Source organism: Papaver somniferum, chromosome 3 (assembly GCF_003573695.1).
Source record: "Papaver somniferum cultivar HN1 chromosome 3, ASM357369v1, whole genome shotgun sequence".
NCBI lineage: Eukaryota > Viridiplantae > Streptophyta > Magnoliopsida > Ranunculales > Papaveraceae > Papaver > Papaver somniferum.
In genome coordinates, this window is record NC_039360.1 from 125,063,948 (window position 1) to 125,136,036 (window position 72,089).

Here is a 72,089-nt window from a genome sequence, read left to right on the forward strand (position 1 = left end):
GTATGGAAGAATGTCCAAGTTCTCCGTATGTTTTTTTTTCCTAGAATCGGATCATGTGAATGTTCACATAAACCGATTGTATAGCATTTGATTGCTTAATTGCAAGAATTGGTCCATGTGGTTATATAACATCCTCCGATTGTTAACAGTCTTATGACTTACTCGATCATCGAATGAGTATTATCTCATATTCATTCTGAAATCCAAATAATGTACTCGAACTCAAAATGAGTATAAATTTATAAAAAAAAAATAATTCAAGTGATGCACTCAAACTGAAAATGAGTATAAAATTTATAAAAAATTTACCCGACCTGAGAATGAGTATGCTGGTTTATACTCGTTCTGAGAATGAGTATGATTGTCAAATAGAGTATGACTCATATTCGATCTGAAAATGATTTTGTTTCATGTTTTTCAACATATAATCGGTTGATGTTCATGTCCATATAGACCGATTCTGGGCGAAAGCATTTATTTTATTTTATTGTAAGCCTAATCAAAAATTGAATGTAATAATCGAATTTCAATAATCGCACCGATTCTTGGTGCGCTTCGTGAATACCAACCCAAAATCGGTTCATGAGGGCATGAACGCATACCGATTATGGGTTGAAATTTTTCAAAAAAAAAGAAAGCCAAATTTTTTACATATTTTGATGATGATGAAAGATTAGTTGATTTCTAGGTTAACATGATTAAACACCAATTAATTATCCAATTAACATTAATTAATCAGAGGTAAATTGGTCATTATATAAAATAGTTGGATAAGGGGCTTTTCATTTTACTTCATGATGATCCCTTTTTGTCCTGTAGCCATAGGTCCCAATTTAGCCGGGAAAAACAAAGAGACTTATTTTCCATCAAAAATAAATAAGAAAAGTGACACTTAATTATTAAACAATCATGTTAAAGGGGCGGCATGTTCCATTGGACGGGCGGCAAGGGTGATAGCAATGTCCCTCTTATTGGTTAGGGGATGTCCTATAGGGGGTGTAAATTGACCAGATTACCCTACTCCTATTTTTAACCTAATGGAATCAGAAAAATCAAAACAGTTTTTTTGATTTTTTTCATCTTCTCTTCTCTTCTCCTCCTCCATTAAAATTGAAATTTTCATCGTCCTCGATTAATCAGCGATTTGAAAAATTGATAATCGTTGATTGAAAACTATATTTCCAAAAGACCCAGTTAGAGTTTTGTTTATTGTGTTTGATTTAAGTTAGTTTTGTATCAAAAATTAGGGTTTTGGATCAAAATTGAAATTGAAATTTCTGTGTTGCATGTGAGTTATGGTTGGTAATAACTCCAATTGGAACCGTAACTATAGATTTGGTTGATGTTACGGTCCATTTAACTCAAATACCAACCGTAAGTTCTTGATTTTGAGATAAAATATTCAGTTACGAATTTTTTTCCAACCGTATATTACTTACGGTTGGTCTCGTTACTTAAGTTACGAACCGTAAGTCGTCCTGGATGTTTCATTTTCTTTTTACGTACGGTTTGTAATTGCATCACTGTTACCAACCGTATTTGAGTTACGACTTGTAACTCAAATAACCTTACCAACCGTAGGTTAATTACGGTTGATCTTGATTCATTAGTTACCAACCGTAATTTGTTACGGTTGCTATATGTTGTCATTCTACCAACCGTAACTGGTATTACGATTGGGTTTTTCCCAAATTGAACAAGTTACGGTTGGTATTCGATACTTTTGGAACCGTAACTGAGAGTTACGGTTGGTAACGAGCTAAATTCCAACCGTAAGTTCTTCTGAAATTTTAAGAGTTTCGATTTTTTTACGTACTTTAGATAATTTTGAGCGACAAAAAGCTAATGGGAACTAATTTAGAGATTCACCCATCTCAAATTTGTCATTGGAATCACTCATTTTGGTTGAGTGAATCAAAATCTAGGATTTCACAAAAATGTCTTTTTTCTTCTCCTCACAACTTTTTTTTTTCAACTCTAAAAATCTGATTTTCGAGTTATTATAAGTGAAAATTAATTATTAACACTAATCTTAATTATCAACACTAATTTTGATTGTTAATAATAAGAGTTAATTGGTCATTTCCATATTTTTTTTGATAAGGAGTGGCATGAATTAACATGTAATGACCCTTTTTGTATTATTAGGTTGCGGCCCCTGTAATGGATCATGCCGCCCTTCTACAGGATTGTTATTAAAACACATAGGGATGTAACAGTGCACAAGCAGCAGACACGGACCAAACGGAGGCAAGGAAAAGAAAACAATCTAACCTCACCTACAGTCCCACACCACAACACGTTAAAAACGGGATAGGGTCCTACACGGCTAAGAGATACGGATCATCATCATCTAAAACAGGAGCTAGAATCCAGACCAGATGGAGACAACCAAACCATCTAATCTATCCCATTCGGTGCTCATTTTAGAACCCTTAATCCAGACTACTTATAATACTCGGGACCACTGTAATACTAAAGCTCCACGTACGTACACTATCATCTAACACGTAGTGACATTAAATGAACCAGACAAAATACTCCCAAACAATGCGACAAAATTGAATAAAGTTCATTCACTCGCACACAAAGTTCTCGAGGTTTGTGATGCCCGTTACACGTTTTATCTTATGACTAACGGTAGCTATTTTCCGTTATCAGACAAAACGGTGTCGTTTCCTCCGTTGGAATCTAGGAAAAATCAGCACAGCCGGATTGTAATTTGGCTGTCAATAGATAAAGAAGCGGAAAAAGAGTTTGGGAAGATACGGCTCGCTGTTTGTCTTCACTTCCCACCGCGTCCGACGCGCAAGGAAATGAAAATCTGGGTTTGACCGACGAAATTTAAATTTAATTTTATAGCTTGCTTAAAAAAAAAATTAATTTTATGACACCACCGCGATCACAAAAAGACTTCCACAAAAACTGTTGAGCTCTAACTACGATGACATCGCCCCTTGAGGCCACTTTGAATGTTGAAATATCCGTAAAGACCGCAATAACAAAAGGATGATTGAAATATAATTTGATAAAAATTGTTTTATTTTATTTTTTCAATTTAACTGGATCTTATTCATATATTTATTTATCTTATTCCGGTCAAATTTTTCGTCATTGTATTTGATCTTGTTTCTTTGTATTTTCTTATTTTCAATCTTAAATTCATGTGAGAGTTCAATATAAACTACTGCATAAGATCTAAGGATAATTTTATCCCCTGAACATGTTTTTTCGTTGTTTACGTTAAAGAAAATATAATCAATCCCTTGGTTTCTAGATGAAACATCAAAATAGATATAAAGCAGTAATTAAAAAAAAAAGGAATACGGTCATGCGATGATAGTATAACAGACTATCAAGAGGACACATGGATTTCCTCGGATTTATAGGGCTTCCTCTGCCCTTGATTATATCGTAGATGGTTTTGTTTTCCACAAGTCAATGTTAGAGACACCATCTTTTCCATAGGTTGTTTAAGAAACTTTAGTGTTTAAATGCGGTTATGATAAACTCTATCAAAGAACCACAGTTACTACAAAAATCTCTAGGAGCTGAAACAAAATTGTAAATCTCAAAACTTTACCTAAAATGAAAAAGTTTGAATGGAAATAACTCACGCAATAGTTCCCACTGAAGCTAAAAGTGCGAAATATCTTTGCTTAATATGATTGTACCAGTAAAATGTGCAACAACTCTAACCCATTTTGTTCTTATTTGTATATGCTAAGCAGGTTTTAGAGACATATCCTCATTCTCAATATCAACTTCAAAAACAACTCCACAAATATTCCTAAATGGATAAAATTTTATTCACCTTATAATTGCAAATACAATATGTAGAGTGTCAAGGATTCAGGATTCACCTTATAATTGCAATATGTACAGGATTCAGGACGCTCTTATATTGTTTTTTTGATCGGTAAAGAATTGGTACCTGAGTTTGAAACTCGCCAGCACCAATTCTTTATCGATAAAAAAAATATATAGAGAGTGTCCTGAATCCTGTGTCACCATCAATTAGTATATTTGGAAAGAAAGATGTGACGTATTTTATAGGCACGTATCCGCTCTCCATAGCCATCTCAAGTAATATTTAAACCTTTCGTAACATCACATAATCAATACCAACCTTAATGAAGACAGTCTTCCTAATGACAGGTCTAACCCTAGTTTTACTAGTAGTCATAAAATTCAACATGCACCTAAGACCACCTTTTGAATATCTTACTTTCTTAGTTTTGCTTGTTCAGCTAACTGAACTCCCGAATATGGGGTTTACATTCCCAAAAGTCATCATTGCTATGATATGCAACGTTGTTATAATATTTACTTTCTCTAGATGAACCATACAAGGAAGACCAGGTTTATCACTATACAATCTAGAATCAGTCAACTTATTGCTATCAAAATCCATCTAAAATATACCTCTTCTTAATAAAAGGACTAATTTGTAGAAATAATGGTCGGTAAAATAGTTCCGAGTCTTTCAGCAAGCAATTTAGACACAATCTTGTAAGCACTGTGCACCAAACTAATAGGCCTCGAATCTTTTAATTCTTCAATCATTTTCTTTTTAAGAATCAAGGAAATAAAACTATTCTCCAATCGCCAATCCTAAAAACATTACATAAATTCTTTAATCATATTAAAAAATTCTTCAATATCCCTCTCCAACCAAAGCTTCACCTCTTCGAAAATAGTGTTAGAATTTATAACTTATAAAGAAACTATTCTTTGATATATTATGGCCGAAAATATATTTGAAGAAATAGACAATCCTACCTCTAATTTCATTCTCATACCAGTACCGGGAGAGATAATAAAAGGAGGAAGGCTGTCACTAGAACGGACCACACAAAGAGGGGTAATCTATGCATAGTCATTCCAGGTTCACGCATGTTGAAGATAGTGGTTATAAAATTGATAGAACCTAAAATCGATTGAATACCAGATAGATGAAGACTAGAAATTGCCCGTTAGTCCTTATTCAGTTACCCGCGGCATGGTAGCACCTAAGCGACAGACGTAATGTTACCGGGCCCTAGCGCCCTGCTGCAACAAAGTGATCGGTACCAGACCCATTTTCAGGGGAAGCGAAGTAACTCAATCCCTTCGTTCGACCCTGCCAATAACCAGACCTGGCCTACAACTACCACAACCATTCCTTCCCAGGGACAGCTATCTTAAAACTGAAAGCGTTTACGTGTGCTCTCCAATTGGCACACCAAGGGGGTAGAGTGGCCGAATAACTGAAAGGCAACAGTCATGACGAAGTCAAGATGCCCTGCACCTTGACAAAACCAATGCACCATGTTCTTTTATTATCATTAGCCAACCTATGAAAATATTTGTTGTTATTCTCATTGTTTCTAATGTCACTAATCCTTGCCTTATTTCTCAACTTTTCTGGCCTCAAAACAATTAATCTATAATATTTTTATGTTGTTGTCACTATATCATTCTTCTTCATTGAAAAGTCAGACAAGCCATTGTTTATTTTTTTTATCCACGTCCAAATAGAAAAAAATCTCTTCACACTCTTCCAATTTTCTATCCATATCACCATATTCTTTTCTACTCCTCTTAATTTTGGCTTTAACATTTTAAATTTCTTGCACAAAATGAAGCCTGCATTACCTGAAGTAGAAAAAGAATCCCATCACTCTTTTATTACAGAAAAAAATTGGATAAAAAAAATGAGTAATACTCACAACGAATTGGAGATGGACCATGCTTCACCCCTTCAAAAATGAAGGCTATTGTACTATGATCATGGATAAGTTTAGAAAGGTATTGCTAAATCATATTAGGATAAAAACTCTCCCAAGGCATGGAAACCAATAATTTGTCAATTTTACTCCAAATACTTTGTACTTTGTTATTAGTCCAAATATAAGTAGCGCCAAACAAAGTATGATTAAACAAATGATGTATATAGAAATACACCTATATAGTTTTATCATTCCAACAATATCTTCACAACCATACAACCTCTCATGAGTGTACCTAATTTCATTAAAATCACCTCCACTCACCTATTAAAAATTTTAATATGTGGATTAAATTCAAGATGGATATCATTGATTAGCAGACAACATTAAGATTAATCAATGATAAAATAAAGAAATCATAGACAAATAAACTACATACCAAAATCAAATGAAGGCAGTGTTTAACGTGGTTCGACCAATTTGACCTACGTCCACATACGAACCCCGTAGGGTGAATTGTATTATTGATCGTCAGGACTTTCTGAGATAATTTTACATTTACACTGAAACTCTTATTTATAGAGTTAACTAAACCAAAACTAGGAGATAATGCAATATCTCTTGTTTGACTAGGCATTAATTATATAAAAATCTGATTACATATTTATCTTGATAATATTTGACTTTCTCTTCACTTTACGTGCACCTGAACGGTCACTTAATCTTCTATTAATCTTCACGGTCACTTCGGCTCATGACCACCTCGGTGATTTATACACTGAAATGATATTCCAACACAAGGATACTTCCAAAAACTTATAACTTAATCAATTTTCCTCCAAAATAATTTCCTTTTTCTCGCTCTAGATGCACATGGGACATGCATTCCAGTGAAAATATATTCAAAAGAATTTGAAATGTTTTTACATGAAATGGTTATTGAATAAGGTCCCATGGGATGATCCAAAACCTTAACTTTTGAAGAACCCCTCCTGAGCTACCTTGAAATGGTGAATCATGCCATTTTACAAACTTATTCCCCCAAAATTTCCATACAAGAAAATCATAACATGGATGATATTTGGCCTCTCGTAGAAGCAAGATAGTAGACCTCCAACTCCAATTATGCACTTTTTTTCTTCATAATGTCTCTTTTATGGATATCGTTCAAATCGCTAATATTCCGACAAATAGTTTTGATATCCATTTGAGAAATCACCCAAAATCAGCAAACAGACACCAACAAATTATGACTTCTAAGCAAACTCTTTATTAAAGATTCTCAAATGTGCTTTAAAAGAATCAGTCGTTGCATCATCGATATCATCTTGAAACCCTTTATTATTTAGACCATATTTTGGACCAAAAGCCACAAAAAAAAAAATCAAATTGTTGTGTAAACTCATGCTAAACTCTCTCTTTAGGAGTACTCTTTTTTTTTCCTGATTTTTTGATGAATGTAAATCAAAATTTCCCATCATAGGCTCCTCTGATGACTTTTCAACACAAGAAGAAATTGGAACATCATCACCAGCATCAAGTTTGCACATATATATAAAGAATTAAAACTGCATTATTTAAGTATTCATTAACTTCATCTCCAGTTTGGAATGAGTGTATTAGAACCATATCCGTGGAACTTGAAAAACCAGTGGTCTAACAACCACACTGAATATTTCGTTTAGGAAATTTGTATGGACTAACTCCAATGTATTTCCAAGATAATCAACTAGATAATCAAATTCAATCAAGAAAATACATGCAAGAGTTATATCTCAATTTCTCAATTCAATCTGCAATCGAACAAATAGAAATATGTGAGCCGGATTAATATGAGAAATAACTTGGATGGTACCAAAAACCAATATCCAAGTGTCGGTCAATTTATATCAACAACCAAAGGTTGGATTATCTAATTGATTGAACTATGCACAACCTGTGATATTTCAATTATATAAAAATATAATATGGAAAAGAAATAACACAGACGCCAGAAATTTTGTTAACGAGGAAACCGCAAATGCAGAAAACCCCCGAGACCCCGTCCAGATTTTAACACCACATTGTATTAAGCCGCTACAGACTCTAGCCTACTACCAATTAACTTTGGATTGGAATGTAGTTGAGCCCTAACCAATCTCACACTGATTAAGGTACAGTCGGGGTTCCTTAAGCCTCTTGAACCACGCCGGATTCTGCGCACTTGATTCCCTTAGATGATCTCACTTACAAATAAGAGTTGTTGCGACCCAAAGTCGAAGACTTGATAAACAAATTTGTCTCCCACATAAAATCTATTGAATAGATAAATCTGTCTCCCAAAGAAATACCTACGAGTTTTTGTTCCGTCTTTTGATAAATCAAGGTGAACAAGAACCAATTTATACACCGGACTTATATTCCCGAAGAACAGCCTAGTAATATAAATCACCTCACAATAATCTTAATCGTATGGAAGCGAAACAAGATGTTATGGAATATCAAACGATGATACGAAGATGTTTGTGACTACTTTTTATCTTACCTATCGGAGATTAAATCTCGAGCAAATCTTAGAGAAGATAATACTCAACACGATAGAACAAAGTAAGATCAGAACATGCAACTACAGAGAAAATAGTTGGGTCTGGCTTCAGAATCCCAATGAAGTCTTCAAGTCGTTAACCTATAATGGTTTTAGGAAAAACCTATGTTAAAGGAGAATCGACTCTAGTCGCAACTAGTATCACATAGGAGGTGTGGGGATTAGGTTTCCCAGTTGCTAGAGTTCTCCCTTATATAGTCTTCAATTCAGGGTTTGCAATCAATGTTACCTTGGTCACAAAGCATTCAATATTCACCGTTAGATGAAAACATGATTAGAGTCAAGCTAATATCTTCAACTGTTAGATCGAACTTAGCTTTTTATACACAAATGAAATGTGAATTCATTTAGGTATGAGTAACCGTACCCAAACGTATGGACATAGTTGGTTCAACAATAATTAACCGAAGTTAGCCATATGAACATTTTCATACCAACCTTGTTCATCTTAATCACAACTAGTTCAAATGACTCAAATGAAACTAGTTATGGAATTGTTCAATTGTTTATATTCTCATAGAAGTATACAAGATACAATTAAAGCAAAATCGATTTTGATTCACATGAATCAATTCATGAACATTATAGCCACGGTTTGAAAAAGATTGCATTACTTAATATATAAATGTGTTAGTTCATGACAAACCTATTTTAGAACTTAACCCACTCAAGTATGCAAACGGTTACGCATACCTAAGTGTCCGGACATAGTTTGGGTTCGCCAGTATGCGAACGGGTATGCATACCTCCAAACTCAGTTGAATTCCCGGACTTGAACTTTACGCTGGTACGCATACGGGTATGCATACTAAGTTCCCAGACTTTAAACTAACCAACCAGTACACATATGGGTATGCATACTATGATTCCCGGACTTTGAATAACTTGCAACAGTTAGCATACAAGTACGCATATTGTTCTATATTTAATCGTTCTAAACTCCATCTTAATCATTGAAACATTCTTGGAAGACGAGAATAGCTGTCTCACACAAACTATTAGCTTCAAAGCAATTTTCAAGTGATCAATAGATCCATATGAAACATTCCGAGTCTACATCAAATTACTGTCTCACACAAATCATGTACGATGTTACCAGGCGATTTTCACGTGATCATCTTTTGACTTTCGTCAAGAATAAAGATGAACTTGGTTAAAGCGAAAGCTTACCAACACATATTTCGAGAAATATGTAAGTGAGTTAAACTCAACTCAAAATATCAAATTTGTATACTATAAAGTCTATATAGCTATACGACTTTTATCTCAATAAGAGATATAATAGAAATAGACTTATGAGTGATATATGAGTTCAAGTCTCCACATACCTTTTGTTGACGAAGTTCCACAAGCTCCCCTTAATAGTTCTTCGTCTTCAATCGATCAACGCCGTCAAGTCTAATGCTCAAGTGCACATTCTATCTTAGTCCGAGACATAGCTATAAGTAGACTATAAAACAAGACTTATAGTTTCGAAAACTAAACTTGAAAACAATCTTGAGATAGCAACGCTTGCGAGTTCGACCGAGTAGTGCTCTAACATAACTAGCATTATGAATTGGACTTTAAATAGAGTTATTCACACCGGTACCTGTTTTATCCTCTATGCGTCAATCTAATTTAGAAGAACTCATATCTCAATTCCCTTGATTCTTACCATTGTTATTAATACCAAGTCTGAATTTTAATTCAAATTTGATACTGAATCTAAAGACTTTCCTTCATTAACATGCTGAAAATATCTAGAAACTTATGTACGGCTAGAGTCAAGGGGATGTAAACGCAAGTATCAAATTTAACGTTACCAATAATATTTTTGTGGCTAAAAATCTGTTTTATAATTAGAATTGATATGTTATTTTTGCTCGTAAAAACTGGATTTGACATGATTTTCTTACCTTTTTCAACTGCAAGATACAAAATTTCCTTACTCTACATATTATTATCAACAAGATCATTAGCCATGTGAGAAATATGTTATACAACTAGGTTTAGGAAAGATATTCTTGTTAAGATTTAAAATCTTAATCTTATGGAAAATTTGATCAAGTTTCCCATTAGTAAAAAACAACGACATTACCTTAACATGGAAAAAAATTATCTTAAAATGGTAAAGAAAGTATTTTGATGCTTGATAAAATTCTCTGACCTTAATGCAAATGCTTGATGCATCCTGCCAAGTTAAAGTAGAACTTTGAATTTCCATAAGTCCCTCATATCTTGCGCCTAAACTACAGAAAAACTCATCCACCCAATTCAAAGTATAACTATGAACTTGCATAAGTCCCACAAATCTTGCGCCTAAACTACTGAAAAAATCTAGTATCATATTAAAAGTAACCCCACTAACCTACATCCAGGACCCTTCAAACATGTTATGTTGATAATGAGACTGAATTTTTTCTGCACCATCAAGGAGTCCGGTACCACCGACCATGAAAATCCTTTTCAGATTTCCCTAATTAATTTGTCTTTTCTATTGACCAAATCTTGTAGAACAGTATTCCTTGTTTCTCATCAATCAATATGTTGTTAGATTTTCTAGTCAAAACAAAGGATTTGTATTCACGATCAAATGATATTTGATCAACAAACACAAACTTTTTTTGTTTTTGCTTAAAATTGTATGTCATTCACCTTTAACATCAGAACTTTGTAGAAGACTCACCCTTCAGTAACTGCTGAACATGTTTACCACTAGTAACTTCAACCCATCTCTTAGAAACACCATTACCATTCTTCAGACCTTAAAACGCCTTTATGCCTTGTTGATACTTGTCTAGTAACCTATCCTTGATATGGTTTAATGATGATCTTCTCATAATTGTCGCCACTAAAACTCAGAGGTTCTCTCTCTTTTCTCTTCTCCCTTTTTTTTATATAAGAAAATTATAATTATTCAAAATGCTATATGAACAACACACTAATAGTTCTATGACAACTGATCCCACGTGGATTTCATCGTGGCCCTAAGAGATATCTTTTCTCTTTAACCACGTCACAAGTAACTAGTTCTACTCTACCATTTTCTCTCTCTAGTTTAAAACACAACACCATGAAAAACTCCATGAATCGGTCGTGTGTCTGCAAAATCTTTTCTTCTTCAAATAGTTTTAACCTTTTCAGTTTCTTCTTCAAAATCATTGGGGTTTTTCAGACCCTAAATATAAATATTTGTTTGATCAATTTGAAGTGGAAATGTTGGACGATACATCTTTCTCATTAATCGTACGAGTGTTTACTCATTTACATCAGATAAGACATTGTGAAGATTATCTTCCCTTTTTAAAACATATTATTGTATGTTGGTCAACTGTTTTTTAGAGCATCTCCAATGCAAGGGGTAGAGGTCTTAAAATTGAATGACACCTAGGATTTAAGACTTTTTGCACCAAATTTCCATCTCCAGCACAAGGATCAAGGTCATAGAGATAGATGACATGGCTAAGCGGGGGTAATGGAGAAAATGTAAATAAGACTTTCTCTATGACCTTGGGTCTTAAAGCCACATCATTATTTTGTCTCTAAATTCAAATAAAGTTTGTTAGATAATACCTTGGGGGTTGGAGATCAACTTGAGGTAAAAAAAATTACATTAATTTTTTTTGTCATTTAGTAATGATCCACACATAAGAATGTGTTAATAAGACCTCCACATAGGATGACCTTGACCCTATGCATTGGAGATGCTCTTATACCTAGATATCCATTACATTTATATAAATTAAAATGCGACTGAAATAATATTAAACCTAGGTTAGTTAATTCGTAGTCGTAATTGTAGTTTAAAGATCCTTAAATAGGTAAAAATAGGAATTGGTTGAAGCATCACAATAAATCTAAACTAACTCTGTAATTCATACTTATCCACCTTGACAGATTTTTGCACATTATAGCTTCATTAAAAGAGAAGATTTTAAGATCTTCTCATTGTCGATCAGAAATAAATATAGGATTCAAAATCTTTAGGGAAGGTGATTTTATTCAGCTGTAAAAGGTTAATATTTGGTTACGGGGCAGGAAGCGGAGACGACACTAATGAAATCTAAACTGAGCAGTAAAATGATTTTTTTTGCTTTTTTAACGAAGGAACATTTTCATTAATAGAAGTTCAGAAGGTCACGATAGGTTTAAAATGAAAAATTAGAGAATACAAAGTAATAAGAACATGTCATATAAGCATAATACTAATGAATCCAACAAGAGAAAAAAAAGGATCAAGCTGACAAAACTATAAGCACGAATAAGAACTGATCAAATCAATAGAATAATGTTGTTTTCAGAATTAAATTCCAACCGTTTTGTTTGTCTTTTCTTTATTAGATGATTATCTTTATTTGATGGTGTGGAATTAGAAAAAAAGACACTTCGTCCCCAAGGATCAATTGTCAACGAGCTGTTAACTAGCTAGTTAAGTACCAAAATTGATAACTTTTCTTTTTTTCTTAGTCGTCAGGAGTATTCAATCATGAAAACTTTATTTAAATATCCTTCAAAATCTACCTCTTGAAACATACCTCTTCTAAAAAAACTCTACCTTCTAAAAGTAGAAGCAACTAGCACAAATTGCTTTCAGAAATGGACGCAACTGTCTCAAATTGATTTGAAAAATATTATTTTGTACACGTCAGAGATATTTATGCAAGTTCGACTAAAATAGAATGCATTTGTGCAATTCTCCCAAAGTTTCATGCATCACCACTGCAACGTGTTCGTCAAAGTTCAATGGATATGAGATAGCAGTGTACACGTGGCAGACAAATGCCAATGCAAAAGAAAAAGAAACTAACCAACCATACCATAACTTGTCCAAAGAAGAAGATGATCATCATCATCTAATTCTAATAGCTAATCCAAGCAAAACTAAAATAAAATCTAGACGAGATCGAGACAACCAAAACCATCCATAATTCAGTCCTCCCTCTCCACTAAAATCCCCAATCCTCCATGGTCATACACTCGTATTAGGACCACTCTAATTAATACCAAACCCCGTGTACATATTATCATACCTTCCTCTTCCACGTGTCGCGTGATTTATCCCCTTCCCGTTTCTAGAATCGGACAAAATACTTTTTGTACAACGCGATAAAAATCTCATAAACTTTTTTCTTTTTCTTCCATTTTTTCTTCCGGTTTTTGTACTAAGAAAACAAAATTTTAATTTGGAAAAAAAACATAAATCCCTAAAAGGAGGATTATATGCCGTCACAGATATGGCTTTTTGCGTTACATGACAAAACGGTGTTCTATTCATCAGTATTTACTCAGGAGAACAGTGATAGGAATTGAAGGTAATTTTGTAAATGAAAAGATAACTGTAATTCTTGCTTTGTCGTCTTCTCTTTATTCGGCGTCGGCCGCACGCAGGAAAAAAATACTTGGCTTCTTGTTTCGGTGGATTACCATCTCCTCCTTTTGGGAGCCATGAGAGAATTCGACCCAAGGGTTATTTCCTGTTGTAACATGCAAGGGTGTGTAATAGTGATAGATCAAAAAATAAATAAGAGACATCACTCTATTGCGGATGATTACATTGTTAAAGAAGTAAGGATAAAAAAATGTCAACATTTTGCAGCACAATTTTTTATTTTTTATTCTGATAGCCAACAAAGAAACACAAAGAGAAAAAAAAAAAAGAAAACTAAGGGACTCTAGTAGTCCTTACATCATTCAGGATAGAATAGATTCGAGAAGATGACCATCATAGGTGAGAATTATGTTGGATAACATATTTTGCGAGTTTATGAGCAGTAGAATTAGCTCCTCGCTGAACAAAACTGAATTCAACATCGACCATAGTAGAGTGCAAAGTCTGGATCCTTTCAATGATGCCAAGAATCCTCCAAGGAGTGAAAGTAGCCCGACCATTAAGAATATTGACAATTGTCTGACAGTCACCCTCAATAATAACCCGAGCATAGTCTTCTTTCGCCGCCAATTGGAAAGCAAGTAGAAAACCTTGAACTTCAGCGATAAGAGGGTTATTCTGAGTGAGAATATGACAACCTCCACTTAAAATAGACCCATTTGAGTCAGTAGCAACTACTGCACAAGACGATAAAAAATCTTTCACAGCTGCATCCACGTTAATCTTGTGGAAATTATGTTTAGGGGGCATCCAGTGGACTTGTTGAGATGAACCTGTCTGATAGGAGCTTTCTGACGCAGTAGCAGTATTTGCAATCTGTAAGAAGTCATCATCAAACTCTTTGTACCGGTTATACCAGAAAAGACCTTCTTTGAGAATACTACCAATGTTGTGCTTCTGACTTTCAAAAGTGACTGCATTTCTTGCTTTCGAAATGGCCCAAAATAGACAAGCAACCATATAGAAGTAGTCATCACTTTTTTTAGTTATATAGTCTGACAGAAATTGCTTGACATTAACACTTGTAGAGTCTGTGATTCTTAAGTTGAGAGGCGAGGCAAATAAGATTGCTTGTGCAACATGACATCGCAGGAAAATATGATCAACAGACTCTTCATCACAAAATTAAAAAAATCTAATGTTTACTCCAGTGTATTCGATAAAATGAAATTATAAACCTATTGTACTATATTTGCTGGTTTCTATATACTCATCTATTTCATCAGAAAAAAAATAAAATAAAAAATAAACCACCCAATTGTCTCGACACAATGTGAGTATACTGCAAATACACAATTGAATGCACAAAAGAAGAAAAAGAACACCTAAAGCAAACTAGAATTATTGCAAGGCTATGCAAATGAATCATTTTATGTCCGCACATCAATATCTAAAGGTTGTTCTCCTTGTTCGTCGAATTAAGCCACAATGTTTATTGCCTCCAAACATTTAACCAAAATGTTAAACATGTGTTAAATCGTTTAGCAAACGAACCTCATGCATCAGAAGAATCTCATAAGTTTACCAAAGATATACACATTAAAAAGGTAACTACCTAAGTTGGTTAAGAAAACAAATTCAAAATAGTTCCGAGCAATTTTCATCAATAATAATCTCTAGAAATTACATAACATGTTATGTAATTAGCGGGGAAGAGTAATGAGCAGGGACAGAAGGAGGTGGGTGTGAGTGGAGTCGTAAGACCCACTTATTTTTGAAATTTAGCTAGTAGTGCCTGACAATTTTGCAATATATTTTAGTTGTGGGGGCGTATATACTTGGCAAAGTTGAAAATTTTGTTCTTAAGGGGGTCAAAATTGTAAATTCGTAAAACAAAGCAGAATCAATGGTATTGAGTCGTGAAATAAAGAGTTATATATTATATATATATATATATATACACGTATTATTTATTATCCGTCTTCTGCGTTTCTAGTTTCACAATCTCCTGTTGTTAAGGTCTTAGATTTGTTTTGATTATTGATATACGATGATGTAATGATGATTTTTTTAAGCAATCCCAGCTCATTACGAGACCTTCCTTTTGTGGAAGGTCGAGGAATTTAACGATGTCCATTTTATATTTGAGCATCCAAATACATTTCTATTAATTTTTGTGTTTTGTTTTTTCCAAAATTACGTTGGGGATTCTATTGCTTTTAAAGATTAGGGTTCTTATCAGAATTTGAAAATGTTGATTTCTCGGTGATGATTAATAATCATGCTAACTTCGAGATTCCTTTTGGCCTTAATGAATTGAATCTTTTTATGTATCCAGGAAATCTAAAAGAACTATATCTGTTTGTTTAACTGCAAACGAAAAAAGGTATGTATTCAAATAAAATTTATATAACCTAATCACAAAGTTCAAGTTTTTAATTTTGATTCTGAAACTGTTTCAAATCTAGAGCTGGTTAGGGGCCTTAGGGTTTTGTCAAATTGGGGTTTTGTAATGCAAAAACTCATTTGGGAGTTAAGGATTTTAATTTATTTAGATTGTTTGTTCATAATCGAGAATTATGAATTGTTTTTTATACTTTTAGATTCCAGTTTCAAATTAACAAGTAGATGGTGATGGTCCAGGAATAAGAAATGGATTGATTTTTGACACTTTTCCTTTTAATCTGATTAAAGAATTTAAGGACACAGATGAATTATAACATTGAGGGTAGTTTTCTTATTCATTGAGTTATTTCCTTAGTATTCAAATGCTCAAATCGTTTTTATTTAATTTTATATTTATATAATACATCTCGGAAATGGATTAACATGTCAGATTCATGGATAATTTAAAATTTGGTTGTCAGATACATGTTGTGGTAGTCGAGACAATTCATATAGCTTTACAAAAATTATAAGCTTTTACATCTTTGTATGTTAGTAAGTTTACATTTCTACTATACCGCACTGATGGTCAACCTGTTAGTAGTATTTTTCCACTATTGCTAATTACGGTGTTTATGTTGGTACATAAATTTTTTCCTAACTTGTTTTTTATTCACATCAGGTGACAAAAAACTAGCTCCAGAGAAGTAATTGGATACTAACATGCAATAAAACTTGCGTCTAAGGTAAAAGCTCTGAACAATGATTTTTATTTATTTTTTGTGATGTTAAAAAAAAAAATTATTCGACCCTTGAACCTTTCAGTGCTGGTTTAAAAATTCCTCCTATAACAATTTCAAATCCATGTCAATTTTCAAACCACGGTTTTGTGGTTTTGATTAAACCTACTCAAAGAATTGGTATTCTAACACTTCACTTACACAACATATGCATTCACTAAAATTAAATCATCATTTTACTTGCGTAGCATGCATGATCAATCCTTCTATGTCTATGGTCCTAACATCACTTATATTTTTCTCAATGTATGTCTAACCGATTTACGTTAAAAATATTGCGGTTATTCTGAGTTGTGTCTCACATGTCTTCAATCTCCAATTTTTCAGGAAACAAGCTTGCAATCAGTTAAAACAAAAGATACCAACCATATAAACTTTGGCCTAAACTACAAGAAGTAAACTTATAATACCCGAGAGGCATTATCATCTAAACATTGATTATTATTCATACATGATATACCAATGCCCATAGGTTTCAACCAAGCCGTGGTTTAACACAGATATCCTTATGTGCTGGAAATTAACTATAATACAAATATATAGTAATAAACAAACGACCATAAAAACATATAAACTTTATGGGGTATACATATATTCAAAAATAAAAATAAACTCTGAGAAGTTAATGACATAAATCTCATTCACATTGTTGATGGTTTCGTAACATAATATTGTTAGGAAACTTTTCAAGAATATTGATAGAATACTGTGCAGAGTCATCTTATAGAATAAAGGATAAGGTGGTACTACTTAATAACTTCAGTCCAATGTAATTTGTTTTTTTTATTGAACCCAGAGTTTTTATCCTTAAGACAATACGTCATTGAGTATTCTTTGGAGTTAGATTTACTTTACACATCATCAAACAAGTCTTTTTACCAACTCTAGAGCCAATTATACCGAAAATACCTCAGTGTAAATTATGGTGTATCATCACATATATTCAACACCATTGCCGAATATTGGGTGTTACATCTAGAGCCCCTTCAATTGTCACAAAAGAAGTACATGCTCCTTCCATGTATATCTTTTAGTGCCACATTTTCTTCTAACATCATTTTTCATTTCAGAACTCCCTAAAGATATGTTTAGATTAAGGTTATCTTTACCTGAATTAAAGTTTTGTCTCCTTGTTCTTTTTGGTCTTCGCTTAGTTTACTTTTTTTTCGTAATGTTTTCTTTTATAATTATACCTTCAAATTCATATTGACAAAAAATTGGGGTTTACTTTTTATTGTGCAATTTCATGTTCCATTTCCGCTATAGATGTAAAATGTATTTTGCCAGTCATGGCATAACACAATATGTTAAAACTAGACATACCTAGACACTTCACTCCACGTTATGTGGCAAGACACATCACGACACATGAACTGAAGGTGGTATAATGTCCGATGCTAATAAGCACATCGACACAAAATAACACATAGTGTACGCATGAACGAGCGCAACACTCTACGAAACATGAATGCATCACGCAAGCAAATAAGATACGATGCATCACTTGTAAAACACAACACAACACTTGCAAAGCACGACACACCACACCGTATTTCAAAGAAATATCTTTATTATAGGTGATGTGAAACATTTTATACTGTCGTTCTTTTGATTAATTTTTATGGGCAATGCACATATCATTTAAAATTTGATGTTGGCAAAATGTCTTTTTTTTAACGCTTATTTTAACAAAATAGTAGATGGTTGTATTTTTTTATCATGTAATTGATAGGATAATATAAATAATGTGTAATTTTTTTGATTTACATAAATTTAATAAATTAATCGATAAACGAATAAGAAAAATAATACTTAATATGGAAAGCGGGAAATACTTAATATGGAAAGCGGGAAATGAGTATGTCTTAGAAATTAGCGCAACATATCATGATTATTTTTATTTGTGCCCTCTCATTTTATAAAATGACAACATAACATGATATAGTTAATTTTGTGGTGCCTTTCCATTTTATAGAGAAATTTTGCGAGCTGACATGACGTAGTTAGTTTTGTTGTGCCTTTTCGTTTTTATAAAAAAATCTATAACCGACATAAGGTGGTTAATCCTCTTATAACTTCCCATTTTATAGGAAAAAAAATACAACCCAACATGACATAGTTATTTCTGTCGTGCCTTCCCATTTTTTATAAAAAAAAAAACAACCCGATACGATATAATTAGTTTATCACGCCTTCTCATTTATAGAAAAAGAATACAAGCCGACATGACATAGTTATTTCTACGAAGAAACACAAAAAAATCGGGTTAGCATTTTCCGATTTATGTCGTGCCGATACACTAAATTTTATGCCTCCCCGTACCGTGCCGTGCCGCTATACTCAACACCTACAATTTCCGGGAGAGTCTCCCACATAGAGTAAGCCCTTTCCTTCATAACTGCTCACAAGATCATAAACCTCTATGAAATCACTGCATGATGACTCGTGTATCATACGAAGACGTGTAAGTGTTTCTAGAAGAAAGACTCACAGTCAAAATTTTTAAAAAAATTTGTAATTTAGAAACAGAAACAGAAACAAAAACAAATTTCTAAATCTATATCATTCGGAGCAAGAGGTGTATTTTTGTGGTCGGTTACGTGCGAACTTATTATTTCTACTCCCTCTTTAACCAAAAATAAAAAAATATTTCCTTTTTATTTTCTGAATGAATACAAAATATCCGGGACCCACTCCCCCTCCAAAAGAAAAAAAACTCCAGTATATTTATATCGGCCGCCCGTTTTGTCGTGTCTCTCGTCTTCCTCTCTTCTCTTCTCTTCTCTTTTACAGCGTTTGACTCTCCTCTCAACTCATCTCCTGTAGCGTGCATTTCTATCTCTTCCCCCCTCCCCTCACTTACTTTCCTCTCCAATATATATATATATATATATATATATATATATATATATATATATATATATATATTATTACTATTTCTCTCTCACTTTTCTTCAGAAACAACAATAAGTGGCTCTCTTGTCTCTGGGTTTTCATTTCTCATTTTCTTGTTAGTATGAGATTAGTGTTTGGGTTTTCTGCTAGTACCAGTGATTGATTGATTGTTTAGAAAACAAGAAGAAGAAGAATTGGTGGTGTTGAATATAGTTAAGGAGGGATAAAAGAAGAGAATTTGTGTTCTTTTTTGGGTAAATTTGATGGCTGAAAGTGATGAAGTTACTCTCATGGATTCAAAGGTAATTGATTTTGTAGCATTGGGTTAATTGATGATGTTGTTGTTCCATTTTTGTTGTTGTGAATTTGGGGTTGTAGATTTGTTTTACTTATTTTTGGAGTCTGTCTTTACTTTTCTCTCCACCTTTTGGATTTTGTTCAATTTTAGTAGCTTTATAAAAAAAATTTACTCTGATTGTTTTTGCAGTTTTCATTTCTGGGTCTGTGTTATTTTTATCAAAGTTTTAATCTTTTTACACTCTGGGTTATTTTCTTCTGTTCTTGTTTTGGAATTCAACATTTGTTACTCAATTTTGACCTAATCTTGTTGTTTTCCCCTCTTTGCTTCTCTTCTTCCAGTTGGTGGTTCCACTCAATACATGGATCCTCATTTCAAATTTCAAGTTAGCGTATAATCTCCTCCGACGACCCGACGGCACATTCAATCGTCACTTAGCTGAATATCTCGATCGGAAAGTCACTGCAAATGCTAATCCAGTTGACGGGGTCTTCTCATTCGACGTTCTTATCGATCGTGCGACGAATCTTCTTAGTAGAATTTACAGACCAGCTTTGCCCGGTAATCCTCGTCCCTCTATAGTGGAGCTTTCGAGTCCGTTGAGTAGTGAAGAAGTTGTGCCAGTTATTATCTTCTTCCATGGTGGTAGTTTTGCACATTCATCTGCCAATAGTTGTATATATGATTCGCTTTGTAGACGTCTAGTGCGATTATGCAACGCGGTTGTAGTGTCTGTGAATTATCGCCGATCGCCGGAGAATCGATACCCGTGTGCTTATGATGATGGCTGGGCTGCGCTGCAATGGGTTCATTCTAAATCATGGCTTCGTAGTGGCAAGGATTCTAAGGCTCATGTGTATCTAGTTGGTGATAGTTCAGGTGGGAATATGGTTCATCATGTTGCAATGAGGGCAGTGGAATCCAAGACTGAAGTGTTGGGTAATATTTTGTTGAATCCGATGTTTGGTGGAATGGAAAGAACTGAATCGGAGAAGAAATTGGATGGGAAGTATTTCGTTACGATTAATGACCGGGATTGGTATTGGAGAGCATTCCTCCCTGAAGGAGAAGACAGAGATCACCCGGCCTGTAACCCGTTTGGTCCGAATGGCATGAGTTTAAAGGGGATGAAATTTCCAAAGAGCCTAGTCGTAGTTGCAGGTTTGGATCTTGTTCAAGATTGGCAAAATGCTTATGCTAAAGGCCTTGAGAAGTATGACCAAGATGTGAAACTATTGTACTTGGAACAGGCTACGATAGGTTTCTACTTGTTGCCGAATAATGATCACTTCTATACCGTCATGGAGGAAATCAAAAACTTTGTGAGTTCTAACTGTTAATAGACTTAGGTTTCTACTTACAAAATTCAGCCTATACATGACAAAAGCTTTGACAATTCACTCGGGGTTACGTTTTTTTTCCTTCTTTCGGGTTGATTTGGAGTCTTAATAGTATTTGTGTATTACTACTAGTAGTATTTACTAAATGTATCATCTTTGTGGTGGCGGCGGCTATTGTAATGGTAATGGTGGCGTCAAGATCTGCACGGTTTAACTGGTACGTCTTCTTCATGTGTGGGTTTTGTCGTGTTCGGTTGCTGCAGAGAATGTTATTCGAAATCAGAAGCCGTTTGATGTAGCAGAACAGATGCAATTTTCGTAATTTAATTGTGTATGTATGTTCAGAGAAGTCACTGATTCCCGAGCAGCTTCAGTGCGTTGAAACTGTTTTACAAGAATGGCTTCGGAAGCCCCACCGGAATGTAGTAGTAGTAGTAGTAGTAGTAGTAGTAGTGTTGCTCTTACCTCTTCTAACTTCTAACAAGGTAGAAAGGGGAAGAAGATTTGGAATAGGCAGGGGGTTAAATATGTTTTTGGGCGTTCGTTCGATCGACTGTGATCGTTCCCTGGCTAATTTCATTGTTGTTAAGTACTAATTCCAATTTCATGGATGAGGAAACATCCATGAAGTTGATAAGTTTATGTTGTTGTTATACTTATGTGTTCTGAGAAAATCGAATATATAAAAGATGTTTGTTTATTTTCTGTTCTGCACTAAATTTGATCCATTGCAAGAAAACTGCAAATGGTCAGTGTGGTTTCCCTTCTCAAATGCAACCGGACCGGAAGCAGCCTAGGCTTTGGCCGGTCACTGCTGCACTCCTTGAATCCTTTCAGTTGCTTGCTTCGGCGAGCTGCCAATATCTCAGACCCTGTTGTTTTCATGAATGCTTGCAGTACAAAATCTAAGCAAACAGGGCAATGGCCCAATACTATGTCAAGGAGGAACAGAATCCAAAAATCCATTGTTATCGTAGGATGTCAAGTCTGGATTCTGCAAAGACAAATCCTGCATTGAATGAATGGAAAACACAGCCTTAAAACCAATAATCTGTCAACTGCACTCCATGAATTGGAAGCAGCACTGTGAACCCAATAAGCTATCTCTGGTTCACTGCACTATCATCACCTAAATTATCAACAACAACTCTCTAATCCAAAACCAACTCCATCAATAAGTTAAAAGCGAAAATGGTGACCATCGCAGTTTTTGAATGATCCAAAACAAGTCGATTTTGAGTGCTATTTTTTATTTTGACCAATAATTTTATTTTCTTTCTTGCAAATTTTTATATATTTTTTTTTTGTCATTTCCTTTGATTTTGAGTGCTATTTTTTCTTTTTTTTTTGGAGGTTAGTATAGTAACAAACACGAAAGAATTTGGCTTCTTTTGAGGAAGAATCCATCTACTAGTAGTTGGTTTTTGAATGTATATTTTCTTGTTCACAATGGCGAGGACCACATGAGGCTTTTCTTTGAATAATAATATATTTAAGTAGAAAGTAGAAGCACAGCTAAGGGTTTAGACAAAGACATAGAAACTTGTTTAAATTGACTTTCTTGGCTTATTATTATTGCTTACGAATATTTGGTTACGCCTAATCACTAGAGTTAAAACAAGATTAAAGCTAAACAAAACAAAAGTGTGTGTGTGTGTGTTTTGGATTATTGGGGTTTAATTTTCAATATAAAATGTACAAGTTGTTGTTGTTGTTGTTTTACGTTCACATTGTTGATGTGTCTCATTTATTGTTATCTGTTTGTAAAATGATGAATAGCTGGTTATTAGGGTTTTGAATACGTTCTCTCTAATAAGACATTAGTCATTATCAAGCCATTTGTCTTTGTGTTCCAAAAAAGAAAAATAATCCAAGACTATTTTGCACTAACTTGTGTTTTTGTCCAACTCTAATTCGGGAATTGCAAGGAAATATCACCGTCCATTCTTTGTTCTTCCATTTGGGGAATTCGGATGTTGTAATAGCATGGATTAGTGAAAGGATAGGGAGTTAGCATCTAAGGAACTTTCTTGGTCACAAGAAATTTCCTATATTTAATATTTAGGTTAAATTAGTAAATTTTTTTGTGCATGGATTACTGCAGTATGGTGATAAAAGTCATTAGGCGATGTTGTTAGTCACCAAAGTTTGAAACTCGTCCACCCAAATTTCATATATTGAGTTTTATTTTGTGATCCTAGTTTGTGATCCGATTCCGTTAAAAATCCTCCTCCCCCTTAAATTTATCCGTCACACCGGAATTGAATATTCAATGAGTTGAGTCAACCCAGTTTTGAAAAATCAGTCTAAAAATTCTTTGATTTCCTTGTCAGTCTATAATTTGATCTTACTTCTCCGTCTTCTTAAACAAAATAGTCTATGATCTTCTATGTGATTATGTAATTTTTCAATTGTTATATAGATGTTTTAAGGTTTTTATTTATAAGTTTTAAGTTTCTAGGAACTTCAGCACAACAATATGGCTTTTCTTAAAACTCTTATGTCTAACTAATCTTCTTTTTACCTGTTTTGCAGTTTTCAAGTAGTGTTTCAGTGATGTTCCAGCGGTGGTTTTTAGAAACAGTGGCGTAGGGGAATTTCAATTTTCCTTGGATTAGTGGTATTTCCTCATCTGTCATGGATAAACTCAAGTCTTCAAAGAATGGTTTCAGCAAATACATAGTGGTGGTGTTTACTATGTTATTGTCCTTCTATATGATGCACAAATCAGTGGGATTTGCTATAACTCATAGTGCTCGATTATCACAAATTCATGGTTACAAAAAATGGAATCAAGATCATTCCTGCATATTCAGAAGCTTAATGGGTAATATTGGTAATTCACCAATAAAAAAAGCGCAATTATTGGATTTCAAAATTTAAAATTCTCGATTTCCTTTCTCAAAGTCAATATTTTCTCGGAAATCTTCTGTAAAAATATGGGGCGAAGAATCAGGAATATGGACTAAGTTTGGTAGGTGGTTTCGTTTGAAGTCAAACCCTAGTTTGGGTTATATAAAGTTCAGGAAGAAACGACTCTCATATCACTCACAAAAAAAAACCACAAGGAAGAAAACTCACTAGGAAGATGGCGCAACCAAACAACATGCAGTTAGAGGCATTGACCAGGATGATGAAAGCAACTAACCTCAACCTAGATCAAGTAAAAAATGCGAGAAGTAGTCTTATCTCATCAGTGGAAATTGATGAAGCAGCTACCAAATGGATGAACTACCTTATAGGCAAGATTGTTTACAAGGATGAAGTTGAATATGATGATGTGCTAAGGGAGGTGAATATTATATGGAGAAGGTAAAAAAAGTTGAAGTAAGTGCTATGGGACGTAATCTGTTTGTTTTCAAGTTCAAGAAAAATGAGGATATGAAAGAAGTGTACAAGAGAATTCCCTGGGTCATCTCCTTCAAGTTGATTGTGCTGCAAGAATATGATAATACGGTTCCATTGGAAAACTACACATTCGCTCACAAATTTTTTTCAGTAATACTTCGTAACCTTGCTCTTGAGCACGTTCGTGATGGAATTATTCAAAAACTAATTCTTGATATTGGTCAAAAGGTTGAAGTTGAGGGGATGAAAAGCGTTACAATCAGAGGCAGGGTAGCAACAGCTAAGGTGTTGGTTGATCTCAGTAAGCCGCTAAAGAGGAGGGTGTGGATTTTTAATGTTGCCAAACAAAAAGTTTGGGGTTAAGTACCATTTTGAGAAGCAACCCAAGATAATATGTCCCCATTGTTTTGTTCTAGATCATAATGATGAAACTTGTGAAGAGACAACATGAGGTATATACATTTACGGTCTGACAGAGAAGGAATTTGAAAATCTCCAGGCAAACATGCCCATATGGTTGAAGAAATGCTGCAGAAAAAAAAAGAGCTAGTTGAAGCTGTTGGGCCGAGTGGAGCATCTAGTAGGATGAACTATAAAAGTGATGATGGATCCGACCCGAGAAAGAATAAAAGAACAAGAGATGATTCGATTGAAGATAAATACATTATGTTGGATAGCAACCATGAACAACAAGTGGAGAACCAATCTTTCCAGAGTGATGGAGTTCATCATATGGAAAATCCTGATGTGACTTATAATGGTGAAAACTTGAACATGACAGATGCTGAAAACGGAGGAAGAAGTGAAGGAACCTACCACCAGAACACTGCTGAAATACGAATGAGTTTTGCAAATCAGGTTTGAGAAAAACTTTGAATTCCCTCTGAATTTGTTTTCTTTTCAATCAGTTTTTTTAATTCCTCTATTTTCTCTGGATTTATTGGGATGATTTCAATAATTATGTGTCTTTGATTTCAACCTATAGAACTAGGTTTTTTCGTGACCTAAATTAGGAAAAGATGAAAATCATGTCTTGTAATGTCCAAGTGTTTGGAAATAAACATACTAGACAACATCTAGGTGAGCTGATTAGGGCCAATGATCCAGATATTATTTTTCTGTGTGAGACAAAAACCATGAATCAGAAAATGGAGAAATTTACTTACTCTTACAATTATATGAACTACCTTTATGCAAATCCTATAAGAGCATTTGGTGGTTTGTTTTTGTTGTGGAAGGATGGTATCCATATTGATATTGTTGATATGAATGTTAAATTCATCCCTGTCCTGGTTAATGTAGACTCTACAAGTGGTCATACCCTGCTAAATTATATGTATGGTGCTTTAGATGATGTAGGATGGGATAGGCAATGAAATTATATGGATAACCTAGCTACTAGGTACTCTTGTCCTTGGATTATTATAGGTGATATAAGTTTCATTATTAGACAAGAGGAAAAGGTTGGTGGCAATCCTATTCCTCAAAGTCAACTTGATGATGTTAAAAACCATTTAGACCATTTGAATCTTACTGATCTGAGTTACATAGGAAACCCATTTACTTGGAGAAATCATAGATGTAGTGAGGCTCTTATTCTTGAGAGGATTGATAGAGCTCTTGTTAACTTTTCTTGGTTTGATTTCTTCCCTAATGCCATAGATTATCATTTACTTAGTCTAGCCAGTGATCATGCTCCTATTCTTCTTGTTACTTTTAGGGAGGAAAATAACACTATAAGACCTCTAAGATTTAACATGTGTTGGTTTAGTGATAACAGGTGCAAAGACCTAATTGTGGAAAACTAGAAAACCAATGAAAACAGATCAAAAGCTTACAGACACACAAGATGTTTACACAATGTTAAAATGGCTCTCAGACAGTGGAACATGAATTCCTTTGGTAATTTTCAATATCATATAAATGATATCCAGACTCAATTAGATAATATCATAAACAACATGCATGATGCTACTAGTGTTGCTAATAAGTCTAGGCTGGAAAAATCCTTGAAATAATGGTATACTGTTAGACAAGATTATTATATCCAAAGAGCTAGGGAAAATGTCCTAACTTTTGATGATAAAAATACTAATAGCGCGTTTGGATACGCATCCAGAAGTAACTTTTTGACTTCTAGAAGTTAAAAAGCAAGAAGTCAGTTTGGGTGTAGAATTTCAGAACGACTTCTAGAAGCAGAAAAGTCGACTTTTTGTGAAGCAAAATATCTGGACTTCGGACTTCTGCTTCTGACTTCTACTTATGGAGAAGCAGAATTCAGAAGCGGAATTTTATCCAAACGCGCTATTAAGTATTTTCATGATAAAGTCAATTTCAGAAAAAGGAGAACTCAAATTGAGTGCTTGAGAAGTAGCATAGGAATTTGGTTAACTGACAAAAACATGATAGCTAATGAACTTAGAGATCATTTTAGCAAAATGAGTAGAACTACTAACCCCCCAAGGGAAAGTAGCTTTTTGATATTCTAATGCCTTGTATTTTTGATGAGGAGAATGAGTTTTTGATACATACCCCTAAAGATGAGGAGATAAAAGCCATTGTTTGGCAAATGCAACCTTGGACTAGTCCTGGCCCTGATGGATACCCACCTGGGTTCTATCAGCAAATATGGGACACTATTGGACCTGATATTATAACTATGGTTAAGAGTTTCTTCCACTCAGGTTACATGCTTAAACATATGAATCATAATTTTGTGTCACTCACTCATAAACAAATGCCCCTAAAACCCCTTCTGATTTTAGGCCTATAAGTTTAAGCAATGTTAGTTATAAGATAGTCTCTAAACTATTAGCTAGTAGGCTTAGAACTGTGATGGATAAATTTATTAGCCATTACCAAGCTTCTTTCTTATCCTCTATGCAAATAAAAGACAACATTGTGATAGCTCATGAATTAGTTGATACAATGAGAAAAAATAAAACTAAATCTGGACTCATGGCCATGAAACTGGATATATCCAAGGCTTTTGATAGAATTGAGTGGAAATTTCTAATTGACATCCTCAAAAAACTTGGGTTTCATAATCATTGGTGCAATCTTATTGAACAATGTATCTCCACAGTGTCAACTTCAATTTTGCTAAATGGTTTCCCTGGTGAAATCTATTATCCTACATGGGGGTCTTAGACAGGGAGACCCCTTGTCCCCTTACTTGTTCATTGTTTGCATGGATGTGTTATTTAAAATGCTTATTGATGCAGAAAGGAGAGGTGATATTCGAGGTATAAAAATAACTACAACCATTCCATCTGTAAGTCACTTATTCTTTGTTGATGACTGCCTTGTTTTTACTAAGGCTAGTGTTAAGAGTGCTAGGAATCTGGAGAGCATGCTAGAAAGAGTTAGTAAGTTTTCTGGTCAGGCCATAAACTTTGAGAAATCTGGGATTGCTTTTAGTCTGAAGAATGAACCTAGAACTAAGTCTCAACTTCTTTCTATTTTGAAAATTAAAAACCTTGGCTTGGCTGACAAGTATTTAGGTGTTCCACCGCTACTTCAAAGGAACAAAATGGAGTCTTTTAAGCATCTTGAGGAATCTTGTGATAAGAGGCTTGATAATTGGAAAGGCAAGTACCTAAATCAACCAGGTAGAACTGTTCTTATTAAAACTACTTTAGGCACCCTAGCTTCCCATCATTTATCTGTTTTTCCTATGCCTAAGAAGATGACAGATAAACTAGATGCCGTTCAAAGAAGGTTTTTCTGGAATAAGAAAAAGTGAAATTTGAAAAATCAAAGTCTCTTCCACTGGAAAGGACATTCTCAGGTGGGCTCCATCTCACTATGGTATATTTAGTGTTAAATCAACCTATAAGTGTAAGTGTATCCTTCCCTTGGAAAGCTTTGCGGAGTCTTAATCTTCCTCAAAAGATTAAGCATCACCTATGAAAATGCTTAAATGACTGTGTTTCAGTAAGAAGTAAACTTACTAGGTTTGTTACAGCTATAAATAGTGAGTGTCCTTTTTGCAATCATGAAAGTTAAACTCTCAATCATCTGTTTATTGATTGTGAAGTTACTAAAAGAATTTGGTTTGTGCTTGATGCTAACATTGCAGGGACTATTTCTAATACAAATTTGCAGAATTGGATAGCTAACTGGTTTCAATCCAGTAATGTATCCAGGGAAGAGCATGAAAAATATGTCCAGTTTGTTAGTTTGCTATATGGCAAATATGGAAGTTGAGATTTTCTGTAGTATTTGATAATGGAACAATTCAAATAACTAGATTTGTGACCCAAGTAAATAAGAACATAGCTGAGTGGACTGAAAACTCTAAAAAATGTAGATCAATAAGAACTTCTGTGAATCAGATTAGGGATGTAATTCCTTGGAAACTGCCAGAAAATGGGTTAGATAAAATCAATTTTGATGCTGCATTTTTAAAAGGAAATAATTATATGGGTATAAGACTGATGTTGTTTTCTGCTGCAAGGCAATTTGGAGGAGCTCAATCAGTCGCTGGGATAGCTCAGGATGAAGAGAAAGCTGAAGCTCTAGCAGCACTGGCGGCTATAAAGTGGGCAAAAGCTTCAGTTGTTGAAAGATTACATTTGGAGGGAGACTGCCAGAATGTAGTGAAAGCAATAAATGGAGAAATAGAATGTGTTAGATGGACTAATAATAATGTAATTCAAGACTGTCGAAGTCTTTTAGTGAGTTTTAGGGATTGGAAGTGCACTTTTGTGCATTGAGAATCGAACGAAGTTGCTAATAAACTATCTAAGAAGGCTAGAATTGACAGAGTAGATCAATGTTGGATGTCAGATTTCCCGCTTTGGTTAAAATATCTAATCAGATAAGAACTGAATGTTGTCCTACATTAAATATTTTTTAATAAAATTTCTTTCTTATTAAATTTTTTTTATCTATCACCCCATTACATACCTGATAAGAGAGGAAACACTAAAATCACAAAAACTTCCATAAACCATTCATGCAACAACACAAATATGATGCCATCTTCAACTCCACCTCTCAAATGCTAATAACCAGCATTAGTTCTAGTACTAGTAGACCTCAACGAAGTGTGATCGTAATTGCAAAATCATCTCTCTAATCCACATTAAAGTCAAGGAAGTCAGTGATGAGTAAGTTTTATATGGAGAAGCACAAAAAATTAAGATGAAAACAACGAGTTTAAATCTTTATTTGTTCAATCTAAAAAACCTTACGACACCATAAGAGATAATTTAGAAATTCCCATGGGCATATGATTTGTAATATCTCTTACGAAATACGAACTCGAAGTGCACATATCCAATCTGAGATTATACATCAAATTTTCTGGATAAAACTTCAAACTTTTCAAACTTAACATTTGGAGAATGAAATATGCTTGGATACACGTAGGAAGATTGAAGTGAAGCGGAGCTGACAAAACCTTTGAAACGTGGAGTGTGGCTCCCTACAGCTTTTGCTGGTGAGGCATAGGCCAAGTATCACTTTGAAAAGAAATCAAATAAGATTTGTGATCGATGTTAGGTAATTGATCATTCTGATGAAAAATGCAAATAAATTGCTTATCGGTCTCAATGTGACAGTATGCGTTTCGAGGAAAATGTAAGGGGTGGTTGAAATTGGGTTAAAATACCGTCCCAAGCAGATACTAATTGTAGTGGGCAAATGGACCCAGATTATGTCGATCCAAAGAAAAATAAAAGAATTTGAATGAGAATGTTGCTCTTAATGGAATCCCCATTTCAAACTCTCAAATCAGTTGCCATAATCCCCGATCCTTACTAAAAAATACATTCATTATCAATCAATTAATAAAAATTATGTTCCAAATTCTACAAAATACATGATGACTGCACACTTCAGTGACAATCTCATGACAATTAATAACCTATATGTTGACATGGAAGGAGTTGAAATGGATGAAATTTAGGATAATGATGTATGTTAGATCATTGCTTGATTGAACCCACAAAGTGTTACCAAGCTTGTTTTCAATGTTTTTTGACCAAAAATATTTCTTGATTTAATGTATACTAAAGTCAGTCTCTGATTAGGATTAGATTTAGTTAGTTGAGTCTTTAAAATCACTGAATAACCTTGAAGATTGAAGATCACACGAAGACATCCGCAAGAACTTCATCAACAAAGGCATGTGATGACTGTCTATCTTATTTGACTCATTATTTTCTGCCATTTTATCTTTTGATAAAATGTTCTTGGTTTTAGAAAGTGAATGAGATACAAAGAAAAGTTCGGGTTCAAGCTTGTAATTGACTAATCTCGAAACTCTAAACTCAAGCAATGGATGAGAAAATATTTTTTACCAAAAATAATAGGACAGAAACATTAAGAAAAGGAAAATACATGTTTTATTTCCTGCTAATATGCTTTTCGAGAACGAGAGTATGATTTCGGAAACCACATTATTGTTCGTAATGCAATGCTCTTATATATAATTTTCATATACCCAAGAACATTTTTGTAAAACTTGATTGCTTTCTTTTCGTTTCGAAAACTAAGCGAAAGGCTTCAGAGAACCGAGCTTCTTGAACTATAAGATGTCCAGATCATGGCATAACCTCGGTACAAATATTTTTAGTTCGAAAATCAAATTGTATATATAAAATTACTACAAAAACTTTAAGAAATAAGATCCTAGAAAATTATATGTAGTTTAAGTTACTATGTTCTTTCTAACTTGCAAATGAGCCACTTAAGGCACAAGAATCTGGTTAGATTAACATGTGAAGTACTCATTGTTAATATCATAAGCATACTTAATCCTATTCTAAAGTCTTTTGCATAATCATAATGATAGACATGAGACGGACGGAAGAGTGAACTGTGCGTATAGTTAACTAAGGTGAATGTTGTGGTCCATAATATTTGAACGATCATTGTTACCGCAGAAGTTTTTCCAGATTAAAAGATTTCTCGATACCTGTTTCAATAACTTTGAAAAAGCGGGGGTACAACAACCACAAGAAATATTTCGTTTGGCAATCTGAATAGACGAACTCCAATATACTTTCAAGAGAATCAACTAGACAGTCAGACTCAATATAGAAAAAAGTATATCAAAGAGTTTATATCTCTATCTCTTAATACAATCCGCAATCAGCAAAAGGAATTTGCGAGACTGATTGACTATAAGAGAAATAACTTGAGCGGTACCGAAGACCAATGTTCAAGGATCAATCAATTTCAATCAATAACTAAAGGTTGGATTTACCAATTGATCGATTCAACGCACAGCATGTGATATTTCAATTATATAACAAAATATAATGCGAAAAAGAAATAACACAGACACCAGAATTTTGTTAACGAGGAAAACTGCAAATGCAGAAAAACCCCGGGACCTAGTTCGGCTTCGAACAACACACTGTATTAAGCCGCTACAGACACTAGCCTACTACCAATGAACTTCAGACTGAAATGTAGTTGAGCCCTTATCAATCTCAGACCGATCAAGGTAAAGTTGCGCTCCTTACGTCTTTGAACCCCAGCAGGATTCGACGAACTTGATTCCCTTATCTGATCTCACACACAACCAAGAGTTGCTACGACCCAAAGTCGAAGACTTGATAAACAAATATGTCTCACACAGAAAAGTCTATTGGAATAGATAAATCTGCCTCCCATAGAAATACCTTCGAGTTTTGTTTCGTCTTTTGATAAATCAGGGTGCACAAGAACCAATTGATAAACCAGACTTATATTCCCGAAGAACAGCCTAGTATTACCAATCACCTCACAATAATCTTCATTGTATGGTAGCGAAACAAGATATTGTGGAATCACAAATGATGAGACGAAAATGTTTGTAATTACTGTTAATCTTACCTGTCGGAGATAAATATCAAGCAAATCTTAGCAAAGATAATACTCAATCACGATAGTAGAAGTAAGATCAGAACACGCAACTACAGAGAAAATAGTTGGGTCTGGCTTCACAATCCTAATGAAGTCTTCAAATCGTTAACCTACAGGGTTTCGTGAAAAACCTAAGGTTAAAGGAGAATCGACTCTAGTCGCAACTAGTATCACACAAGAGGTGTGGGGATTAGGTTTTCCAGTTGCTAGAGTTCTCCTTTATATAGTTTTCAAATCAGGGTTTGCAATCAATGTTACCTTGGTAACAAAGCATTCAACATTCACCGTTAGATGAAAACCTGATTAGATTCAAGCTAATATCTTTCAACCGTTAGATCGAACTTAGCTTGTTATACAAAAATGAAATGTACCCTCATTTAGGTTTATGTAACCGTACCTAAACGTGTACACCATGTTGACTCAACAGTAGTTAACCGAGGTTAGCTATATGAACACTATCATATAAACCTTATTCATCTTAACCATAACTAGTTCAAATGACTCAAATAAAACTAGTTAAAGAGTTGTTCAATTGCTATATTCTCATAGAAGTATACAAGAACACAATTGAAGCAAAATCAGTATGATTCACTCGAATCAATTCATGAACATTATAGACACGGTTTGAAAAGAATGCATTCCTTATTATATAAATGTATTTGTTCATGTCATAACCGATTATAGAACTTTAACCACTCAAGTATACAAACAGGTACGCATACTTGAATATCGGATCAAGTTTGGTTTTCTCCAGTATGCGAACGGGTACACATACCTCCAAACCCAACAGAATTTTCCGGATATGAACCTTACGCCGGTATGCGTACGGGTACGCGTACTTAGGTTCCCGGACTTCTCAAACCAACAGGTACACATACGGGTATGCATACTATGGTTCCCGAACATGGATCACATATATGTAAGAGTGCATAACATGTTTATAATCCAATGTTGGTTAAATGTTTTAAACTATATTTAATCATTGAAACTTTCTTAGCGGATGACAATAGCCGTTTTCACACACTATTCGCATCAAAGCAATTTTCAAGTTATTGAAATAATGATAACGAAACATTCCAAGTCTACACCAAATGATTGTATCACACAAACCATGTAAAATGTTACTCGGCAACTTTCACATGATCATCTTTTGACTTTCGTCAAGAATATAAGATGAACTTGGTTGAAGCGAAAGCTTACCAACACATATTTCGAGAAATATGTAAGCGAGTTAAACTCAGCTCGAAATCTCAAATGTGCATAATCGAAAACTATAGTAATACGAATTTTGTCTCAATATAGGATATGAAGTAGAAATAGAGTTTCCAAGTGATAGATGAGTTTTAGTCTCCACATACCTTTTGTTGATGAAGTTCCACAAGATCTCCTTAGTAGTTCTTCGTCTTCAATTGATGAACGTCGTGAAGTCTAATGCTGACCTACACAATCTATCCTAGTCCGAGACATTACTATAAGTAGACTAGAAATCAAGACTTATAGTTTTGATCACTAACATTGACAAACAAGCTTGAGATAGCAACGCTTGCGAGTTCGACCGAGCAGTGCTCTAACAAAATTAACTTTAAATACCAATACAATGATTATATGATTATCTAAGCGCATGACCTTTTTAGCCTATTGTATAGACGTTCATATGGGTCCTCAAATAGTCTCTTACATGAGTAGTCAGAATCAGGTAGAATACTACACATAGCATACAAAGAATTTTTATCCAGATCGAGTCATTATATATTGAACTCATTATTCATGATGTTATAGCACCTTGATTCAGGATATATGTTTTATGACTTTTATCCTTTTGTGGGTGCATAGAAGAGAACCATCACTCTCGCAGTGGGTGTCTCTATGTCATGCATGTAACCCCAATTGTAAGAAGATTCTTTTTTTCAGACGTGGACTCATCTGTTTGAGCTATTGCTCAGCAAACTTGAGGTAACAATTATTGCTTCTCATTTTAACATTGGAGTTGTGCCTTGTAATCAAAACAAAGACGATATCGATAACAGTTAAATAAAACACTAGTGCTACCGAACGATCACATCTCCTAGAACATACACCGTTCTGGAAACTAGAGAAAATCCTTTAAAACTTTTTGTTTATACCTAAAGATTATCTCAAAATTTCATAAAAGAATCTGAAAGAGGATCTTATTTGTCCGTCTGAACATCAGAGCTCATTTTTAGTTGTTTTATCATCAGAGTTATCTTTAAGTTAAAATTGAAAAGGAATCTTATTTTTCTATTTCAACACTAAATATAACAAATTTTTTGATTATGAGATCTAAAACTCCGCCGACCTGTTGTTCTTAGTTACTCATTCTAGTATTTTTTTTACTACTATGTGTGTAATACTCCACAAGTTAAAAGTGTTAAGGTAACTTAAAAAAGATATCAATCCATTCTGATTCTTCCTTTTTCGACTGAACCATAATCGAGATGCAAAACAAATGAGGTACTATTTACTGGGTTGTAGATCCAATAATTTATGAAGAAACTTGTTTGATATGATTAGTGTTAGAGCATTGCTCGGTTGAACTCACAAGTGTTGCCATCTCAAACTTGTTGTCAAATTTAGTTGTCAAAACTATATCTTGATTTCTAGTCTACAATTAGTTAAGTCTCGGACTAGGACAAAAATGTAGTTGAGAAACAGTGGATCACGACAATCATCATTGCGTTCTACCATTGGAGGCGAAGATCAACTGAAGATTTTGGAGAACTTCATCAACAAAAGGTAAGTGAAGACTGAACTACCTATATCTCAAGTTATATTCATTTTCTATCTTTGAGAGGATGTCGCATAACTAATTAGACTATTATGCATAGACAAGAATTTAGAGTCAAGTTTATCTTGATAATTAATTCTCGATATATAATGACTAAGCTTAATGAACATTTGTTCATGCTTGATGAATTTCAGTTAAGGACAATTTATTGTTCGGAATCAAAATTATGATTCAAGTTTTATCGTTCGAAAATAACCTTGAACAATGATATGTGTCATTGATGTTACTCAGGAATGTTTTGAATCTATTTAGAGAAAAATATAGAATTACTATAGATTCGGATAGAAGACAATGTTATCAGTCTTACAAACTGGGAAAAATGTTATAAGTATGAACATGTATTACATGTATTCGAACACGTAGCGGAGTAGCTATATATCGACTTACAGATTTGTGGTACGCATATTCTTATGTATATCATGTGTAATTTGTCCAACTCATGAACCAGATCGGTATGCATACTCGTATGCAAACTGTGGTTACGGAACCGAGTTAGTTTACAAACCGGTACGCAAACCAAAATAGTTTTATGTTCCTGAACTCGATTTAGTACACAAATTGGTACTCAAACCGAAATAGTTATGTGACACCGGAACCGGTCGTAGTCTTAAGGTTTTTAAACTGGTATGCGTACCTAAATAGTTTAGATAACTCCGGAACTTGGTTTGATTAAAATTTTACAAACCGGTACACGTACTCTGACTGACATGAGTCACGAACGTATATGTAGTTGTTCTTTGTACATTTACTAACCATGTCGATTATCTTTAAGTGCGATTAAACTATTTCTACGAGATAATTGGCATTTGATTAATTCTCTAAAACACTAGACTTATTTGATTACATGATTGTGACTCAAGGTTAATGTCTTAACTGTTCATGAAAATTGAATATTAAGATTTTAAGTTCAAACCGACTAGTTTTGGCTAACCACGTTGAACATAGTCTTTGTACACGGTTCGGTTATGGATATTGTCTGCTTGGTTCCAAAGCTATCTTAGCTTAAGCCTAAAGGAACTTATGATTTGAATGTCTATAAAAGGGGAACTTCAAGCAATTGGGATCTTTGAATCCCGACACTACTTTTTGGTGTATCCTAGTTATATCTAAAGTCGTCCTCTTCCTAAACCTTTTAGGGTTTAGCGACTACAAAGTCTTCATAGGGATTCGTGAAGCCAGATCCAGTTATCTTTCCTTGATAATTCGTGTATCTTGATCTTGATCGATCATTGAGTTGCTTACTTGATCAAGACAAATAGAAATCATCAAAGCTCTCTTCGTCGCAAACTTTGTTGATTCCACAAGTTTTATACTTGTGAGGTGAATAATAATCTAGGTTGCACTTCGGGTTGCATAAGTCCGGATTTTGAGGTTAGCTAGACTTTGTCTATTGCTATCGATTTCCATCACCTTTGATCAAACTGATTGTAAAAGGAAATCATATAAAGGATTAATCTGTGGGAGGAAGATTGGTTCAAAGTTTTCAATTGAGTTGAAGCAAGTCATAGTTGGTGTGACGTCATCTAACGGAATCAATTGCGCGGAACTGCTGGGATTCAAGAGGTGTAAGGAACGTGATTGTACCTTAATCGGTGGGATACCTTTTAGGTCTCAAGTACAAGCCAGTATGAAGTTAATTTTTAGTATGCTAGTGTCTATAACGGATTAATACAGTTTGGTGTTCAATCTGGACTGGGTCTCGGGGTTTCTCCGCATTTGAGGTTTCCTCGTTAACAAATCTTCTGGTGTCTGTGTTATTTCTTTTTTCTGCATTATATTGTTTATCTTTATAAATTGAAATATCACATGTTGTGCGTTTATCAATCATAGCAGATAAGTCTGACCTAGTTTGTTGGATACGACTTGATTGATTCTTAGACATTGGTCTTTGGTACCATCCTAGTTATCTCTTTGCGATTAGGTTCATGGACTTGTTTTTGTAGACGTTCTAATCGAAAGATATAGAGATATTCATTGATTGAGTCTAACTCTCGGAGTTGTATTTAGTTTGTCCATACAGATTTCCTAACAAAAAAGTGGTGGTGTATTTTGGTACCCCACATTTTCAGTTAGGGCTAAAAAAACATGAAAACCAAATACAAGCAAAAGTAGACTCGAGTAAAAACAATTATATAAAATAGGGGTGAGTAAGGGATGGGCGAATGTGGATTGAGGGGACTTGCGTCTAGTCCAACGCATCAAGTTCCTCACCCGACGGGTTTCTTAGTTAGGAGTGAGCAGACTGCAGGCGAGTGGATTGGTGATTTGAAAAGTCCCATAGTAACAAATAAAAAACAAAATTGTACCTAATTTTAGAAACTGATCAAGTCAGTTCCAATATTCCATTATCGTATCGCATATATCGATCTTCTTCATCATAGTTTTTAGTGAGAAAAAGAACATTTGATTTTTAGTTCTTTTTGAATTGTCTTTCGAATATTTAAGATTTCAATTGCATAATCTATTGTGAAAGGACAATAGTCTCACATCATCTATAATCCACTTAATTAACTTAAAATATAATATGGAAGGGTTGCTCCACTCATTGCCAATTGGTTTTGAGTTGGATGCCCGCAGAGTTTAACATCTATCTTCACTAAGTAATTTAGCCGTAACCTTTCGACCGCTGAACATGTTTCTTAAGAATATTTAAGAAAATGAAGCTAGAGATGCTAATGGAAAGAAAAAGGTACCGAATTAATCTCTTCTGCGACCAGATTTTGTTGTTTAGGAATTGGTTTTGACCACAAGTTAGATTACAATGGCCAGATGACTCACTTAAATTAAGGAATTTAGTATATGGGTACATATTTAAAAATACACTTGATTCAATTAGCATCTGCAGATATCGAGTGTCACCCGCATCCAGTCCACCAAAATTGCAGAACTGGAAAGTCCATCTACATGCAGTCACCAGTAGGCGGATGGGAAACCACCTGCCAAATCGGCTAACGATGTGATCTCTCTACTGGAATATTGTGCAAGTTATGATTTTCACCCTTTCTTTATGATTTTAGTTTTCTACTGGTTTCTTTATATAGTCTTCCGCTTTTATGCAGATGTAACTGTAGTACACATTCAACTAGATTTTTTCCCACGCTAAGTACCGGGCAGTTTTTTTCTTTTACTTGGTGTACGCGAGGATTCGCCCGTCACGTGGCGATGCATTCTTTATTTGGTGTGGCTTGGCGAAGACATTAAATAGGTGGAGAAGAGATAAGGAATATGTGCGAATTTAATTTATTTTTTCTTTTTATTTTGGCAAAAAATATGTGTGAAATATGTTTTTTTTTCTTTTATGTATTAATTTGAAAAAAACGAGTCCTTATATGGCAGAAACTCGACTTTCGAATTGAATTTGGACTTCCATAAAATTCCAAACACAATAAGTTAAGTTTTCCTTTTGAGTTTGTTTTTAAATCAATCATATGTTGCCAAGTGTTTTCAGTCACAAAAGGCTTATTTCGGCCAACAGGAAACAAGGGCTTCCTCACCGTTCAATGTGGGAGCTTTATTTGTCTAGGCCTTTAAGCCTTTAGATTCTTCTCCTAGCAATTCTTTGATGTTGCTATTTTTTTAGCAAAGTCATAATATTAAAGCAAAAAATAGTAATTACAAGCAATCACTCATGGGAGCCGAAGGTCCAGACCCTTTAGAGAGCTAAAGGGTAGACAAAACCTCTAAGTATCTAAAAATTAATAGAAATGGGCAAAACATGCACTTACATGAAACCGTAAAAACCTATAACATCCATTAAAATTCAAGCATTAATCTCACGCGAAATCCAAGCACATTATAGATTACTCGTGTTCGTAGCAATCATCATTCTAGCAACATATCTTCATTTAAAACTGCATTTATGTGGCTATAAAGGACCAAGAACTTTACTACTCTTCGATGTATTACCATCAACTCATGTTATAGCCAACTTCATATATACCAAATTCAAGATTCTCTGAGCTTCTTCCTCCGCAATAGGGTCAAACCCTTTAGCTTTGTTGGAAGAGTTTATTGTAGATACCCCTGGAATATAATTTACAATCACCGATCATTATAATCTTTTACAACTTGCTGTCATCCTTATTAATCAGTGGAGATTCATTGGCCACCTTCTCCGCTAATTCATCGATAAGATTATTTGCCGCGGTATCTATAATTTCTTTAGCGAATTTTGACATTGCTATCCCCTCTTCCTCCAATCTCTGCTTATTCATACGTATTTCCTCTTCAGAGAGATTCTCTTTAGATTTATTTGTACGTTTACGTCTTCTATTATTACCAGTCATAGCCCCCTGTATAATTTCAGTAATAGTGGGATCATCAACTACTGATTTTATAATCTTATCTACATTTGTTGTTTCGACATAAACATCCTCACAATTTTTTTCCTTTTCGTAATCGTCATTCTCCCTGTCCTCATTAGTCCCATCGGTTTCCATCTCTTCATTATTTTTTAAGGCATCAAACATACATGTATTCACCTGAGTTGAACTTTCAGCATCATCATCACCCCATCTGATATGCTTATTTCTGCCATTGTTAAGCACAATTTGTGTACGACCCTGCAATAGATTCCTGCTGTTATGAACATCACTTTCAGTTGGAGCTACGTATACCCTTTTTCTATTACCACCGTTACGACCTCTTGCAACATTATTGGTGACATCTCTTTTTTCCGCTACAGTACGTGATTTAGCATTGCATTGATTAATATTGTTCCCTAAAACCTTACAATGATCACAATACTCAGGTTCTTTAGAAATTAATACCACCTGTTCATAACCCTCAGGATCCCAACTTGATTGAACATAAACAGTTTTATCAACATGTTTTGAAAAATCAGTCTCAACCATAACTGAAGCATAATAACCAAAAGTCTTTTTCAATGTTGGTTCATCAACTTTAACCGGTTTTCCTAGGGTTGCTGACATGCCTAATAGAATTTTTTCCGTCCAGTATTCTTGCCTTAACCCTGGATATTGAACCCAAACAAGAGTCGATGAAACTTTTTGTTTATTCGGATCAAAACTAATCGTCCATTCTTGAACACGAACTGCATGAATAATTTTAATCCCCTTTACAGTAGTTTCAATGATGTATGGACCACCTTCTAAGATTTTTTAGCATCTTCAGCGTTGGAAAACGTCATAGTAAAAAAACCTTAGGTAACGGGATGAGTCTACAACTACCATTAATCTTCCACTGTGATAATAAATTTTGTGTTGCAATTTCGAACTTCATATCAAATTTTTTGGTATCCAGACGACCAATCAAACTGAACCTCATGTCTTCCATGGCCTCATCTTCTAATTCAGGCATTCAAATAATACCTTTGCCTTTTCTGGCGATAAGAATAGGTTTAGGTAAGGTATTGAGATCAACTGTGGATGGTTCTCTACTTCGAATAAGTTTTCCTGTGACAGCTTCACGATAACTAGTTATTCTAGGAGGATCAGAGGAGTGATCTCCCATTGCAGCAAATCCTTTGAAGATCCAAAACAGCGAGTAGGAGGCAAAAACTAACGAGCCCTAACCTTCACAAGATTAACAGATTGTTCTTTTGTATGATAACACAAGATTAAATTTCTCAGTCCTAACTACTTCTGCTGAATTTAGTTCTTAAAAGCTAAGCCAACAAGATACTGAGCTGGTTTTTTGTTTTAGATGCAGTGAAATTGTAACCTACTTGGATACTGCTGCACACTAGTAAATTTCTTTTGCACTAAACAGAGACACCGGATGCAAACCCAGGGCAACCAAAAATTTCAAATAGCAACATTCCGTGCTCGATGACTAGCTTAGGTCAGTTTTCATTGAAAAGGTAATAAGCAATTCTTTGATGTTGCTAATTCCATGTTGCCCGGGTGGCTGACCACGCATTCAAGAAAGGCAACAGAAGGAATGGATACAGCTTTAAATGCACTTGCGTTGCAGTTCCATAGAAATGCCGAAATTTTAAACACCAAGAGATTCACAAAACTCTAGGCACTCTTGGCTTCTTGCACAAACAGATTTTTCCTATTCTCTTCTCTCTGGATTAGTTGTTGCGGTGATGAAATCAGACTCGGCGTACTAAAAATTAAACCAATTGGGAATTAAAGAATATGAAGGTATCTCTGGAATTGTGTGTTTCCTTTACATATCATTCGACCCTTCTGGTAATAGAAAACATAGACAGCCTTCATGCATGGTCGGCAACTCACAAATTGTTAGTTGTGCAACAAATAAACAGCACAAAAGACGTTTGAATTTGTTAAGTGTTTGTATATACAGACGGCGAGTGGGTAATGTGCTAAAACTGAGACAAGCAAACAAATTATAATTCGTCGCGCATCATTTCTAATGGAGGAACCTCCACATTAGGAATACCATTGTCATCGATACGCACTCCATTAAACCCATTTTCAGCTACCCCAGCCCCCAAATCTCCTGGTACGATCGTCCCTGCTTTCATAGCTTCTGTAACCTTTCTTAGCAAAAGGAAAACTCCAATGCGTTTCGATACGACATAGAAAACAGCACAAGAGAACATGAAGCAGCCACCAAACAGTATTAACCTGCCAAAGAATTACCACCATGAAGAATGAGATGAGATGGAGGGTGGACGGATAGGAGGTAAAACAAGTCATTCTTTATTTACCTTTCAACAACATCCTGACGCCGCATGGTGGATAGCAGGTTTTTGGTCCGCATTAGTAGCGAGCGGTGACCCTTGTATTCACTTTCTGCCTTCTTCAATACTCCTGTTGATTCATCTGTAAAAGACAACCTCCAGATTTATAAATATCACTATGCGAGACATATTAATGGAGCTCGGCCATTGTCATAAACATAAAAACCTACCAAAAGTTGCCAGTATATTTTCACTTCTTTCAACTTCCTGAAGAATCATTAGTAGGTCAGAGACGATATTTATAAAAGTGAAACCAATGAATATATCCCACAGAAACCAGCAAACAGTATGATACTATAATTATTGTTCCCAAAGCTTAAATAGATGGACGAAAGAAATGTATTTCACCTGAACCATCAGTTGACGAGTGCGCCTAAGGCTTTCAGTGATGCTTTCTGAAGCATTTGTTATTCCAGCCTTGGTTCTTGAAAATAAATACAATAAAATTATGATAGTTCAGCAACATATTCGAAAAAGATAACTACGCGAGAGTGTTCATCCTAGAAACTGCAACAGACATCAGGGAGATTGTATTTACTTTCACATCTAACACCATATAATACAGACAAGTAAGAAAGACTTCATAGTCAATGCTGAACTAGTGACGGATAGAGTGAAGCTCCACCATAATTGTCAACTGTTCTAGCAAACTAAGGTCAGTATATAAATACTGCTAGGTTAGCTCTACCTTCTATATTCTGCACTATCCTTGTTCGTCTTAAAAAGTGATATATGCCATGTGGGAATTCGGTAACACTGGATAACCTAAAGCATATAAAAAATAATTCTCTATCAACCAAATACAAACATGTTACTTACTGTAAATTGCGCCGGCGAATTGTACACTCCTCTCCACCTCCTAAAAGAAGTTCCCTCTGTCATCACCACAATTTATTGAAATATTAGCACCGCAAAACTAAGTGACAGAGGATGGAAACCACAAATATATTTCCAACTCCAACTGGAGAAGGTGCATTGGTAACCTTTAAGCAAAATGATCCAACTGTATATTTTTATCCTTTGGAACAGATTTCTAAATCCAAACTTTCTCGACTTGGAGAGTAATTCTCACTTAGACCTAGGTATTGGGCCTTTTGATTGGGACCCATACTAAAAAACGGATCATATGGTTGGCTGGTTACTCCAACTAATACTACTTCCAAAAAGTCAAAACCTTTATTTATTTAAAGCAAAAGAACTCCATCACCTTTGTCTGAGCAGCTTTTCTCATATTGGTCTGTGCTTGCAGATTAGCATTCCTCAGTCCCAGATGTAAACTACAGCCATTAAACATGTAAATAACGGCTTTATCCCCAACAAATGAAAATACATAATCCCAAACGAAGAGAGAGACAGAGATAAATAACCTTTGGTACTGATCCTTCCAAGATGTTAATGTCGAATGAGCGGACTGTACTTGCTCTTCCGTAAGCAACTGCTGTGCGAGAAGATCAAGTTTGAATTGCAATGACCTAAGTAGAGCCAACCCATCTTGTGCAAGACCATTCAATCTCTGGTGAGAATTCTTTTCTTTTGTCATTCCATCAACAGATGTACCAAACTTCTGAATGGCTTTCACATTGTTTTCAACGCTTGAAGATGTCTCTTCCCATTCTTTGATCACTTTCTCTACAGCTTGTGTAACCTCATCATCCATTATAACCTACAAATCAGTCGTACAAGTATAAGAAATTTTACCACATCTAACACAATTACATAGTCATAATTCAAGAACTTCAAATTTCTATCAGGATTTTGATTCCATGGGTCTTCCCATAACCACTTTAATTCAGTGTTAACAACTAAATAAACAAATTTGAAAATTAAAAGAAAACACTTTACAGTAAAATAAAATACTAATTGAAACACTAGATAAAATACTAATTGAATATCAAGATACATATTCAGAAATTAGATATCAGATTTAATCAGGGAAAACCAAAGAGATTGAGTAAGAAACACTTCATTTATTATGATATATCAACCACCCGGAAATATGCGCTACAAACGAAAAAATACAATTAAAACATAACACCACATACGGAAGTTGGCTCACTTATGACAACCCTACTGTTTCGACTAATGCTAGCTCAAATATGCTTTATTCTATGATTACATTGTAGAACATCTGCCCAAGCAAAATAAGCAAGTACTACACAAGTTAATGTAAGAATCCTAAGGGTATCGTGTAGGTCTAACATGCGGCCAGCTTAACAAAATCATGTCTAATGCATCCAAAAACTTCCACTGATAAATTAAATGCCACAGGAAAAAGATAATATACAGGAGAAATGAGAAACCTACCTGAGAACCAAATTCTGGTTCACGAGAAGGCCTAAAGGAACAGTTCCAGCCAACTTACTGTCCTTCCCGTACCCTACAACCATCAGAATTAAGAAGTAACTAAAAGCTTAGAACTAAAAACATCCGGCCAAAAAGGGCATAAGGTAGAGGACGGGGCTTAAAAATAAGACTGGCATCTAACGCGTCTGCACCACAACACAAATTCCTAGGTTTTATAGGTTGCTAATTCCACTGATGCAATACACCATGCACTACTCTGACACTGTACCGACTACCCCATACCTTACACAATATCTCTAACTATACAAGTTCAGATGGGACATAACTCTAACAAGGCTAACCTTACAACTACAAATCTCCAATGGATTTCGTCAGCATTGCCATTGTTTGGGAAAGCATCATCTATATCACTTAGTGTTTGCTTTATGCCTACATAAGAAATCACGAAGACTATCAGAAAGCTTCATAATTCAGTATGTATATCAAGGCAAGTGAATAGACAAATAAAAAATAATGCCATTAAAAAACACTTAGCAACTGGTATTTAAGTATATCATTATCCTTTTCATCTGGCTACAGGATTGGCAGTCAGAATGAGTTTATGCCAATCTGTGTAGGAATTTGTACTGTTTAAGTTTTTTGGTCTGTTATTCACTCGTGTTTCTTTAATAATAATATGCCTATATTCAGCACTTAAAACAATGACTATTAGTTGATCTAACAGCGCACACATGGAAGAATTGACAACCACTGACTTTACAAACATATAGGAGATGCTATCATTTAATGACGAAATAGAATTCATATTAATTCTCCATGATATGGATCTGTTGATTGAGATAGTTACTCCCTCTACTTCTATTAGTAAATTGCTACCAAGAAACCACTTTTTTTATTGATAAGAGTATTAAGAAAATCTGTATTGAAATTCACAGAGTAAAAGAGCAATTCTAAGATTACCATACTGTCTACAATCTAAAAGTATCAATATCACCAATTTAAGTCTAACTGCGCACAAGAGAAAGCAGAAAATAACAGCATAAACCAAGAAAAAGCACATGCATTTAAATTTGACCTAACTAATAAACCCTCTACCAGTCGAGCTGAATTTTATACAATGCCCTAAAGACAGCCACTAATATAAAGCCAATGATCACTATAAGAACCGAAAAATCAAATATGGGCTACAATTCCCTTTTGATGAAGTATAACACCTTAAGCAGATGAAGTTTCTCCAACGAAAAATCTGAAAAATAGAGGATGAATTCAATAAACCAACAAAAACCCAGAATAACCAAGAAAGAAATAGGTCTTAATCACTAAGAAAACCAGATTAGAATCATAAGAATTCAATAAAAATCGAATTAAAATAAAAATCTTACCAATGTAACAAATGGATACTTGTGCAATTTCTTCAATGATCACTCTAGTCTACTGGGTTTTAAAAGTTACAGAAGCTGAGATGGATTGATTTTTTGGGTTAGAGAAGACAGAGATCGGGTTTAGGCTTGAAAAACGCCTGCTTTTCCCTTTTATATAGAAACCCCCCGAATTGACTTGGGTTACGGGTGTGGTTATGGCCTTATGGGTGCATTTACCGCCCCATCTTTTGGACCAAATCGGTGGGTAGTAAAATTGTAAAGGGAAAATTAGCTAAGGCCCGATCCATGGGTAACCCATAATATGAGGCCCTTAATTAAAAGAAGTTTAAATTTAGGTCCGAGTTAATAAAAGACATCCACGCCCTTTTATATAGAAACCTGTTTTGAGCCATATTGATTTTTTTTGAGGCATACCAAATGGTGACAAAATAGTGTCACTAGATAAAAAAGACCATCACCCCTTATCCACCCATTTTTAATAATGGTAAGTATACCCTTATTTAATTAGTTCTAAAAATAATAATTAAATATTAATGACTATGATTTATTAGTAATGTTAATTCATTGGTTAAATTAAGTTGCTAATGTTATATTAGTAGAGAAATCAAATTTTTTGAGAGGAGGAAGAAGAAAAAAAGGAAAACTAAATCTTTGAGATTATTGTGATTCAAAATGGGTGATTTCAAATGATGAAGGAGTATCTCTTTTTTTCTTTTGGTTCTATTCTTCAAAAAAATTGAATGTTTACAAAAATATTCGGAATTCAACATTAGGTTCGACTGCTATTTTGGAAGCAGAACTTGGCGCGAAGAACAGTTCGGCTCCTAGTCTACAGCCGAACCTTAGGGTTTTGTAAATATATGTGTGGTTCGGATGATTCGTATTATTATACATTTCAGCCGAACCTCCTGGACTAACGAAAATGACGAGTTTCAGATAAATGTTCGGCTAACTTATGTTCAGCCGAACCTTGTAGTGCGACTTCTAAAAAAAATTAAGTTATCAGAAGGTTCGGCTGAACACATAGGTGAAGTCGAATCAGCCGAGCTTCAATGAATTCAATAACTTAGCCAAGTCAAAGGTTCGTCTGAAAACCTAGCAAAGTCGAATTAGCCGAACATAATGTTTCCCGAAACTATAGCTTATGTTCGGCTTAAAATTGATATTCCCAGATCAGCCGAACTGATCTTCTGAAAAACAAAAAACGAAGAACAAAGCTAGGTTCGGCTCTAATTTCTCAGCCGAACCCCCTTCTGAAAATACTAATTTCATCTAAGAAATCATATTTTATCGATCAAACGATGTAAAAACAATGAAAAACAAAATGGGTTTGTAGGAAATATCTTCTAATATAATTGGAGAGTAATCGAGATTTGGATTTCGCTTTCCAACGTCGCTCAATTGGATTAGCTCTTTACTTTTATTGAGAACTTGCTTGATTTGTATGGTTAATCGGCGACGAAAAGAAATTTCAACATTTATGCAGGGAATAGTTCGGCTGCGGGAGATGAGAAGAAGAAAGATTGAACTGATTTTGATTAATTTTAGTTTAGGTTTTTAATTTAGTTGAAGGGTAACCTAGTAATTTCATCACGGCTAGGACACCCCTTATAAGCATACCTTAGATGGTATCATCATTTAGTATGCCTAAAAAAAATTAGTATGCCTCAAAACAGGTTTCTTTATATATTGTCAAGCCCCAAATTAAATAAAATTTATATTAAGCCCAAAATTATTAAATCTAGGCCCAAAATTATGAAAGTATAGTGTGAATATGTAAACAGAAGTTACACATGCATATGACATGTGTATCCAGAAGTTACACATCCTTATGACATGTGTAATACAAAGTTACACATCAAAAAAATAGACATAAAAAAAACGCATACAAAAAATACATATATTACTTAAATATTCATTTAACATGTGTAACTAGATGTTAGACACGCTTCTGTCTAGTGTAATTGAGAGTTACATATGCATCTATCCAGTGTAATTGAGAGTTACACATGCATCTGATTTGTGTATTCAGCGTCAACTCCAATTCCAACAAGACCATTACCACATTTAAGCAATTAGCTTTTATGAAGTTATCTGAAACCTGAAATATAACAACAAGCAAATTTGCATATTCCAGGAAAAAAATATAGTCAAATACCACACAAAAGGAGGCAAAAGTTCGTAAACAGATAAAATCTATGTAACCAGAAGTTAGACATACAATCAACATGTGTAACTAGAAGTTACACATCCAATTAGCATCTGTAACTTCTAGTTACACATATATTTAGCATATGGGCTATGTACTAAACAGTTACACATGCATCACATGTGAATTTTTTTGGATGTAAAATCTATTCATTTTAGCATGTGTACGTGTAACTAGAAGTTAAAAATGCATCTTACTAGCAAAAAATTCCATCAAAGCATCATACTAACAAGGTTCAAAGACAAGTTATCTGATAATACAAGAACAATAGTTGATCCTAGATTCTCAGCACAATAAATCATACATGTCAGAGCTAAAATAAAGTTTTAAATGACACAGGGTAACTCACCATTAATCATATTATACCGAATGAGGGCCTGAAGAAAGACGCATGCAAGTCTTACAAGTTTGTTCAACATACAGTCGTCCTGCAAAGTAACAAGACAAAAAGGTACCATAATATCAGATTAAAATGAAGTATCTGCTCTTCTTGTTAGATGAAATCTCCTGAATTGCAATCACACTACGAAAAAGTTGTTTTTATGGTCGGATCCCAATAAAAAGGCAACTTAAAAAGGAAAAAAATGCACAACTGGCAAATAAAACTAAGTGAATAAATTACAATTAAGAGATCAGTTGCAATAAGAACTTAAATAGATGTGTAATACGACTTGTGTAACCGGAAGTTACACATGCATATGGCATGTGTAATCGGAAGTTACACATCAAATTAGATTGTGTAACTAGCAGTTACACATTCAATTAGTATATCCTCGGACATATACCGAAGATCACCACCAACAACAACAACATATGTCATGATTCTGACTAATAAAAAGAGTAGTATCTTGCTTCACTAATACTAAATAAACTAGGGATACTCGAAAACCTAACCATGTAATTGGGAATTACACATGCATCTGACTTGTGTACCTAGGAGTTACACATGCATCTTACTTGTGTAACTTGGAGTTACACATACATATTACTTCTTTACTCACCAAAATATAGGTGATGCTGACTTTGCTCAAGCTGCAAATTATAAATTTGCCATTTCATATTCTCCGTTCTCAAGGCACCTCTCTGATCAGGTCTGAGCCTTGAGTCTGTCGGTGGCAACTTTTCCTACACAAATGGAGTAAGTTGTACATCAAAAACCACCAGTACAAATAACTAAATCGAATGGATATAAAACAACAAACATATCGCCAGTTTTGTGGATATCAAACCTTTAATCCAGGAACGAGTTCATTGAGTGTAACAGCAAAGCCGTCAAGTTATATGGCATTGGGAATTTTGGTGGCTTACTCCGCTTCCAAAGCATCCGTGAATCAGGAAACGACTCTGAACCTTCTCCATTCCCTGAATAGTCTCTAAGTACATAATGCATGTTGCCACCCCATTTACCAAAAACAATTGCTATTGTTTGATAGCCCAATCTTGAACCACGCCTTGTACCTGAAAGATATCAGTACACCTGCATCATTTAGAAATTCTCACTGAATGATTCATGCACACTTTATTTGCTATTACTCCAATAATGAAAAATGACTGCAACCAACCTGATGAGGATTTCGTTCTGTTGAATTGCTTTGAATTTCAACTTTCATGAATACTCAGGATTTCCTTCTCTACGTAGTCATCGAAAGTCATGGACGACATAGATATTCATCACCTCCACTTATTTTTCCACCACTATCACTATCTCCATCTCAATTGCCACCACCAACATCACCAACTGCTCAATATTCATTAAACAATATATAAGTAAAACATAGAACTTATATCATATCCAATTAGCATGTGTATCTATAAGTTACACATCTAATTAGCATGTGTAACTAGTAGCTACACATATATTTAGCTTGTGTACCTAGAAGTTACACATCTAATTAGAATGTGTAACTAGTAGCTACACATCCATTAAACTATCAACGTTACTAGCACTCATGTATATGCTTAGTAAAAGTTCTGCACCAAAATTGAGTTAGTCGGTGAAGATGAGGAGAAGACAACGATATATCCTTAGTGGTTAACCAGGCGACCCAGGTTCACGGGGACTGACTGACTATTAAGTTCAATTATGTTCTAGCAAATGACAATCTAATTCTAATCCAATTGTGTTATTTACAGGAGAGAGAAACACTGAATTATAGTTCAAATTTTATACCACGCTAAGTTGTAAACTTTGTCAAAAAAATCTGATATAGTACTAACATGCAAAGCCTCAAAAACAAATCTAGGATAAATTATATCGTTGTGTCCATCCATTTCTGCCATTAGTGAATAGAAAGAGAGATATTGTTGTTCATTGGCAACTCACCTCATAAGTCATGTTGTCCAGGTCAATACTATCTTGTCTTACAGCCTGCAATTCAGCATAGTTACGCTTCTTAGAGCTAGATATCAAATTGATTATAGACGAGAAAAGAAAAATGTTAGGGGAAAGACGAAACAACTATAGGCATAACAATACCTGGACTGAATGTGTTTGTAGTATTGACTTCTCTATTAACTGCAAAAACAATTAAAAGATGTTTATTTATAGATGATCCATTTGCATAAAACAAACTTTCCACCCAAAGAAAAACAATGTGAATCATATTTCTTGTTAAAAACGTTTATGTGGACTATTAATCATCTGGTTAGACGTTGATGGCAGAAGCAAATATCCACATAGACACCAGAAAAAGGTTAGTTGATCAGTACTAGGGTTTAGAAGCTTTTCTCACAAAGGTGAATATTCTAATATCCTTGAATCTAGAAGAAAAAAAACAAGCAACTAACAATGTCAAAGTTCCTGTTTGAGAAACTGGAAGGTTTCAAAAGATAAATAACTGACACATCTTCACAGAAGTGATAGTTTCTTGAAATTCTAAAACATTAACCCGAGTGGAATTCAAAGTAAAGTTATAGTTGAGAGTTGGTAACAGTTAGGCTCATTTTTTTGGAAATGGTCCTGCTAATAGAAACTCAAAAAATAAACATATGAATGTGCTTTCCACGAGCCAAATGCATAAATGTGGGCAAACACACATCTAACTGATAAGTCTCAGGAGTGAACTTTATTTTAAGCTTTTTTTTACGCAACTAGTGCACAGGAATAGGATAATAAGACAATGTATTGGCAAGATCCAGATATATAGATAGAGTACTGAAGATAAAACATAAACATTGGGTTTTTGCTCCCAAACACACAACGGAGAGTCGTGTATCTCAGTATATGTATAGAAATCCACCGCCCAAGTAACCAAAATAATGCACGCCAACACGGGCTAACTAGTGTGAAATCATATAAGTCGAGCCAAATGCATCACAAAGTTGATAAAAATTACCTATTTGAGTTTCCGAAGTTTCATCAATTGAGGCATTATCAAGTTGATTTTCCAGTTCTTGCAACTCCATAGATAAAGCTTCATCTAGCTCCATCAAACACTTTCAGCCGTCAAAATGGTGATAAAAAAGGTAGTTCTTTTGCGTTTTCTGCGCCTCTCTTTATATGTCTCTGCACCTGAAATTGCGAATCAGATATAATCTTAAGTTTCCTTATTCAGAACAATTCTAAAATGCCTTCAAATCTTAGCCATTCATTATTACAAACCCACGGCCTTTAGGCATTGTTACAGTAGAACCACCCATTTCCAGCTGGTTTATGTCTTGAAACTCCACCAAATTCTTCACCGAACGGCTACCAGAAATCATGGAAAAACAATTGCAGCAACAACACTTGCACAGAGACTCAACAAGAATCATATGAACTTGAAATAGTGAAGAAGAGCTCATTCAGGCCTTTTCTCGAACAAATGATTTGTACTGTCTCTGTTAATGGAGAAACATCTTTTCCAGTAATTTCTGAGCCTCTATGTATCATCTTCCTGCAACAATTCCACAACCAACACAAAACACAATCATAAAATCGTTCAAGCACACTATTATTGCAGCAATCCCCTTCATATATATCCCACGAAAATAGTCAGTAGTAACATCTTCAGTTCTTCGTTGTTTTATTTCTTGAAAATAATAAGCGAAGGCAGGCATTCAATATATCATTCCATGTTTTCTCAGGAACTTGCTTAATAGTTCACCAAGCATTATATAGTATTCATAGATATAAATGCTTAGTAATCTATATCTAACGGCAGGCACACACACCACAAAATCTATCAGATTCTTAGATGATAAACACAATATAATTTCTAGTTTAAGCAACACCAATATCGGATTAAACCTACTAATAATCTGAACTGAGAATTATTTCAAAGATTCGTAATACCAAAAAATCGAAATTAAACCTAAACTAAGATCGAAATTTAGAGAAACTTACTTCCGATTCGGAATAGTATGACACATGAAATCAATCAATTGAATCACATGTCCCTTACGAATATCGCCATTGAATAGTTTCTCATTCAACTGAGTTTCTAACACAGCATAATGATTCGAATCCGAGTCATAATCAAAGCCGAGCTTGTGATATTACCAGCAGATTTTATATCTAAATACTTGAACTAGAGGTTTTAAGTTTGTATCGCCTCAAAGAATAGCTGAAATCGCATTATGAGTTCATCTAACAAACATTTTCGCTGAATTTTTATGGGTTTTGGATTACGAAATGAACGAATCTGAATGAATCTGAGCTTAAAATGATGAGAAATCAATGAATAATTTCGAATTATGAGATTAAGGAGATGAAATGAATGAAAAAAAATGAAGATCAGTGAAATTTGGAGACGATGAAAAGTTTTCTAGGGTTTTCGCCAGATCCGAGAGAGAAAGAGAATGGAGAAGAGAGAGAAAGAGAATAGAGAAATGAAAATATCTTCTCAGATTCCTCTTGTATACTCCCTCCGTCCCTAATTAGATGACCTATACCATAAATAAGTGGAGTGATAGATTAGTATTATTATAAGAAATATGTAAAATTTGATAGCCATATTTATATTCATTAGATAGGTGTTTTAAAATGCTTTCCGATGATACAAAGATTACGAAAATCCGTTATATAGTTTGAAAGATAAATCATTTCTAAATTTACTAGTAAATTTTAACTAAGTCATCTAATTAGGGACGGAGGTAGTATATACTAAAGGGTAGTGTTATCATTATTAAAATTCATAATAATTAATTATGGGCCAGATCTGAATAAAATTTTATATTTCGGGCCTAGCAATATCATTTTCTGAAAATATGGAGTTGACAATGTATGATCCATTTAGTGGAGCTTCTATATATTGAAACCATATAAAAGGAGGGTTATAGTATTTTTCACAATTGTAAATATCATCACTGGCGTATCTGATGATTCCTGTAATAGGATCACCCTTAGTCGAGGTCCAACTTTGATTTTTGTTACTACGTATGTGTTCTAATTATATGATTTTATCCACGACATAGCTTATTAATTTGAGTATTTGCCTATCGTCAGAAATTACCATCACTCGGGCAACTAAAAATTGAATCCAAAATCTGCAGCTAATTGGTGACACACTTGATCATGTAAAGCTGCGGGAAGAGGTGGACTGTAGAAATGAGAGCCTACCCTCGGCCTTGCCGAATTCTTCTTGGTCAGTATAGGCGGGTCTATTCCTTCCCATAGAACCATAGTGGGTGGCGCTGTTGTTGCCACATCTCTCTGTTCTGCAAGGGTAATGAGTAGCTTGCTTGTACGCCATCTCAATTAAATACCAGCAAAGGTGGCTCTGTGCAGTTCACGTCTCCAATTATATATAATGACGAGAACCTCTCTTCCTCCAATATCTTAGATCATTAAAATAGTAATGAATCAAAATTATGCACAAGGACTAGAATGAACCAGTGAAACAAAATGACAAAAACAGGAACAACAAACAACATTTCTGCGCAATAAATTTGCGGGTGAAGTTGTCTGGAATTATTCTTTTTCAACCAAGTCTGGGTTTCCAAGAAAATCATAGGAGGAAAACACCAATGCTCTTGTACAGTTTGTACTCTAACTGTAAGTGATAAAATAATCGACAATAATGTAGTATAAGTTTAACATAATGACTATCAATCAACACTGAAATTTTCTTTGTCAACACCACTGCAGAGCAGATTTAATTGACACACCAAAGTGGGATGAAGTGCATTAGAACAAGCAAAATTGTTGAGAGCTTCGATCTAAAACCTTCAGAATCAATCTGCAAATTCAATTAAGTTATACAGTTCCCTTGGAGTTCTGTAGGGGTTTAACTTGTTATTTCAGATGTTTGAGACAAAATTATGTACCTCCAATAAAGAATGCACCCTTAACACTGGGCAAACAGTATCTTTCGTTTGTAACCGACCTTCAAGAGAAGGAAAATACTGCTCCATGGGTCTCTCCCGGCTGCTGATTTTATACAGTATCTGGCTTAGCATACAACCGAGGTAACATTGGCAGGCTTATTTCACTTTCCACAATTTAACATCGGAGTTCACAGTTTGAGCACACATTCTGCAAATTAGTGACCAATGAAGAGATCAGTCAGCAGTCAGGAAGCAGAATAGTAAGTACTAATGCAAACTAGACTTGCCAAGTCAAATTCCAGAAAAAAAGAAGATGGTTAATAACTGAAAATAGCACGGTAAGTTCAATAAAATACACACTTCGCACCAGAAAATCATTTAAAATACAGAAAAACCGTGTATAAATTACTGCTTATGGGCTTTCAACACACATATTGTACCTGAACTGCAGGTTTTTATGGATTTTTCTACCAGAGTTGAACATTCTAAAATGGGATCAGAAGAATGCGATTGGGGAGAAACCATTTATCTACTCACCAATCCCATGGTATAAGCATGGGACAACAAAGTTTCACTACTAAATCCAGAATAGGTCAAGAAAAAAAATGACTATGATAGGATAAAGCTTTGATGTTACTTCCTAAAACATACCACTCTTAGTAATTCACAATTACTAGGTAAAACATTAAATCTATTACTATTGTTAAAGAACAAATTTGAGCAATGTCTGTTAGAAGTTTATGTCTCATTGTTTCAAAAAATATAATCAATTTTATACATAGAAGGTAAAATGTATCTTGCACCACAAATGGTGGTAAAATGAGCAAGTTGCACTGGTTTTGGATGCTTTTCTAGTGATTAATTAATTGATGAACAATTCGAGAAAAAACCCCTTGTGCCTTGTTTCTAGCTCTGAAGTTCTCTACCCCAGTGTGAAATACCATATCCAACGATTAGCTGAAGCGAATGGACAGCCTCAGCATGAAAAAGATGGCGCAGTACAATAATCTAGGGTGCTTTAGGATGAGAAAGCATCCCCAGGAATTTCAAATCCATGCTTGAACATTGCTCCAACTACCTGCTCTACTTTAGTTCTTTGACCATAATCCGTGTAGGCCCTATACATAATCAAGAATGTTTTCTTTGATGGGTCAATATTAGATTGTTCCATCTCTTGAAGAACTTTTACCATTTCCTCCAGCCGATTTTGTGATGAATACATGACCATCTTACAATGATACAAGGATCGACAGATCCTCCATCTAGCAGACTCAGCCTGCTTCACAAATTTCGCCAGCTCTTCCACAGCATTGCAACGGAAAAAAGTTGCTATGATTGATAACATCACATTCTTTGTTACAACCCTAGTGTTACGATTAAAAGCGTCATTAATATAACTCTGCATTCGTTCTATCAAGTTCTCTCGGGCATAAACATTAATTAGCTTCACATGCAACCAAGCCCTATAATCCTCTTCTGGGATAATCTTCATCAATGCTTCAATCTTCCTAACCCTATCAGGGTCAGAAGAATCACAGTATGCAGCAATCATGGTTCTTACTAGTACCACATCTTTCTCATTTACATGATCCTTAACCAATTCATAAATACTCTCCATCTTATCCACCTTCTTCCAATGCGCATAACCTCGAAGCATGTACAAATGGGTTTGAATATCAGGTTTGACAGGTCCTTGTACCATGAAAGCATACATCCACTCCATTTTATCGAATTGCCAAGCAGTAAAATACCCAGAAATAAGATTGTTATAAGTAGTTATATTAGGAGAGAGGTTCGCCTCCTTAATCTCCAAAAATATCCTCTCCATGTAAGGTACCAAACACAATCAACCATAAAGTGAAGTTAAAATGTTATAAGTAACAATAGTAGGAACAACTTCTTTCTTCATTTCAATAAACAACTTCCGACATTTCCAATCCAAACCGTTGTACAGATACGCTGACATTAAAGCATTATACGTCGAAGCTGTTCTCCTCCCAGCACTAGCAGCCTCCATAAACAACTCAACAGCAAGGTCAACATCCTTAACTCTACCAGAAATCACAATCCCCTTGGCATATTCCTCCGTTTCCATTGCCCAACCTTCATGATTTTTTTTAAATCTCCAACTAAACACCTGCAAAATCATACACCATTACATCAACATAATACACTATTTTCAAAACCCTAAAAAGTTATCGAAATTTATACCTGCAGAGCTAATTGAGGCCGTGACTTTAGCTGATTAAGCAACTCAATAAACGCCGAACTTCCATGTCCTGGAAACAAATAACTAGAATCCAAAATTCCTTCAATCTTCACCAAATCGTAAGCATTTTCAAGTAATTTATCCCTTAACTTAGATACATCAAAAATGAAATTGGGTTCTTCATCAAATCTATATCTAGTAGAAGAATCTTTCTCAGTAAACAATTTGGTAATCTCTGTAGGAAAATCATTTTTTGAACAAAAAGAATGAGATTGAATAAAGGGTTCTCCGATAAATCTACGATTTAGGTTTTTCTGTGTTGTTTTAGGTTTTACATACCATTTTTGTTGCTGTTGAATCAGTTCCGTTTTAACCCTGTTTGAAATTCCCAATGCTCTCTTCATCTTATTGTAATGAGTTTCGGATTACTCATGATCGATGCTCACTAGGGTTTTCATTAGGGTTTATAATAGGATTGAACAAGGAATATCTTTCTTGTGTAATAAGATGATGAGTGAATATGAAAGTTTCATGGCGGTAGATCTAGTTAAGGCATTTCGGATGGGGTACTATTGGGATTCCATGTACTAATTTATTTCAGCATCCCTATAATTGATGTTGGCAGCTTCTGAGTTTAGGTTTTTGGATTTTAGGCAGTGGTGCTGGTTTTTGGATTTTTTTGGATAAGAGAAGACTAGGATGGCACGTGCTTTGCACGTGTGACAAAGAAGAACTGGATGTATTATAAAGAAAGAATGTGTACTGTTAGTCTGTTCCAATGAAGGAAAAGATTTGGCCAAAGGGGTCGGAACGAAATGCCAACTTCGTTCCTATAATCCACTCAACATTTTTATGGAGGCACATCTAGTCCTTGCAACCATGAGAAGATCCTTCCTTTACCTGTCATTTGTTGAATTTTGTGAGGTTTTAATTTCATAAACAGTAATCAAAAGATACTACAACAAATGAGAATATAAATGTAACTAAAAATGCTTTCGACGGGTTTATGAACTTGGCTAAACCCTTTAATAACCGAATTCCCTATAAGAATATCTAACACTTATCACTCTACTGTAGCTAGTGATCGTCATTCAAATATTTGTTAGGTATCCTTCAAAAAAAAAAAATATATATATATCTGTTAGGTAGACCTTCTAATGATGCCAGTGGGATTTTCCATTTGGGTATGCGCTAGCTGCAAGGACGATACGTTAGCCAAAATATTACCAAAGCATTTAAACATTAAGATAAATGATAGGCTCGAGTAGTGTGATTTTCGTAGACTTGCTTATGCATAAACACCATTAACGTAAGAAAACTACTGAAAAAGAGAAAGAGTCCTAGTTATTTTCCTTAATGTAATTCTTTGTTCATTTTTAAGCTGTACACTGTACAGATAAATAAGTTAATGCCACCTACGAAAAACAACCACAATTTTCTCTCATTAAAGATGTCCAATTGATAGAAAACCAATCACATTTAATAACATTGTGTGAGGCTTATTACCCCAATTCCTAAACATTACTACTTTCTACTAACTGTGATGTTCACATATACCATGTCAGAGCTCGCATCTTTCTCGTCTACAATTTTTTGCCACAGTCTAGATAGAGAAAAACTACCTACTTGGCCACCTAACAATCACCCAGGCATCCCGCCTTAAACAATTACTTAACTGTAAATTTAAACAGCTTTCAAGTAAGAATCAGTATGCGGTGCGAACATTCAACGGAATAAAATTCGTCATAGCCGAAGGAATAGGATTAGTACCTGAATTCCCTTGTACAGTTGTTGCATGAGCAAGTGTCACTTTTCATGATATAGTTATCCAAAAGAGTACCTTGAGAACATAAATCAGCTCCACCCTCTCATGCGAGACCTAGAATCTGATAACCTTACTGATATAGCATGTGGAGAACCTAATCCAGTAATCTGAAAATCAAAATTGAAGGATAAAATATAATGAGAAACTTATAAATCAGAAAGCTGTAAGCAAAATCATTGAATACTAACAATTAAGAAGGAATCACACCTTCCGCAACTCCAGGATTCGGTGTTTTACTAAATGAAACTCCAAAGAAACTCTCAAACACGGCCTGCAAAGGTCATCACAAATTATCTAGATTTCTGGAATCATGGATTCTGGTGGCTGTTGATGTGCAAAACTGCTGCAGAGATGTCCAAAGCAGAAAATTTATTAATAGTTTATTAGTGCAACCGAAATTTGAAAGGAGGATATTTTTATTGTGGACACTCTTTACTTCAATTCATAATTGAAGCATATCAAACAATCAGATCAAACCACTGCAAATTACATAAACCAAAATTGCTAAGACGAATAGACAATCCCAAGAATCTATCATAAAAGCAAAACAAAAAGGAAAAACTGCACAGAACCAAGAATCTGGAAAAACAAACAAACAATTCAAGCATTTCAAAACGTAAGAAATACCAATCGCTACAACTAAATCAAGACAAACGTATAACAGAAAACATTTTACAGCACACCCATCAATCAGAACTATTATAAAACCAACCCAAAACAGAAAACACTAATTAAATTAGTAAGCTCGTAGCTAGACCACATTCTAGTTTCGATGTTACTCAAAATGAACCAAATATATCATTCAAGCATTTAAACAAACACTTCGGAAACAGCAATGTAAATTAAAATGTAGACCTAAAAAATGAGAATCCTTACAATACTAACAAAAAGGAGCTAGCTCCAGGTAAAAGAAAAAACCAATACTCTTCTGATATTTTCGTATCTTATGCATGCACGGCTTCCTTTGAGACGCCTGCCACAAAACAACATCAAACAAATTCAACATAAATTTTTTTAAGAACACTTAGATGTTAAAGAGAAAGTTTTTTCTTTAAGAAGACACCTAATTAGATCTTAAAGAGAAAGAGTTAGATAGGGAGAGAGTATCGCATAACTTGAACTGGGTGTTTGTTTACCTGGAAATATTAAGGTTTCTGAAAATTCTCATTAACCATAATAAAATCAAGCTTTACAGAGCGGAAGAGATGGATGTTATTAGTGGGAGCTCAAGTCCATTTAGCGTATTATTTGGCGGGATGTTCATGTCAAGGCCTGTCAATATTTATCCGATATTCGGTATCCGTTTCCGAGTATTCGAGATCCTATAGGATTTTATCCGTTTTATCGGATATCGGATATCGGATCGGATATTTTATCGGATATTTCTTCCTTAACATATCGGAAACGGATTAGACCCCATCCGAAATGTTAATATCCGATATCCGATAGTATAGGAACTTATTTATAATTTATCCTAATTTCGAGTCTAGTACCGGATATTATCGGATATTGTCGGATAAATATCCCATAAGTGTCAATTATGAAAATGTTTTACAAGGGTTTTTAAGCTTTTTTGTTATAACCGGATACTATCGGATATCCGACAGCTTAGCCTATCGGAATCGATATCTGATTTTGATATCCTATAGGATATTATCGGATATCGAATATCCGGTAGTGCTTAACATGTCGGATATCGGATTTCTAAATATCCGACGTATATTCTTCCATTGACAGACCTACATGTCATAGTCCTGTGGTGCGCATAACTTCGGAGAGGGTGTATTTATCTTTACTTAAGTTACTAGCCGGTATTAGCAGTAATTAGTCTCGGTTAATTCCGTTTTGGTTAGGTTCCGGTTAGGTCTTCGTCTCCTTTATTACCTGTACCTGTATTCAAAGCAAATCATGAAAATAGAAAGAAGAGGCAGTACAGTGGTACTGAGGTCACTTATACTTGCCCATATGATCTCTATTATTATCTCAGATCCATCGGGATCATAACATTCGGTATCACCCATATTTTTTCTTCTCTCCACATCATGACAGGACCAACTATCAAAAATGTGGATTACACCACCCGTGAACTCACTCAGTTGATTCAAAATCTTATAGATCTTCATACCCGTGATGCTTCTGAAAGAGATGTTGCTGCTCAACGTCAGGAATCTATTCTTACTTCAATCTTAGAAAAATATGAAGCATCACAAGCAAACTTCGATAAATTTTTTGAGGTTTTTTCTAGATCTATACCACAAACCCCACCACAAACACATATTCCTTCTCCTTCTTACACTCCACCTTTTGCCCCAGGAGTTCGTCACACACACACTCTTGGGTTCCTCTACTCATCCTAAAAGCCCAAGAATAGACTTTCCTAGATTCAGTGGTGATAACCCTCGCAGTTGGGTGAGAAAATGTGAGAGATATTTTCAGATCCACTATATTATTGAAGCACAGAAGACAGAGTTTGCTTCCCTACACTTAGATGGTAAAGCAAATACTTGGTTTCTGAATTTTCTCACTGGTAAAACTTCTGTCTCTTGGCCTATTTTTGTTTATGCTATTTGTGCTAGATTTGAGGATCTAACTAATGACAATTATGTGGGTTGTTTTCATAAATTGTCTCAACTTACTTCTGTTGATGAGTATTTTGAACAATTTGAGCTACTTAAAGCCTTAATGTTGAGTAAGAATCCTTATATTACTGAGGATTACTTTGTCTTATGTTTTATTAGTGGGTTGAAGGAGGTTTTGAAGAGTTCAGTGCAGATGCACAAACCTACTTCTCTATCCCAAGCATTTTAGTTAGCCAGATTACAAGAGATAGCCCTTTCTTCTCAGGCTCAACCATCAAAGCCATCTCAAATAAAATAACCTACTACTTCCACATTCAGTAAATTTTCTACCCCAAAATCAACCATACCTTATTCCACCATTGGGGGTTCACCATCTGCTCTTAATTCTACTTCACTCAACCCTACACCTAAATCTCCTTACATTCCACCCATCAGGAGACTAATTTATGAGCAGATGAGTAAAAGAAGAGCTCAAGGACTTTGCTTCAATTGTGATGATAAATATCATCCTGGTCACAGATGTAAACAACAGTAATTATTTTTGATAGTAGATGAGGAGGAAGCTGATGAAGTAGAACCACAACTTCCACAGGAGGTTCTTGAAGAAAATTTAATGGAGTCTGACATGCAAATCTCTTTACATGCCCTTACTGGTAATGTCAATACTGACACCATATGAATTCCATGAGTCATTAAGAAGAAAGCCATTATTGTTTTAGTGGATACAGGAAACACTCATAGTTTTATTGATTCTTCACATGCTACTCAAATGGGTTGTGAAATTAAGCCTACTTCTCCCATGTTAGTAATTGTAGCTAATGGTGCAAGAGCTACAAGTACAGGGGTTTGCCAACAGCTTCAATGGACAATGCAACATCAACAATTTTCAGTTGATTTCAGACTACTTCCATTGGGGGGATGTGACTTGGTTTTGGAAGCTGATTGGTTAAGAACATTAGGTGATGTCACCTTCAATTTGGCCAAATTGTCCATTTCGTTTATTCACAACAGTCAGCTAATTACACTTCAAGGTACTTGCACTAAACCATCTCTCATGATGCTTAGCAGCAATGCAATGAAGAACTTTTTATCAAAAAGAATAACCCTGCATTGGTTGGCCAATTCTTTTCTATCTCTGTATCACTTATACCACCTGAAATTCCTCCACTAGTGCAATCACTACTCAATGACTTTTCTGATGTCTTTGAGGAGCCAACTCAATTACCACCACATAGATTTTTGGACCACAAAATCACTCTCAAACCTGATTCTCAACCAATCAATCTCAGGCCTTATAAATGTCCTTACATTCACAAATTAGTGGTTAAGTCCTTAGTTCAGGAAATGCTTAAAAATGAGATCATTCAAGATAGTCATAGTCCATTTTCTTCTCTTATTCTCTTAGTCAAAAAGAAGGACAACACTTGGAGGTTCTGTGTTGATTACAGGAAACTCAATGCCATCACAATTAAGGATAAATTTCCTATACCTGTCATTGATGAGATTTTGGATGAACTCCATGGGTCTAAGGTTTTTACTAAACTAGACTTAAGAGCAGGTTATCACCAAATCATTGTACATCCACCTGACATCTCCAAAACAGCATTTTGAACCCATCATGGTCATTATGAATTCAAAGTCATGCCATTTGGCCTCACAAATGCTCCTGCCACCTTTCAAGCTCTCACGAATTCTGTTTTTGGTACATATTTAAGAAAATTTATTCTTGACTTTTTTGATGACATATTAGTTTATAGTCCTAATGTCACTGAGCATGTACATCACCTCTCAGTAGTTCTTTCTCTACTTAAGGAACACAAACTTTATGTCAAATACTCAAAATGTTGTTTTGCTCAATCTTCACTTGAGTACTTAGGACATATTGTCACAGCTAATGGAGTAGTTGCTCACCCTGAAAATATTACTTGTATGCAATCTTGGCATGTTCCTATGATAGAACCATTTACGTGTCTAATTTGTCCTCAATGTTTCGTATTGTTACTACTCGATTTCGTACTTATTATGGTGTTTTGTGTGTTTGTATGTATTTTTTGGAAATAAATATTGTTGGAAAATTCGGCTCGAAAAGTTGCTAAAGGCACCTCCGGAGGACACCTGCTATTCGGACCCACATTTTGGATAAGGGGCATCCACCGCTATTTGCACCATGGAGCTACTATTTCCACCCCGCGGCTAAGTGCACCCCTACTCTGGTTAGGGGGCGCACCTTCTTTCTTCTTCGTTCAAACATGAAACTGGCGGGAAAATTTGGTTTTGTAAACTGCGAGAAATTCTAAGAAGATTTAGACGAGATTGCGACAGGATTTTTGATGGGATGTATTTGGTAATAATCTGTTTCGATGAAACAGGGAAGGTAATTACCTTTTCAACGTAAAAAAAGGAAGGAAACTTCGTGTCACGATGAAACAGGGGAAGTGTATTATTCTCGGATTCTCTTTGTTATATTTGCCAAGATTTCGTGTGGATAGAGAGTTTAATTTCCTCCGAGACTCATATCACACGCGTTTGGATGGTGTTAGATGCGTGCAGAACCGTGAAAAGCAAGAAGGGGAAGAAAATATCTTCGAGATTATTTTCTTTACTGTCGAAGTTATGGGAGAGATTTTCAGAAGATTTGAGAATTAATGTGGAGTCTGTGGGATATATAAAGGTGCTTCGGGGTTCATAGAAAGGTTACAGAGAGATTGGGAGAGTTTCAGAGCATCAGAAAGTCGAGATAATCGAGTTGCAAAAGACCACCATTTATGCTGCTGCTGCGAAGAACACGAAGAACAAAGACCACCAGAGACTGTCGTTCATGCTATAGTGACAACGACATTCATTCGAGGGTCGCAAAGTTACAGTAACAACAACAGTTCATCTTTATCGTTTTCTGTAACAGCGTTTGCAACAACTATAAACGTTGCAAACACCCGATTTTCATCATTTTCTCCATTTCATCTTTGTAAACACCCTTTGAGCAATAATAATGATTTTTGAGCGTGTTTCCAACATAATGATGAGCTAATTCTCTCACAACCAAGGCAATGAGGAAGCTATTTACGCATGAATAATTGGTAACTATTTTATGTTCTCTAATTTATAATTTATAATTCACTCAATCACTGCTTTTGCAGAGTTTTTAATTGTTTGCATAATTTTTTTCATTAGTTGTGATTCAATTAGATAGGTTATACTTTGTTTAGATAATCTATGCTTAGGGGATACAATTAATATTTGAGAATTTTCCTGATTATTTGTGAGTTAAGAAAATAAGGGGCTTAAATATGATTAGAGTTTTGTGTTATTTACCATCATTCATTCATGTGTAATAGTGGAATCAGTGTCTTGATTATTTTCTCATATCTTGAAATCAATTTTGAGTTTAATTTTCTTTATTTTTAAGTTTTATTAAGTTTAGAATCTTTTGCTTTCACAAGCCTCAACGAACTTATTACTACAACAACTTTGAGATAACATCATCCTACAACTATTAAACAACTCAGAGGGTTCTTGGGGCTCACAAGCTACTACAGGAAATTTGTTAAGGGGTATGGTACCATCAGTAAACCTCTTACAGATTTGTTGAAGAAGAACTCATGCACATGGTCACCATTAGCAGAGGAAGCCTTCTCTACTCTTAAGAATGCTATGTGTACTACTCATGTGCTAGATATTCCAGATTTCTCAAAGCAATTTGTGGTGGAGACTGATGCTTGTTCTAGAGGACTTGGGGTTGTACTTATGCAAGAAGGGAGAGCCATTGCTTACTACAGCAAGCCACTCGGGCCTAAAGCCTTGGGATTGTCTACTTATGAGAAATAACTCTTAGTTGTAGTCAATGCAGTCACTAAATGGAGACATTATCTCACTAGCCACCATTTCATTATTAATACTGATCAACAGAGTATCATGTATTTCATGGAGCAGAAAATCACTACCCTATTGCAACAAAAATGGCTAATTAAGCTTTTGGGCTTTGATTACACCATTCATTACAAGAGGGGATTAGAAAATAAAGCTGCAGATGCTCTCTCCAAACTCCCTGTTGATTCTTCTACATCATCTTGCAATGCCTTGGCTATGTCTACACCAACATGGACTCAAGACATCATTAAAAGCTACACCAATGATGTTGAAGCATCTAAACTCATTCCACAACTATTAGTGAATATTGTTGCAATTCCATACTACACCTACAGGGAGGGCATTCTTAGATTTAAAGGCGGAATCTATGTGTACTACCACTAATATAAGGCAATACATCTTACATTTCATTCATTCCTCTGCCATTGGTTCATTCAGGTATTCAAGGAATTTATATTAGGGCTAAGAATTATTTCTACTGGAAGGGTCTCAAACAAGATCATTTGTTATTAGTCAGCCAATGTGACACTTGTCAACGAAGAAAATTGGAGCATACTTCTCCTCCTGGTATTTTACAGCCTCTACTCGTTCCAGATCAAGCTTGGAACCATATTACCATGGATTTCATTGAAGGTCTTCCCAAATCAAACAACAAGAATGTGATCATGGTGCTAGTAGAAGGACTTACTGAATACAACCATTTTATAGGGCTTACTCACCCATACACAGCAATTACAGTAGCTCAGGAGTTCTTGAACAACATATTTAAGTTGCATGGCTTACCAACTTCAATTGTCTATGACAGGGACAAGGTCTTCACCAGCAAATTTTGGCAAGAATTATTCAGAACTTTGGGTACCCATATGAACATGAGCACTGCTTACCACCCTCAGTTTGATGGCCAATCTGAGAGAGTGAATGCATGTCTAGAAAGCTATCTGAGATGCATGACAAGTCATAAACCAAAGAATTGGTTCAATTGGCTTACATTGGATGAATGGTGGTACAATACCAACTACCCTACCAGCTTGAAGATGTCTCCATTTCAGGATCTATATGGGTATGTACCACCTCACTTAGCTTTTCCAACATTAGCAACAACTTCGATAGCTTCAGTGGAGGAATATTTGCAAAGAAGAGATGATTGATTAGAAATTCTGAAAAATACTTGTCAGAAGAGCCAAGCAAGAATGAAGTGGTTTGCTGACAAGAAACGAACAAATATGTCATTTGTTGTGGGAGACTTAGTTTATTTGAAGCTTCAGCCATATAAACAAACTAATATAGCTTTGCGCAAGAATTTTAAGTTGTCTTCCAGGTATTATGGCCTATTTCCAATCTTGCAGAGAATTGGTCAAGTTGCTTACAAGTTGGAACTACCTCCAAGCTCCAAGATACACCCAGTTTTTCATGTGTCACAACTCAAGAAGAAGTTGGGAGCTGCTCATACCACAATGCCTTCCTTACCATTGGTGGACACAGAAGGAGAGATTACTCTCAAGCCAGTTACCACATTGGATTCCAGGCAAATTTTTCGTCAGGGGCAGGCAGTCCAACAACTTTTGATTCAGTGGCCACACACCACTCTAGATGATGCTACATGGGAATATTTGTATCATGTTCGAGCCCACTTTCCAAAGTATCATCCTAGAGGACAAGGATATGCTGAAGGGGGGAGTATTGTCATAGTCCTGTGGTGCGCATAACTTCTGAGAGGGTGTATTTATCTTTACTTGAGTTACTAGTCGTTATTAGCAGTAATTAGTCTCAGTTAATTCCTTTTTACGTTTTGGTTATAAAGTCAGTTGTACCGTGGAGATTATAACCACGTGTAGGTCTATGATGTGTTAGGGTTCCTGTTAGGTCTTCGTCTCCTTTATTACTTGTACCTGCATTCAAAGCAAATCATGAAAATAGAAAGAAGAGGCAGTATAGTGGTATTGAGGTCACTTATACTTACCCATATTATCTTTATTATTATTTTAGATTCATCAGGATCATAACAATTTACTTCCTGCCATGGATGCTACAACAACACACTAATGAAGGAGGAGACCATATCGAAAGAGAGAAGCGATTAAAAAGGGAAACTGGCCAATTTCAATTTTGAAATTTGAAAAATTTGTTGAAAGTCCCAAGGGGCAACACTACGTTTTTATCCTTTGCGCTTTAAAGATTTATATTTGACACATTTGTCCCTAAATTATTTTCATCTTTCTTTGATTTGTGATGTTATTTTGGTAAAATGGTGTTATTTTGCCTCTTTTCATTATAATAGCAAAGATTTGGTGGGCTAGCTAACATTTGGGGGCAACTGTCACATGGCTAATGATTATTTTTATTTTATTTTTTGGTTTGTTGATGAACAACTTGATTTCATTCACACAGTAAGGAAAATGAATTAACGGGACTGAAAAGGGATCTAGTTGGAAGAGATTATTCTTAAATTAGATCCTTGGAACTTCGATATACTTGCCTTTTGGATGGTCTGGCTCAGACCTTCACTGGCTGGAACTGAAGCTGGAACACGACGAATACATCATGCTTAAATACAACAAAGATGATAATAATGAGGGGGGTGGTCCTTTCGGTGGACGGGCAAGATTGATGATAAGGGTACCACAGAAATTCTCTCTCCTATCCACAAATCGAGCGACAACTGAGTTAACTCAGTTTTCAAAATTTTCAATTCCTTCCCATCTTAATGCAACGGTGAAATCCCTATAAATACTATTACAGTAAAACCTCTGTATAAGAATGTCCTAGGGGTCAAAAAAAAAATCTTATACGAGAGGTATTCTTATATGGAGGTCTACCTTGAATAGACCAAAAGAAAAAATTTCATACATGTACTTCGGACAACACATACATATGCATGAAGCACAAAAGTATATCTAGGTAAACATAACTACTACTTAAATGAGGATTTTTTTTTACATGTATCTGTATATGAAATTTGTTATAACACAATCCACATAAAAATCATCTTTGACACCGAAAATTGACAAATGAAATCATATGAGTGAAAGATATTTGTATTAAGTTGTGCACAAAAAAAACAAAGAATTTACTTTGAAGCAAAATGATCTTGTAAAATGGTTACAATAATCTCTTCATCTTAAACTTTGATGTATGACAACCTATATTGTTTATATTATAATGCTAATTATTCTTATATGGAGGTAGGCTTCTTAAGACGGGATCGAAAAAAATTACGACTTATTCCAATATGGAGTTTATTCTTAAATATAACTGGCCCAAATCGGGACCATAAATTTTTATTCTTATATGGAGTTTATTCCTATATGGAGTATTCTTCCAGAGAGGTTTTACTGTACTTGGTTTTTTTTTTCTTATATCTTCTCACATCTTTACATCTTGATTTCTCAAGTTAACTCAATTTTGAATTGAATCTAATTTTGAAAAGTTTTTGATTTTCAAATTTGAAAATCTCTAACTAAATCTTTATCTCCTCTTTGTGTTTACAGATTGCTTTGTCCAAATATGGCATCTTCCGGGTATCTAGTGTTGATTATTGCGTTTGTTGTTGTTGTATTATTGCTTGTTAAAGCAGAAGTTTCTATCGAGATCTTCACTGTGAGTAGTTTCTTCATAGGTAAAGTCTGGTCTCTCGCCGAATCAATGAAGGATAAACTCACATATGGAGGCTACACATGCAAAAATTATCATGTCTGTTATAAATTTGAAATGTTAGTATCCATCTCTCTCCTTTGGTCAAGCACAACTCATATTCTTACCTTTTCTGTTTCAACTAATCTCAAAAATCTCTCGATGAGTAAAATGCAAAAATATCGTATCAATTTTATTCTCAGTAACCCTAATCTGAGTGGTACTTATCTAAAACCTAAACTTCAGAAACCCAATCATCCTAAATACCTATTGAGTAAAAATGAACAGATGGCCGCAAGAGATTATTCAAAACTCAAGCAAGAAAGTATCTGAGTTATTAGTTAATGTGTTAAACTAATAATAGAAGTTTTATATGAGAGTTTTCGGAAATATGGTTTGGCATTTATGTGGAAATAGGAAAAACCGAGATTAGGAACTTTAGTAAGAGTATCTTGAGAATATTTTCGGTTTGGGAATTTCCTTGTTGTCCAAACAACCTTGGTGTATAAATACCTGAGTTTGCATTTATTGCAAATTATCCTAAGAGCCATGCAAACTTCATTTTTGTTGTTTCTGGTGGAGTTGTTTATCTGGAGAGGAAAGTACCCTAATGAGGCGAAATCTCTCACGACCGCTCGTTTAAAGACTTATGTGGGATCAAGAAGCTCTATGAGTACCGTTTATGGGAAACTAGATAATTGCATTTGAAAAAGCGGGGGTAGAACAACCACACCCAATAATTCGTTTGACAATCTGTATGTACTAAACTCCAATATAATTCCGAGGGCACCAACTTAAAAGTGATACTCAATCAATAAATATATCAAAGAGTTTTATCTTTATTTCGCAACATAATCAGCAAATCGAACATATAGAAATTCGTGAGCCTGATTGCTATGAGAAACAACTTGGACGGTACCAAAGACCAATGCCCAAGTGCAATCAAGTTATATCCAACAAATAAGGTCGGATTTATCAACTGATTGAACTACGCACAACCTGTGGTATTTCAATTATATAAACAAGTATAATGCGAAAAAGAAATAACATAGACACCAGAAATTTTGTTAACGAGGAAACCGCAAATGCAGAAAAACCGCGGGACCTTTTCCATATTTGAACACCATACTATATTAAGCCGCTACAGACACTAGCCTACTACAAGTTAACTTCAGACTGAAATGTAGTTGAGCCCTAACCAAGTCTCACACCGATTAAGGTACAGTCGCGTTCCTTATGCCTCTATAGCCACTCCATATTCTGCGCAATTGATTCTCTTAGCTAATCTCACCCACAACTAAGAGTTGCTACGACCCAAAGTCGAAGACTTATAAACAAATATGTCTCCCACATATATGTTTATTCTTTATTCTATTTTTGTTCCGTCTTTTGATAGAAATCAAGGTGAACATGAACCAATTGATAATCCTGTTTTATACTCCCGAAGAGCAGCCTAGAAATATCAATCACCTCACAATAACCCAAATTATTAACAAAAACAAAAAATCGGAATCACAAGAGTCTGAGACGAAGAACTGTTGTGATTATTTATCTTACCTATCGGATGTAAATCTCGAGTAAATATTAGAGAAGATAAAACTCAATACGGTAGAACAATTATGATCAGACTACAGAGAAAATAGTTGGATCTGGATTCACGAATACCGAATGAAGTCTTTAAGTCGTTAACCTAATATGATTATGGAAAAAACCTAAGTTAAAGGAGAATCGACTCTAGTTTGTAACTAGGACACAAAAAAGTGTCGGGATTAGGTTTTCCAGTTGCTAGAGTTCTCCCTTATATAATCTTTCGAATTAGGGTTGCTTACAATCAAACATAAGATAACTTAGTAACAAAGCATTTTTAATGTTCATCGTTAGATGAAATCCCGATTTAAGATTCAAGTTAAGCCTGCTTAGAAATTAAGCAATTAATCTCCACCGTTAGATGGTCCTAACTTGTTACACACAAATGAAATATACTTATATGTAGATATGGGTAACCATACCTAAACGTGTATATTGAGTTAGCTCAATAATAGTTAACCGAAGTTAGCCATATGAACATTTTTTTCTTAGCCTTATTCATCTAACACTTATAGATCAAATATGATGATCAATCAATAATGAAATATAATCTAATGAATCTAATTGTGTTTCAAATAAAGTTGCTCAATTATTCACTATCTCATAGAAATACATATATGAACAAATTGAATCAAAATCAGATTGATTCGTAATTGTATAAAGTACTTATACAAGAATCAATCCATCAACATTAATCCACGGTTTGAAAAGTTAATTTGCATTCCTTAAATCATAAATGTTTTAGTTCATAAGTATGAGAATTACACATAACCGATACGCGAACCATTGTGTTCGCAAACCAGGTACGCGAACAGCAGCTCCGGACCTTGGTCTAAACAGGCCGTTCGCAAACTAGGTACGCGAACAACTGTTCCGGACCCAATTCAGGTAAAACCGTTCGCATACTAGGTACGCAAAAAAGGTTCCCAGACCTGAATCATCACAGTACAGTTCGCATACTCGGTATGCATACCTTGTTGTATCCAGACACAGATAATTGTTATAAATTCTCATTTCAATCATTGAAACATCCTTAAAAGACGACAGTGGATGTCTCACACATACCTTTAGCTTATAAGTAATTTTCAAGTGATCGAATGATCAATACAAAACTTCCCAAGATAACATCAAATGACTGTCTCATACAAATCATGTAAGATGTTCAAGGTAATTTTCACATAATCATCTTTTGACTTAATATTTAGTTTCCGACAAATAAATTGTTTCCAACTAAACTCGTCAAGAATATGACGAACATAGCTAAAGCAATAAGCTTTCAATACATATTTCGAGAAATATATACGCGAGATAAACTCAACTCGAAATATCAAATATGTATAATATAAAAGTCTGCACAACTATATGACTTAGTCTCGTTAGAAGATAAAATATAATAGATTTCTAAGTGACAGATAAGTTTTAGTCTCCACATACCTTTTGTTAATGAAGTTCCACCAAGCTCCTCGATAGATTTTCTTCTTTAATTGGTGAATGTCGTGAAGTCTAAAGCTCAAATTTACTTCTTTCCTAATATGATACATATCTATATGTAGATTAGAAATCAAGTATATAGTTTTGATCAACTAAACTTGACAAAAAAAGCTTGAGATAGCAATGCTTGTGAGTTCGAACGAGCAGTGCTCTAACATCATTGTTATTGTAGTTTTTGATTATTGATTTGATTGACTAACGGTTGTTGAAAATTTGATTGCACCTAGTTTGATTATTCTTGAAAATCTTATCTTCTGATATAATAAGGTTCACTTAGACTAGATCAAAGTATTGACGGGATCTTTAGAACCATCTTCGGATCTAAAAAAATCTTGGGATAATCCATTATTAATAGATTTCGTTCGATGTGTGATTGATCACAAGAGGTTTCAAGTGGTGTTGTGCAGGTTATTGAAGAAAAACGAAGATTTGAAGACAACAAAGTTTTTCTTATTAGTTTTCGTATCTTGTGAATTGTGTGCACAAACCTTGATCTTTTGGGATCCAACTAGAGTCGTGTTTATCTTTGATAGACTTGATTTATTGGTTGTGTAAGATCGGTATCACCTTATAGCTTCTCATTGAGATCTATATTGATTAATTGTGAATCTAGAATTTGATTATTTCGGTAATCCTAACATATACTGACCTAACCAGACAAAGGATTTTATTAAATTAAACAAAAGAGCCTTTGTCAACGACTCAAAATATGTTATTATCAAGATTGAATAGAGTGGTTACCAAACATA

At 34.8% G+C, this 72,089-nt stretch overlaps 3 protein-coding genes and 2 pseudogenes across 7 annotated transcripts; 2 read left to right on the top strand and 3 right to left on the bottom strand.

Annotated features, from left to right (window-relative positions):
- Positions 1-13,999: 13,999 nt before the first annotated feature.
- On the bottom strand, positions 14,000-14,626 carry LOC113359933. The gene has a single exon (XM_026603492.1). It carries the CDS (start codon positions 14,624-14,626, stop codon positions 14,000-14,002), a length of 627 nt encoding a protein of 208 aa, XP_026459277.1.
- Positions 14,627-15,654: 1,028 nt separating this feature from the next.
- LOC113362510 lies at positions 15,655-15,760 on the top strand (annotated as a pseudogene).
- Positions 15,761-19,721: 3,961 nt separating this feature from the next.
- Positions 19,722-22,029, top strand: LOC113357283 (gibberellin receptor GID1C-like). Its single transcript, XM_026600642.1, has 2 exons — positions 19,722-19,988; positions 20,326-22,029. Exons 1-2 carry the CDS (start codon positions 19,950-19,952, stop codon positions 21,322-21,324), a joined length of 1,038 nt encoding a protein of 345 aa, XP_026456427.1. The 5' UTR covers positions 19,722-19,949; the 3' UTR covers positions 21,325-22,029.
- A 19,397-nt stretch (positions 22,030-41,426) lies between these two features.
- LOC113357284 lies at positions 41,427-45,815 on the bottom strand. 5 transcript variants are annotated; one of them, XM_026600643.1, is made up of 11 exons: positions 45,698-45,815; positions 45,530-45,561; positions 44,657-44,744; positions 44,316-44,388; positions 43,379-43,674; positions 43,219-43,288; positions 42,831-42,886; positions 42,360-42,435; positions 42,182-42,218; positions 41,979-42,093; positions 41,427-41,895 (listed from the first exon to the last, which is right to left on the bottom strand). In XM_026600643.1, the coding sequence occupies exons 5-11, from the start codon at positions 43,666-43,668 to the stop codon at positions 41,655-41,657; spliced, it is 885 nt and encodes a 294-aa protein (XP_026456428.1). In that variant the 5' UTR covers positions 43,669-43,674; positions 44,316-44,388; positions 44,657-44,744; positions 45,530-45,561; positions 45,698-45,815; the 3' UTR covers positions 41,427-41,654. The 5 variants fall into 5 exon arrangements, with proteins under 5 accessions (XP_026456428.1, XP_026456430.1, XP_026456429.1 ...); XM_026600645.1 differs by lacking the exon at positions 44,657-44,744; XM_026600644.1 differs by lacking the exon at positions 45,530-45,561 and having other exon boundaries at positions 45,698-45,810.
- Positions 45,816-54,880: 9,065 nt separating this feature from the next.
- Positions 54,881-59,461, bottom strand: LOC113357285 (annotated as a pseudogene).
- Between the last annotated feature and the right edge of the window lie 12,628 nt (positions 59,462-72,089).

Coding starts and splice junctions, on each gene's coding strand:
- LOC113357283 (XM_026600642.1), top strand. CDS start 19,950: ATGGCTGAAAGTGATGAAGTTACTCTCATGGATTCAAAG. Junction 19,989..20,325: donor TTACTCTCATGGATTCAAAG/GTAATTGATTTT, acceptor CTCTTCTTCCAG/TTGGTGGTTCCACTCAATAC.
- LOC113357284 (XM_026600645.1), bottom strand. CDS start 43,668: ATGGATGATGAGGTTACACAAGCTGTAGAGAAAGTGATCAAAGAATGG. Junction 43,289..43,378: donor TGGAAGGATCAGTACCAAAG/GTTATTTATCTC, acceptor TAATGGCTGTAG/TTTACATCTGGGACTGAGGA. Junction 42,887..43,218: donor GAAAAGCTGCTCAGACAAAG/GTGATGGAGTTC, acceptor TGGTGATGACAG/AGGGAACTTCTTTTAGGAGG.
- LOC113359933 (XM_026603492.1), bottom strand. CDS start 14,626: ATGGTTGCTTGTCTATTTTGGGCCATTTCGAAAGCAAGAAATGCAGTC.